We start from the raw sequence: 60,948 nt of genomic DNA, 5'->3' as shown, positions 1-60,948 counted from the left end.
ATTCTTTTCCATTGGAAAGTACACTTTCAAGTTGCAGAAGCGGCCTGTTTGGAATGGGCCGGGTGGGGGCATGTAAGAACAAACTTTGCCATTTTAATTACCATGGTAATAACATGGCTCAGGAGCCAATGGCAATCAAGGATTCCATGGACATGGTAGAAATATTAATGGCAAAGACCGTACACCCCATGCAGGCTAGCTATAGGCTTCGACCCCCCCCCCTCGATCTCTGAAGGCGAAGGCACAACTGAAACCCAAAGCAGAAAGATCAACAGATCAGATATGCTGAGGAAGTAATGGTCAAAATCCTATAGATCCTTCTAGGCCTATTTTCAATTCTTAAAATGAGTTAATAAAAAAGAGCTAAAAAAATTATATATTATTTAATTGGATCTGGGAAATGGATCCAGTTCAGTGACAATGACTAAAGGATGCCCCCCAGGCCCTAGCCCACCCCTCCCCCCCTACCGGTACCTGTCCGGCTGTTTTGATGTCACATGATTTGTAATGGCGATGTGCACGTCTCTCGCTGGTGCGGCTACGAAGGTAAATCGAATCGATTTGACAAAATAATAAACACCTTTATTCAAAGAGTATGAATGGATTTTATTGCTACGTTTGTTGGCGACTTTTTATCACAATTTCGCCGAGGTAATGCATGCCAAGGTGTTAAAATGAAGTTATAACAATTTGATCGTGACCGATTATCTGAATCTGCTGTGGAGTGCGTGTGTGTCCTGAGCGGTTTTCATTTCTGTCTGATGCCGAACACTCCGGGTAGAAAGACGGCCCCGGGCACCCCACGGCATGCGGCACGCCCTGGCTTGGCATTAGTTTCAGCCATTTTTTGTCTTCATACCACCTCTTCTTCCCATTGCCTGAATTCCGTTTATCCCAATTTCAGAGACTATGTGACTTGTGATGGCCATATTAGACATGAATCATTGAGATGTATAACGTTACTCGTTAGATCAAAAGACGGAGTTGATCAAATTAAAAAAAAAAATCAAATTAAATTTTTTTTGGGGAATGCCATTTCAAATTTAAATGGTATCGGTAATTAGGTAATGGCCTAACGTTAACTGTTTAGTTACTGGTATTTGGAACCAGCTTTGACTTGCCTACCAATTGCCTTGGCATTATCGTGAAATTTATCTCTTCTATTTCTCTTTCAAATCCTACCTCGAATTCGAAAGGTGTCATTCACCTGTGCAGAGTAAATTGCACGGAAGCGACATCACATCTAGATGATAGTGCTTCTATCTAAGCGATGTCTGGCCTGGATTACCCCTTTCTTAGATTCACGCGAGAGCCGCTGACTTGCATGCTCACACCACATATGATTTGCAACCATGCACCGGCCACTCGCACTGCTACAGTACTACTAGTACTACCAATTTGCTATGATTCGACCATCCATTGGCCACTTGCACTGGCATCGCGGTCAGATCATGGCAAATTGGGAGTTGTAGTTAACTTAATTCATGCTAATCATGCACAAATTAAATGAACTTGACTAATTCCTGACCATGGCTAAGTTTTTATTTTAGTTGCCATTTTGATGATGCCAAAACTCTTGACCTTGAGCATTTATAAGGCTTTCCTGTTTGTTAAGTGTGGGCTCATCCTCTTGACGTTTTTAGATGAGATTTTTTTAATAGTTCAAATCAGGACTTTCTTGTGAGTGGGAATGCCTGTCATTGGTGTGTTATGTGACAGAATGTGCAAGCTTGTGAAAATAAGAGTGGTTGTGCTTAAATTTGGTTGATTGCAACAATACTTTGTTTTATGTACCATTTGAAAAATTTCTATCTTTTCAACAGGGATGGAATCAAGGATTTTGACACACTGATGCATGAACTCCTTTTTCCATGAGAGATTACATTCGATTGACTTTTCATCTGCTGGAAGTTTGCCACTCATACTCTGGTGTTCTTCACATTAATTAACCAAGATGGCTCATCATCAACATGTCACTGAGCCAACAGCACTTTTCCCTCATCTTGAATCAAATGATCTTCACACTGTCAAGGAGTTCAAGTCTTTGATTCAGGATAACTTGACATCAGGTAAAGAGTCATGAATATTTGTCTGTAACATCAAGTTATCAAAATTCATTTGATTAATCACAATTTCTTTTTCAAAATCAAATTTATATTTATTTAAGTAGGAAAAAATATGACAGAGACATTTCAAATGATAAACTAATACAGACAAATAAAAATTGAGACATATGTACGTTAAAAAAAATAATTGTACTGAAGATTGTCAAAATTTATTTTTTTATTAACACGTGTTGACAGTGTATCAATATCATTAATTTACTTTGAAAAAGATTCGACACCTGGCTGGAATTTATACGAACAAGCACTTCAGTTGTCATTTTATTTTGGCTATGTTAAATCTCACTTTTAGATTGATACAATTTACTTGTAGGAAATACCTTTTTTTTAGGAATATAAACCGCAGCCATGTATTAACCGCACCCCCAAAATCGGGAGGTTAAAAAAAAAAAAAAAAAATTGGCAAACCGAATTTGATGGCATTTTGGGTTAACCAATTTCATTGAAAATCATTGAAAGATCAAAACATATATTACAAATGTTTCTATTTAAAAAAATGGTTACTTCATTCTTTGACTTTATTTTTCAAAGAATATAAATTATTCCTTTGTAGAATAAAGAAAAAAAAAGACCATGAAATGGCAGTAAATTGTATATCAAACTGATGTCTAAAAAGGGAAAAAGAAAAAAAAAAAATGTCGAGAGAAACTGAGGAAAATAAATGAAGAGTAGAGGACATTATTTATTGCCTGTTTTATAACCGATTACGATCGATTACGATTACATGCCTATTGTAGAGCATTTTCCATGCATTTTTAGGTGTAAAAAACAAGCTTTCATTACAAAACAACCAGGTTTTTTTAAGGAAAAAGAAGACCATAAAATGGCATTTTTTAATATAAAAATTATGGTATAAAAAGGGAAAGTTTTTTTTTTAATATTGAGAGAAAAAGGAGAGAAATAAATAATAAAGGACATTATTTATTGCCTTTTTTAATAACCGATTACGATTACATGCCTATTGAAGAGCATTTTCCATGCATTTTTAGCTGAAAAAAAAAAGTTTTCATCTCAAAACAACCAGTTTTTATCTCAAAACAACCAGTTTTTGTCTCACCTGCATAGCAGAGTGAGACTATAGGCGCCGCTTTTCCGACGGCGACGGCGGCGGCGGCGTAAACACCAAATCTTAACCTGAGGTTAAGTTTTTTAAATGACAGCATAACTTAGAAAGTATATGGACCTAGTTCATGAAACTTGGCCATAAGGTTAATCAAGTATTACTGAACATCCTGCCTGAGTTTCATGTCACATGACCAAGGTCAAAGGTCATTTAGGGTCAATGAACTTAGAACATGTTGGGGGAATCAACATCAAAATCTTAACCTAAGGTTAAGTTTTTGAAATGTCATCATAACTTAGAAAATATATGGACCTAGTTCATGAAACTTATACATAAGGTTAATCAAGTATCACTGAACATCCTGCATGAGTTTCACATCACATGACCAAGGTCAAAGGTCATTTAGGGTCAATGAACTTTGGCCGAATTGGGGGTATCTGTTGAATTACCATCATAACTTTGAAAGTTTATGGATCTGATTCATGAAACTTGGACATAATAGTAATCAAGTATTACTGAACATCCTGTGCAAGTTTCAGGTCACATGATCAAGGTCAAAGGTCATTTAGGGTCAATGAACTTTGGCCAAATTGGGGGTATTTGTTGAATTGCCATCATATCTCTATAAGTGTATTGGTCTAGTTCATAAAACGTGGAAATAAGAGTAACCAAGTATCACTGAACATCTTGTGCGAGTTATAGTAGTTTTCAAAATCAGCACTGCTTCTATATTGAATCGCGTGATGCAGGTGAGACGGCCAGAGGCATTCCACTTGTTTTTAGGAAAACATTATATAGTTATTAAATGAATAATATAAAACAACCTTTAAAAAGAAAATTTTTGAAAGAAAACTTCGCAAAATATACTCTCTATTTTTAGTAACCAACAAATAATTATACATTAAATATTCTATATAACTCTTGGTTAGTTGATAACTCTAATTATCGAAGAAACAGCTTACTGATGAAATTTTGTTGTTTCTTTGGATAAACCGCACCCTATTTTTCAAGATTATAAAGCGGGGAAAATGGTGCGGTTTATATACCGGAAAATACGGTGCTTAAGGGCGATGTAGCCCTTATGACAGTCAAAATGCCCTAAAATTCCCCAAATTGAATGCTTGAGGCGACGGTCTTTTCTAAAGTTGCACATAGATCTTCCATAAATAGAAGTTTAACTGGCATGTACATTTAATTCTTGTTTAATTTTTCAGCTCGGGAACCTTCATTCTTGAATGCTCTTGTGGACTTCTACATCCAGACCAACTCTTCCCAAGCCCAAGATGTCCTATCTGGACTCCGGGAACCTCTAGACAAGGTATGTGGTCACATAAGATGGTTGTGGGTTTATACCCCCACTCCATCTCATGTATGGGTGTACTGTTACAGAGGAACATGAAAACGTGACCAACCAGTGTCTCTCATTGACAAGATGCTTCAGGAAATGCTTGTAGGTCATGTTTAAGATTACCCATGGAAGAATCGCCCATATAGGATTCCTTTGGGACACCTAAGGTGATGGCAAACAGGTAGTTGGACTGGTTTGAAGGTACTGAGTAGGGAGTGTTAAACTAATGCTCAAACAAAATCATATGCATTGTTTGTTTTATGAAATGTTGTTTTGAGTCCTAGATACTTGGTTGATCATCCTTATCTTATAACATGGTCTGTTGTAATTGTTATGACAGGTTGTGATTGGGCCATTTGTGAAATTACATGCTCGACTGCAACACAAAATGGCTGAGCCCTGTTTCTAAGTTGCAATGATATCTAGATCAATCAAAATTTTTAGGTCCATGATAACTCTCTGTGAGACAGGGCCTGGTCACTCAAACTCTCTCAACTAATCATTTGATTTGGATTCATCATTTAACAATAATTGCCTTCTTATAGAATTCACCTAGTTAGTAGAACCTGCCTCAAAGACAGCTTGTTTGCAACTGATCTTTGATGCCCATCTCTAGAATGAAACATATTATATTGAAGAATTTCTCTAGAAATATAACTTCTTTACTGGTACTTTGGTCGCTGTTTACATGAGCGTCCCTAATTTACAGATTTGATTATGATTAGAAGAATTGTTTTTAGAGTATAGAGGTGCTTTTGTACTTCAAGTCTGATCATTTGTGTTGTGTTTTGACTTCTTGTAGCCTTTGATGGACAAGCTGAATGAGTGCATGAAGTACCGTCATAGCCGTCTTCCTGCCCTGAACCTCATCAGTCACATTGTGAGACACCAGCCCACCTGGCTTCACAAGATTGTCCAGGCCCCTCTCTTTACTTCTATGATTCAATGTCTCAAGGTAAGCTCATCTTCCATTGGGGACACGATATTTGCTCCGGTGACAATTACTCCGGGCTTTATTTCGTCTAAAATATAGGGTTATAGTAGAGCGGATTAGCCGAACAATTGTGCAAATTATGACTAAAGCATGAAACTTTCACAAGTATTAGTATATGCCGTAAGATTTATTTTAAAGATGGGAGGTAAATTTATAAATGCCATTTTCGGCCGTTGCCATGGCGACGGATTAATTTCTCAAAAATAACATACATTCCCATGTAAATGGTAAATAAACATGATATAGATGACCAAAATGATTATTTTCAGGCCTTCAATTGAATACATATGAAATTTAGAAATATTCAAGATCACCAAGATAGTTCCAATTGGTCCGTTGCCATGGCAACGGCTTGTTTTTCCCCAGGAAAATGAAATTTTTTATTAAAAAAACGTTGTAGAATATGATTTATCTCTAATTTTCCCTAATTTTATAGTGTTAAACAAAGATATTTTGGTTGCTAAATATATCAATTACATCTCAAGCCATTGCCATGGCAACCCAATAACATCTAATTTACAAAAATAACATGGTTGACAAGACAATGGACAGGTGGAAAATACAATAAGAATTGACTTGATCTGTATGCTTAAGTTTTACCCCCTCATTTGAACAAAAAATACAGAAAGTGTTCTGCAGGAGTTCTTAAAAAGATAAAAAATTATGTTGCCTTGGTAATGCTTGAATTAAACTTAAAAAAACAATATTGCAAAGTGCCCGTTGCCATGGCAACAGCTTATTTCCCTCTAGAAAGGTAAAAATACTGATAAAAATGTAGAATACATGTATGATCATCATTCCAAATTTTAAGGTACTAATCGAGATATGTTTGTGACTAAATTTATAAATATAACATCTTAAGCCATTGCCATGGCAACCAGATAACATCTAATTAAAAAAAAAAACATGGATGACAAGGTTATGGACAGGTGAAAAATACAATGAAAATTCACTTAATGTACATGCATATTAAAGGTTTGACCTACTCAATCAATTTAGGGGAAATGATACAGTGAGTGATCTGCATGAACTAATTAGAATGATAAACGTTTATGTTGCCTTGGTAATACTTGAATTCAATGATAAATATCAATGTTGCAAATGACCGGTTGCCATAGCAACGGCTCATTTACCCAAATTTTGATAAAAATCTGTTTATTTTATTTCCTTTTCCCTTATTTGGGGGTGCTGAACATAAATATGCTCAATGATAAGCACCATCTTTTTTCATTATACATGGCATCGAAATAAGACCTACAAAAATCACATCAGACTTTTTGGGCTCCAATGAATTCCCGAAACTATAATTTTGATGCTGGACAATTTCGTTCAAAGTATTCGCAGGCGGCCACTTTGAAGAAAGCATCTTGGGGTGATTTGTGCTTTAAAGCTGTTCATCATATCAATATATAAGGGGATTATAGGGGTTGATAAATCAAAATCTTAAGTCTATTTCAGGAGTTGACATGGTCTTGAACTCCTAATCAAAGTAAGTACAGTAAATCAAATTTTTACATGGAAATCATTAAAATTATGCCTTGTCTGACTGTTTTAGCATAATACTTGGCTTGAAATTTGATGGCAAAGCACTATCAAGCATCTTCTGCCCGGATACGCCTTTCAATTCCTGCAGATGAATATCAGGAAATTGTTACTTTTTGAAAATTCCCATTATTTCTGAAACATTCCTGAAAATTTCCGAAAATTCCAAAATTCCCACAAAAGTCCCGTTTATTCCCATGGAAAGTTTCCATCAAGAAAATCCCCGGGAATTTTGCAACCCTACTCCCACCAAAAAATCATTACCAAGAAAAATTCGGAGAAAGTAAAAGAGAGATGGATGAAATATGATTATTTTACGAATACTATACCCAAAATGAAAAAAATATACGATTAAAAATACCCTCTTACTGGTTGAAAATAATTTTAAGCACTCCAGGGTAACAGGAAAATCCAAGATGGTGCCCTCACTGGCTGCCATGGGCGGAAATCCCAGGGGGGACAGGGGGACGTGTCCCCCCTACTCAAAATAGTAGGGGGACACAATATCAAATGTCCCCCCTACTATTTTTTGTCTTTTATGATGGTAAGAAATACATCATTCTAAATCGAAATAAAACATGTATTTTGGGACGAGATGACCGTACTTTTGGGATGATATTTGCTTGTCAAATGTTCCCGCCCCTTGTCCCCATTGGCGGAGCAAAAAAAGAAAAAAAGGGAAAGAAAGAAAGAAAAAGGAAAAAAGGAGGGAAAAGAGGGGATAAAAAGAAGAGAAGGACGACGAGTGCATAACATAAGATGAGGGGCAGACTTGGAAAAAAAAAGGATCTTTCGTGCCACTATATAAAATTTTCGCTCGCGCTTCGCGCTCGCATTGCCTGTTAGGTGATTTACATATCTTGTTCAATATGGAGCTCAAATATCAAGTTTGGAATTCAATATACAGAACATATTTCACCTCGGAAATCGATCTTTCATTATTTTGTGTGATTTACAATTTTTTTTTTAAGGGCTCTGTAAAATGTCAGTTTTATGATCTGAATAATTGTATCAACATTTGCTGCTTGCGCTGAGTGCTTGCAAATTTTGATTTATCAGGTACCTATTATTTTCGTGTATTCCATAAAGTTTTCAAAATATCCCTTTTCAGGTCTGATTGTCAAGACGTATCAGCTAGCGCTGCACGCTGGCATTTTGATTGGCGAGTTATGTATGTTTAAATATTGATTATACAACAAACTCCTTAAAATCCCCTTTTCATGACAGTTTATCAAAAGTTTTAGCTCGCGATTTGCGCTCGCATAAATGGTTAAATACATATTAACTGATGCATCCTATTCCTAATTACAAAAGTGAAATGTCCAGTTTTTATGCCATAATATCATCAGATTTCGCGCCCTCATTAGGCATTAATAAATATGATATTAATTTAATAATTAAATTGTCCCTTTTGTTTCATCTCGCGCTTAGCAAGAGGAATAGGAAGACAGTCATCATTTTCATGACATGTCGTAAGGATGTCCCGGTCCTATGTCAAAACTCAAAGTAATAATAATGAAAAAAAAAATTAAGTGCGATCCATATCCACCTTACAATTTTCCTACAAAGTGCTTGAAATATAAAGCTGTAATTGACTCTTTTTTCGGATCGGAATATCAAAGTTTCATGATTTTCATGATTAAAGATGTATTTAGAATGCCTCGATTCTAGGTCTAAATATGAAACACGCGCGCGCATATTTATTCAAATACTTAACTTGTTCTCTATTTAAATCATTATCCAGTTCCAGATCACAATATCAAAATTTTTCTGCTCGCGCTTTTGTGCTCGCATTATTAATGTAGGAAGATCCCCTATTACTCATCCTTTTCATTATTTACAAAACATTGATTTTGATTGATTTATTTTATTTAATCACGGTAAAAAGCCCTCGATCAGCCTATGGCTGTTTACAAAACATGAACAGAGTGGCCCATTTTTAAGTCTAAATCTCCATTTTTTTTTTCTGCTCGCGCTTCGCGCTCGCATCAATTGATGAATTATATAGCTATCCTGTTCACGATTACAAAAATTGATTAAAATTTTCCATTCTTTCTTTAGAAATTTTCAGGTCTTGCGTCGCGCTCGCATTTTTTGATTGATGAAATATGTAACGCCTCCATGGCTAAGTGCAAGCAGTCCAGGTACCAGTTCAGGTACAGGTACCAGTTCAAAACGTATATAAAAATTTTCTGCTCGCGCTTTGCGCTCGCATTATTAATACTCATCCTTTTCATGATTTACAAAACATGAATAGAGTGTCTCATTCAGTAAATATTATAGGACTCAATCTCGAAATTTTCATTTTCATTGGTCTCAAGAGTCTAACAATATTAAAACAAGTTACAACGACAGTCAGGTATGTTCGAAAATCAAATATGGCTTCCAAAAATGATTCTAAAATGGCTGCTGATACTTAAAAGTGGAATAGCTCCTTTTATATTCACATGCGAGATATGATTTTGGTGTCTAAACTATGATATCAAAGGTCAATAATACATTAGGACAAGCTACACGGACAGTCAGTGGTCTAGTATGTCCAAAATTCCAAGTTGGCGACCAAAAAAGGTGTAAAACAATGTCTAATGTTACTTACAAATAAACATAGTTTGTTCACTATCTGTCTGGGGAATGTGATTTTGGTGTCTAAACCATAGTTTAAAGGGTCAAGTAATGCATAAGGACAAGTTATAAAAACAGTCAGTGGTCTGGTATGTTAAAAAACGCAAGATGGCTCACAAAAATTGGGTCTGAAATTGACTGTTGTTACTAATAAATTGACATAGCTCATTCTATATACGCCTGTGAGATGTGATTCTGGTGTCTAAACCATAGTTTCAAGAGTCAAATAATAAATTAGGACATAGTTTGTTCAATATCTGTCTGGGGAATATGATTTTGATGTCTAAACCATTATCATAAAACAATGGTTTAATGCATTAGAACAAGTTACAAGGACAGTCAGTGGACTGGTATGTTAAAAAATCCAAGATGGCCTCCAAAATGGGGTCTAACTTGACTGTTGTTACCTCAAAATGGACATATAGTTAATTAATAATAAACATTGGGGATATGATTTTGGTGTCTACACTAGTGTTTAAAGGGTTTGAACTAATACTGTACATTGTGCCAAGTTGAAAGGACAGTAAATTCAAAGATGGCTTGAAAAATGGGGGTTTTAATGTTACTTAAAAGTGGACATAGTACATAAAAAATACACCTGGGGATGTTATTTTGGTGTCTACACTAGGGTTTAAAGGATCAAATGATACTTGGGACTGGTTACAATGATGTATAGTTGTCCATTTTGCCTGAAAATCCAAGATGGCTTCCATAAATGGGTTCTAAAATGACAACTGTTACTTTGAAGTGGATATAATATCCACTTGTGAGAAATAATTTTGGTGCCTACATTCAAAATGCAAGCAGATAAGAGTTGATAACAGCACCCATTTTGATGTAATTTTAGAATCTACCTTGAATTTTGGACAAAATTGAAAACTAACCATCCTTGTTACTCACTTACTTGTCCTTATGTAATAGTGGTCCCTTCATACCACAGTGTAGACACCAAAAATGTTTCTTAAAGGTGGATGTTGTATGAACTCTGATAATTTTTTAGTGAAAGAAGTCATTTTAGATGCCATTTTGAAAACCCTCTTGGATTTTTAGGCAAAATCGAAACGTATTTTTTAATTGAAACCAAAGTGTGAACACCAAAATCATTTTTCCTTGGTGGATTTTAAATGAACCATGTCAATATTTAAGTAACAGACTCCGATGAGACTCCAATTGTTGGAAGCCATCTTGGATGTTTAGACATACTTGATTACTGACTGTCCATGTAACCTGTTCCAATGTACATGATGTATTTACTGACTTTTAAAATCCATGGTTTAGATATCAAAATAATATGCCCTTGACAGATATTACACGAAATATGTCAATTTGTTAGTAACAGGGGCTATTTTATACTCCATTTTTGGAAGCCACCTTGGCTTTTTTAACATACTTGACCACTGACTGTCCTTGTAACTTGTCCTAATGTATTATTTGACCCATTTAACCATGACATAAACATATTCCATGATATTAAACAAACTACGTTTTTTTTAATGCAGCAACATTACAGCAATTTTAGACTCCATTTTGGAAGCCATCTTGGATTTTTTAATATACTAGACAACTGACTGTCCGTGTAACTTGTCATAGTATATTACTTGACCATTGACACCATGGTCTAGACACCAAAATCATATATCCCAGACGGATATGAAATGAGCTATGTCCATTTATATTTCAACAGCCATTTCAAACTCCATTTTTGGAAGCCGTCTTCGGGTTTTGGACACATCAGACCACTGGCTGTCCTTTTTAACTAGTCCCAATGCACTACTTCACCCTTAAAACCATTGCAGAGAAACAAAATTAAGCCACTGAAATTAGACATTATTTGGTTGCAATGGCAATGGCTGAAGTTATTTGTATATCAACAGCAAACACAATGCTTTGCACCCTAAAATAAGGGGAAATTTAATGACAAAATGCAGATTCTAAACTGTTTTTGGATCAAATTTGGTTCTTTTCTTGGGAAAAAAGGAGTCGTTGCCATGGCAACGGGCCATATGCAACATTGATATTTATCACTAAATTCAAGCATTACCAATGCAACCTTTATCATTCTAATGTTCAACAAATGCGAAACACAAATCTTTGTTCAAAATCAATTGACTGGGTCAAACCTTGAGTTAATTGTTATAGATTGCATTTTCCACCTGTCCATTATTATGTCAACCATGTTATTTTTTTTCAAATAAGATGTTATTTGGTTGCCATGACAATGGCTTTTGACGTCATTTGTATGTTAACAGCAAACATATCCATTATTACCTTAAAATTAGGGGAAATGAAAGAAAAATCAGATTCTACAGTCCTTTTTCTAATAAAAACTGGTACTTTCTTGGGTAAATGAGCCATTGCTATGGCAACCGGTCATTTGCAACATTGATATTTGTCGTTGAATTCAAGTATTACCAAGGCAACATAAACGTTTATCATTCTAATTAGTTCATGCAGATCACTCACTGTATTATTTCCCCTAAATTGATTGAGTAGGTCAAACCTTTAATATGCATGTACATTAAGTGAATTTTCATTGTATTTTTCACCTGTCCATAACCTTGTCATCCATGTTTTTTTTTTTTAATTAGATGTTATCTGGTTGCCATGGCAATGGCTTAAGATGTTATATTTATAAATTTAGTCACAAACATATCTCGATTAGTACCTTAAAATTTGGAATGATGATCATACATGTATTCTACATTTTTATCAGTATTTTTACCTTTCTAGAGGGAAATAAGCTGTTGCCATGGCAACGGGCACTTTGCAATATTGTTTTTTTAAGTTTAATTCAAGCATTACCAAGGCAACATAATTTTTTATCTTTTTAAGAACTCCTGCAGAACACTTTCTGTATTTTTTGTTCAAATGAGGGGGTAAAACTTAAGCATACAGATCAAGCCAATTCCTATTGTATTTTCCACCTGTCCATTGTCTTGTCAACCATGTTATTTCTGTAAATTAGATGTTATTGGGTTGCCATGGCAATGGCTTGAGATGTAATTGATATATTTAGCAACCAAAATATCTTTGTTTAACACTATAAAATTAGGGAAAATTAGAGATAAATCATATTCTACAACGTTTTTTTAATAAAAAATTTCATTTTCCTGGGGAAAAACAAGCCGTTGCCATGGCAACGGACCAATTGGAACTATCTTGGTGATCTTGAATATTTCTAAATATCATATGTATTCAATTGAAAGCCTGAAAATTATCATTTTGGTCATCTATATCATGCTTATTTACCATTTACATGGGAATGTATGTTATTTTTGAGAAATTAATCCGTTGCCATGGCAACGGCCGAAAATAGCATTTATAAATTTACCTCCCATCTTTAAAATAAATCTTACGGCATATACTAATACTTGTGAAAGTTTCATGCTTTAGTCAAAATTTGCACAATTGTTGTGATTTTTGGAGCTAATCCGCTCTACTATTAGGTTTGCAATAGGGTTTTATCTTGGGTTTAGGATAGGGTATAGTGTTGAATCCAGGGTTGTTCATTCCATTAATGTGTGGAATTTGTCTTCCATTTGTCTATAGGAGTAAGGGCATGAACTCATTTCGTCACTTTCATCATCGTCATTCAAACCTTCATATTTTCTAATTAAAGAAAAGTTGAGGGCAACTCGGAAAAAGCTGTATTTGAAAAATATGGCAACAGTGGCGATAGAAGTTTTCAAATCTCCCTGTAGAGAATTCTATAGGCTGAAGAAGGTTGCTTCTTAAGTCATAATTCTGAATTCTATTCGTTTCCGAACTGTCTTAAAAATGATTACAGTATGAAGTATGGGGTTTAACAGCTGAGCAGCAACATCGTTTTTCTCATTGTTAATAACCTTTTGGTCCTAAAACAAGCCAATATTACCACTGATTAATGGTATCTTTCTAGATTACATTAACCAACAAGAAAATTGAATTATTAAAAAAGACTACAGTGTGAACACTGTCTGTGAAATGAGTGAAATTAATAACCTTTCACTCTATATGTACTTATACTTTTAAATGAAGATCTGTTTCTGTATGTGGTGATTGCATGTTACTTTCAAATTAAATTCTCAGATACGATAATTTACAGATACAGTGCTCCTTACAACACGCCACATGATTTTGGTGTTCTGAATATTACTAGAGTGTGATTCAGATAAAACCCATACTCTATTCGTCTATTTGGTGTAAACAGGTTGATACCGATATCCCGGTACTGATGTGTGGTATTCTGGCGATTACCACTCTCCTTCCCATGATTCCTAGCAAGGTTGGGCCATTCCTCCATGACATCTGTGAAATCTTTGCACGTCTTGCCTCTTGGAGTGTACACAAACCAGGTGAGAAAGTAGTTGCAGCAAACAATTATTTCATGAGAAAGTCTTTAAAATCAAGGTTATTATCACCATATTATCATAGATCTAGATCTGGTACATTAATGTAAAATTATCTTTGTGAAATCATGAAATCTTAGCCCAAAACCGATAATTCTGATGATCACTAAAAGAGAAAAGCATATGTGGGAGAGTTAATCAATATTGCTTGGAAAAATACCAGAAATTTGATGGAATTCCGTGCTTATTTTGCTCATTTCTCAGCAATTACACATTTTTCCTCAGCCATTTGGCACCTATTTTTTATTAATGGATGCAAACACTTGGAATGTAATTTTGTTGGATTCTGTTCAAACTCAATTTTGAGATCATTACCATAACTGGCATTTATCTTTAACCCTAAAAGGACTGGGCTATTTGAGATGTATTGAGGACTGGGGGAGGGGGGGCATGATGGCCCCCCTTCTGATCTCGGCCGCCGTTCGCATGATCGCGCCAAAATATGGCACGCACACTCTACCACATAAACTACAAGTACTAGTATACAAAAAGATTCTGAAAATAATTATTTTTTAATTATTATGTATAAAATATGCAAATTTATTCATGAAAAACATTATTTGCATATTTAACACCCTATTCCACTTCAAATTTTCGTATTTTTTGCAGATGACATCCTTGTAATCTAATTTAAAGGTTTCCACAAAGAAAAATTGCGAAAGCCAATTTTTTTCTTTACGTATTTCTTTGTTTTTAGAATTTCTTATGTATTTCTTTGTTTTTTCATCTGTTGTTTTTCATTTTTTTCTCAATGGAAATTATTACAGACCATTTAACAACTAAATTAAGCCCTAAATTAATTAAGCAGACCAATTAGAACGAAAAATAATGACCCTTTTTTTAATTTCATCTCCCGTAGACTTTGTACACAAAGTATAAAAATGAGCCATTTTCGGCATGACATTGCCTCGTAAAAAGTCACGTGATGTCACGATGGTATACCTGTATGTCGCGAATTTGGTCTCAAAAGTTGCGCGAGACTTCAAAGAAAAAAGTCATAAAATTTTGCGACGCTATCTTTTTGTGTTTCGGAAATATCGTGCGAAGCGTCGAGGGGGGGCCATCATGGCCCCCCCCCCCCTCCAGTCCTTGTAGGGTTTTAACATTGAAATTTTTGGTTAATGAAACCTATGTAAATTGACAAATGCTCTTTCTCATAACCTTCCCATACTCCTTTGCAGGTGAAGTGCATGATGTTCACCAGCTCCATCTCCAAGCAGCTGTGTACGCCCTCTTCCATAGACTCTATGGAATGTACCCTTGGAACTTCCTGGAGTTCCTCCAAAGTCACTTTGCCAACCGGGAGAAGGAGTTTGAGGTGGCCGTCTTGGTGAGTTTCAAGATGTCTGAAGACGAGGTTGATTTTCATTTGTTCTGGAACTGATAGTATGCATGCCAATTTTCCCTATCTGATTAGTATACAAATGATGCACAGATGTGAGTGCATTGGTAGGTTGTGTGAGCATAAGGTAACTATGGTTTAGACTAGTTTCCATAGTTACCACATGCTCACTAGTCTTACCAATGCACAAACAAACCTGTGTATCGTTTGTTTTATAGAGAGGTGGAATTTTATTGTTGAAAAATCAATATTTTCAATTCAATTCAATTCAATTCATTTATTTTCTCTTTCAATCTTTTTACATTTACAATGATAGTTCAATATACATATTTACAAAATCATTTCTATAATACAATAATACTATGAAATCGAAAGAGAAGGAGACCAACTGAAAAGCAGAGCTTGTAGGGTTTTTACAACTATGCCCGAGTAATTACCAGACACATAGCAAATTTACCGGATGCATGGCTGGCCATGCATCGGTAATTACTTATGTATGGTTGCCATTCTATAATCTAGTTCAGACATTGAATGATTCTTCATGTTTCAAAGCTAATGTAGATTGACGTGACTCCCAATTTTCCAAACCCAGTGCCAATCCCCTCAGCCCCCTCCGTTGACGTAGGGCATCTTTCGCTCTCAAAGCTAACGTAGAGAGACTGACTCGCAAAGAGGGAGCTGAGAGGATCGGCTGTGGATTAGGGAACTTGGGAGTCAGTCCATCTGCATTGGTTGTTGGAAAGATCGCTTTCCTATTATAAATGTTAATCTGGAGTACTTTCTGAATGGATCAGTCTCATTTTTTATGTGAAAAAACAGAGCCACTTCAACTAATAATTCCACTTTATAGAGATTACTTGTTGCTTTGTCAGATAAGTAGCAGTCGAGCCATCAGATTGGCAAAAATTACCAATATAAAAAAAAAAAAAAATAAATTTGAATATGTTTATTGAAATTTAAATATTGATTTCTATGACATTGACTATGACTTTGTGCATGAGCATAAAAGTTGTTTTTACAATCTACCTGTTTTCTTTGATCCTATTCAGCCTATGTTAGAGAGAGTAAGAATGCATCCTCAGTTGATTGTAGGTCAGAAAGCCAAGGAAACTGACTTAGCAAGGTTAGTGGACACCATTTTCATTGCAACTTAATTCTGAGTTTTTATTTTACACCACAAGATAAATGCATATGTAGGGGGAAATTCTGCCATGTATGGGTTCAAGGGTCTAGGTGTTTTAAGGGAAGAAATCACTATTTTGAGGTCAGAATTATTGCATTATTATTATTATAATTATTGCACATCATAGAGACTGTTAATAGCCAGCGTTATATCATTGAAGTAGAACAGTGAGTGTGTGTATTTGAGTTTTGTCAGGTGTGTATCAATCAGATATGATTATTTACGTCTGGGACTGACCTTTAACGTCATCATCCGAAAGACGTGACCAGGGCTCGAACCTCTGCATCAATTTGGAACTTCCCCATATAGTTTGGATTACAGGCGCAGGCCACAACGCCAAGTGAGCCTGAAAAGGGTTCCATGACATTTGCTCTGGTGATAATTACTGCGCTCTAAATTCCATACACTAATCAAATGACCAACTTCAAACCTAGGTTTAACACTATACCCTACCCTAAACTAACCTTAAACCTAACATAAAACCCTATTGCAAGCCTAACCCTTACCCTACTTCTTAGATAATATTTAGTGTGGAGCAATTGTCACAGGAGCAAATGTCGTAGGACATATTATAATATTTGCAATCAATCAATTATATTTGAGGAGTTTGGTTGCAAAAGGGGTAAGATCCACTTTGGACCATTCCTGGAAATCATGTTTTTTATTCTCCCTTATTGCAATATTCTTATGAGAAACTAAATTGTCATGTACCACCCTATCATGTGAACATAAATTTGGGTATAAAAGAAATCTACCTGTCTTTAATTTTTATATATATATATATTTTTTAAAATTATCATTGTGGATCTAACCTCTTTTGCAAGCAAACGAATGAAATGAATCCAATCCCTTTTGAATAAAAAAGTGATTTTTCTCTGCCACTTTTAGTCACGTTTTAATGTGAATTTCAAATTTTCTTTGGTATCATCAGAGCGGCTAAAAATCTATAGGTTTTGAGACCAAAAACAATCAAATTTGATGAAAAATGGATCTAAACCGTTTTGCAACTGAGCTCTTCATTTGTTGATACAAGACCAGCAATCAATCGCAAATTTGCAATTAATTGTAAGACTTGTGATTGATGTGGGGGGGGGGGGAACCTAAAATTTACTTGTAATTGATTGCAACTTACTCTCAACAATCCGTAAAACTCGAAGCATTTTTCTCTAATGAAGGGTCAGGCAGCTGATTTCTCCGCTGCCTGAAGGGTCAGGCAGCGGAGTAGAGTCTACTCTAATTGTAGATGGCAGTGTCCATTAAGCCATTGCCTACTAGAACGGGATTATAATAATAATAATGATAATAAGAGGCATTTATATGGCGCCATCTATCTAGAAATAATCTATTTCGAGGCGCATTGTTATTATTATCACCCCGGCTTTAGCTCGAACTGCCTTTCAGCGCTCGGTGCATTCAAGGAATTAATCCTGCCGGATACCCATTCACCTAACCTGGGTTGAGTGCAGAACAATGTGGGTAAATTTCTTGCTGAAGGAAAATATGCCATGGCTGGAATTCGAGCCCACGTTCCTCTGATTGAAAGACGAGAAATCGTAACCACTTGAATACGGCACCCCACACGATGATCCCTGTACAAAGCCAGTGGGAATTGCATTATTCAGTTGTCAACGGTTTAATGTCTATTTTGATACAGGTGGAGAAAAATGGAGGTCCATGACATCCTGATGGAGTGCGCCCGGGTGTGTCTGGATACCACCGAATCAACCCGTGATGATCGGTCCACCTGTGGTCTTTCACTGTCTGAGTCTGGGTCAGGCATGGCATACAACGTTGCAACGAGGAGCAATGTTTCTTCCTCTTGCAAGACATCGTCCCCAGGAAGTGAGTATCGGAGGGGTGTTTCACCAGGGCCCCATCTTACAAAGAGTTACGATTGATCCCGTCAATCATAACTATGGAAATCCACCAGTGTCAAAAAAATTTCTACAGGAAATTTGCACAATGTCCTTTGTAAACAAAGAGAAGCACAGTGAATTTTCAAGAAACAATGAATGCATGAATATACATCATAGTTAGAAAATATTTTGAACAAACATGCATAATAGATGTTGATGCTGCTGGCCATCCATAGTTGTGATTGATCGGATAAATCGCAACTCTTTGTGAGATGGGGCCCTGGAGTTAATGCTACAGTCACATCAATGGGACCGACTCCAAACCGACCGATGATATGCCACTCGATATAGCATAATGGCCCGAATTCACAAAGATGGTTTTCAAAACCATTGGTTGAACCCATGGTTTATGCAGATTTCCTGTATAAATTACGCCCATTCACCGCGTATATTAAAAAATGTCCAATGCTGATGCACGCTTTTTGTCATAGTGCGCCATTGTTGCCATGGTTAAGTATGTTATTTTATTCATGATTTCATTATTTGAAGAGTGGACTCATTAATTCAAAACAGTGGACTAATGAATACAAATAGAGTGGATAATCATGGCAACAGGCGTCAATTTGGCGCACTGTGACAAAAGCGCGCATCAGCATTGGACAATTTTTAATATACACAGTAGATAAGCGTAATTTATACAGGAAATCTACATAAACCATGGGTCCAACCGATGGTTTTGAAAACCACCTTTGTGAATTCGGGCCTATAGCTTTGATCGGTCCGGAGTTGGTTTTGTTAATGTGACTGAGGCATTGGTGTTTGCAAGTCACATATACCAGGCAAAAAATTATTTTGGTTATTTTCGGGGGCAATTTTTGGGCCTACCTACCACAACTGCAATGAATGGGATTTCCAGTGCTCTTTTGAGCATTTCAGGGGCTAAATCCCCCCCCCCCCCAGCCCCCGTGTAATTTTTCCCTGGCATATACACATCACCACATTGGTTAGTTTTGACCAAGGGTATATCTACGCATGAAATACCCTCTTTGCCAAACAGCCTTCTGTCATTTCTTTGTTTGGTCTGATGATATAAACTCTTTTAAGAAGAATTTGATGAAAATTAGAAAAAAAAACTTTCAGCTGAAGAATAATAAATTTTTATTTCAAAAGGCTTTGCACTAACTATAAAGTCTTTAAAATTCTTATAATTCAGTTATAAATCAATGCATCTACAAAGATCTATTATTCTAGTCTGCTTGCCATTTGATTATTAAAATTCACAGCAGCAGTTCTTTGCTCAAAGAGTAAGCACCCAAATTCCTTTGAAGGATAATGAATTCCTGTGGTTGCCAATGTAACCCCCAGATTTGCTTAAATTGATATCATTCAAATCATTCATCGTACTTTAGCTGCTATCCAAGCAACCTTATTAAGAAGAAAAGACTCAATAAATTTTCAGATTCATTTTTATAATCGATTCACTTTCCATTAGTTAAAAAAAAACTTCAATTTGTTTTTACACCTTTTAGTGATACCACCTTCCAGTGATGCCCAGATCCTTCCAGCCAGCAAACAGACCACTCCTTCCAACCTCAACAGAAAACCTGACGTGACCTCTAATCTCATCTCATCACAAGCCATCCTTTCTGCCATGTGGAGTCCCGCAGTAGATTGCGGCCTCACGACCCCGCCCACGTCCCATCCCCCCTCACCGGGGGGTAGCATGATGGACCTCAGCCTCACCTCTTCCCTCCAGATGGGGTACGGGGACCCCTCTAGTTCCCTCACCACACCCAGAGACTCGCCCCACTCCACTCTAGGAGAGGAACAGCCCCACCGTGTCCTCAACATCAGTGAAGGCAGCACGCCTAACAAGTCGGGCCGGAAATCTAGGGGGAAGGGCCCCGGGGCGTTGCCACGTTACCCTCCCAACATCCTTCAGCGTACCACCTCTGCACCGTCCACTCCAGGGTACGATGCCAACTCACAATGGCTTCCGGCGTCCCCCATCCGCAAGTACAGTGCGGATCGGACAATCTTCAATTTCGGCAACAGGTCTTCGGCACAGCACCAAGCATCAAAACCTGCAGACGGCGGTGGCAAGACGTCTGCGCCAAGATCAAGGCAGTCGTCTGGGAAAGAATCGGGGATAGAGGAATCGGTTCTGGAGGATTCCATCGAGGAAGAGAAGGGTGGCCAAATCAAATGCCCAAAACCAAGACAGGAGGATGACCCTGATGATCAAGAATCCTCCGTTTCTCTCAAAGATCTTCCAAGTCTAATAAGACACCTCTCTGATAGCCATCTAAGATCAGGTAATAAAGAGTTTTATGGTTTTAGTGATGAAATTATTTCCACAAAAGTGAATGTCATATAAAATTGCAACTCATTCTTGGAAATGAGTTTTGGGTGCAGGATGCATTAAATGTTGTTTGTTTTATACAGTTTGTGTGTGTCCGTGTTTACTTTTCTCAGATTTTGAAAATGTTAGATTCCTTTAATTTCTCAATAAATACTTTAACATGTATACACATGAATTCCGTTTTAAGGAGAATAGTTGACATCGTATTTTGTAATGCTATGAAGCTGGAAATATTTGTCTTAGCTGTCATTTTTGCTATTCTAAGTAATCTGTTGCCGTTCTACAAAAATCTCATGTTTACATTTTTTCCTATTGAAGTTATTTAATGTCAATATCAGATCAAGGGATGCTATTGAAGCTCTTATTGCTTTTTAAATCATTGATAATATCTTTTAAAAGATGAACATGACTAATACAGAGGGAGCCATGTATTTTTTCCTTTTTGAGGAGGGGGGTATTTAATTACATTCGTAGGGACAAATGGAAAACAGAGTTACATAATTCTTGAAATTGAAAGTAAGGGAGATGGGTCTTTGGATCAAATTTGATTGCAATTAAACATATCTGGTTCATTAACTTCTACAGATGATGCTACCAATGCGGAGGTGTCTTCCATCGTTAATAGTCCTCAGCGAAACGTTGGTGAATTCATGTCAAAGATCATGGCCGGGCTGCATCATCACAAGGAGAGTCCAGATGAGTCAGACCACCTTGTCTTGAACAGCACCCCGAAGTACGAAGTTGAAAAACAAAGTGGACAAGTGGTTCGTGGCACTGCAGAAGGTGCTGATGATGTCTCTATGTCAGTGGAAGGATCTCGTGCAGATATCAAGGGAAGGGATGTAGGAAACGGTGTGAGAGCAGAAGAAACGGGAATGGCTGGTGTGGACAGCACATCAAGTTCTGGTGATGCCGATGCTGCGTTGCATGAACTGCACCTTGAGGAATCTAGTCCTTGCCAGAAGGAATTCCAGAAGGTCAGCCATAATCTCTTTGGGGCTGGAACAGCCAATGGAACTGTCCATGAAGAAGATAGTAAGAGGAGAGAGGTCAGTGAAGAGGGGAAGATGGCGGAAGACTGTGAGCTCGGGGACAAAATCACAGATAGTGCCCTTTCAAGGCAGCACAGAGGCAATCAGGGTTTCACGCCAATACGCGATTGCTCTGTGGACAGCATGGAATCGCCGTACCCAGCTGAAATGAGCACCGCATCCCAGCATGCATATGCTTCAATCAATAGCATGCTTCGGCAAGCCTTGCCATATTACATGTATACTCCGACAATGGGCACTCCTGCACCCACCTCCCAGGATATAGGGGATGAGATCTCACTTGCTTCCTCGGATTTTAGCCGAAGTGGCCCCCTTCATGCTGTGTTTTCACCTGCAGAAATGTTGGATAGACATATCAATATGAGTGATGATGTTCATGATAAAGAATTGAGTCGGTAAGCTTAAGAAGGACTATATTTCAATTTTTTTTTTTTTAGCTGTGATGGTAGAAAATTCAGTGGAAATGTTATAGAGGGCTGGTTTTTCAATTGTTGACAGTGTTAGTGACCCAACATTTATTAATGATTAGCAATTACTTCCATCTTAAAGAGAGAGAAGGTTGGAATGTGGATTAGAATAGTAGTTGGTTCAGAATAATGTGGGATTGAGGATTGTGGTTAGCTTTGGGGGTTTTATTTTCTCAAACTGCATTAATTTTACTGCCTCTTAGTAATCTCTGTTAATTTTGTGCATCAATTATGTGCTTAAAACAATTTTTTATGATTATCGAATATGGTGGTAGATAAGATGGTAGATTTTATTGCATTTTCAAATGTATACCGGTGTGTTGGCTCAGTTGGTAGAGCATCCGTCTTACAACCGGGTGGTCGGGAGTTCAAACCCCTGCTGCATAAGACCAAAAGACGTGCACTTTGAATATTCCAATACTTGGAAAGCAGAACTGTTCTTTGTATAGTACTTTGTATATCGTTATATAAATACCCAAATGTACTCATATATTTATGCACATGAAGAAATGTATAAATCCCTGGTTTTTTTTACACAGGTTACCCCTGACTAGTCAGAAGTCTGTCAATTGGACACATTACGGGGGTTCCCCTCCTGCTGATGAAATCAATCTATTGAAAGGCCAGCTCCAACTCCTTCATAACCAGCTCCTCTATGAGAGGCATAAGAGAGAGGTCCATGCGGGCAGGAATAGAAGACTTCTTGGCAAAACTCACAAGGTGAGCATGCTTGAAGATCTTAGATCCAATATGTACTATTGATTAGAGTTGGGTTGATATCGAACTACTGCAAGGTAGAAATTGTTTTTGAGAAAAGTTTCAGCATCAGTCTTGCGAGCAACAGTTTGTAACTGTATAAGCAAGTACCCATTCATTATATAAATATTCTCTCCAAAGATGCCAGAGACTTGAGAGTAAAAAAAAAATCATGATGTTGTTTACTTTGTATCATACTTTGCAAGAATATGGTAAAGTATTAGGGTTAATTGCATTAAAATATTGTGGGTGTAATCTGTGGTGCAGAGACGTTTGGCTCACACAAACAGGGGGGGGGGGGGGGTCAAACCATTGTTAACACACAGTGTTATGCCCCTCCTAAGCTTTGCCAGATCAGAATGTTCCGGAGCCACTGGATATAATGATCTTACAAACATATTTACGTTGTGTTTGCAATAGGCTAAAGCGTATGAAGAGTTGAACAGCGCCATGAAAGATCAACTACGACTCCAGGAGAACGAGATAGCAAAGTTAAGTGCTGAGGTCAACCAGGTCAGACTAGAAAATCGACAGCTCACTATGGAATGCCATCACAAGGATAAAAATTTCCAACAGGCTGTTCAGTGAGTATACCATACATGTTGTTTTGCTATATAATGATAATATGCAACATTAATCGATACCTCGGTCACATTTGCTGTATGGTGGCTGAACGGCGAGTTGAAAACGGCCGTTTTAACATTTTTTGTAATAGCTACATGTAGGTGGTTTGAATAAGAATTAATAAAATGGCAGTTTTCGACTCACCGTATGGCCGCCGTAGAGCAAATGTGACTGAGGTATTAGCACTTAATACATGTGTGAAATTGGCCTAAGATGTGGCATTCCATAGGATATTTAAAAGCACTCCTGGGGCCCGTTTCATAAAACATTTGCCGCAGCGGCAACTCCCATTTTCTGCGGCAAATCTGTGTTTCTGCGGCAAATCTCAAAACAGCGGCAAGTTTCCGTTTCATAAAACTTTGCCGCAGATACTTTCTGTGGCAAATGACAATTTCAGCGGCAATATTTGACGCAGCTCAAGGAGCTGCGGCAAATGACAATTTCTGCGGCAAATTTGACGCAGCTATTTGAGCTGTGTCAAATATTGCTGCAGAAACAGCTTTTTCATCAAAATACCAACAATTTTGAGGGCCTAAGAGCCATATTGGTCAATTTTTTGATGATTTTGATTTGATAAATTGTTTTTTGTCATTCTAAATAGAAAATACATGTATTTTTACTCATTGACAAATAAAAAGTAGATATTTATAGAATCACCATTCATTCTTTTTAAAGTCAAATTTATTTCAATAAATAGATTCATAGGGAACATACATTGTGTTCCTGCAAATTTACACTTTCAAAAAAGCTTTTCTTTATCCTGTAAAAGAATGAACAAATGATGTCTCATTTTGTAAAAGATGTTTCCTCATTGGCTTTTGAGTTTCAATTAAATTCATTTCATAAGTGCTGTTGTTACTACTGCTGTTGGTTTTTGCTGATGTGTTTGTTGAAATTATTGCTGAAGTTGTGGTTGCTGTTCCCGGAGTGGTTGTTGGACATCTTGATATTGTTGAGGTTGCCGGTGTGGTTTTTGCACCTCCTGCAGAAATTGTTTACGCTGCTGTTGTTGTTGCTGTTGGTCAATGCTGTCGTTACATCTCCTGTGTTGTTGCTGCTGTTTTTGCTCCTGCTGCTGTTCATGTGATTGAAGTACCTGAAATAGAAATTAATTTATAATGCATATAAGCAAGATACCAAAGTTATTCCTAATTTCATTTTCATTGTTAACCCTTAATAGACTGGGGGGGGGGGGGGGGTGGAGGCACTTTTTGATACTTTGCAAGATTTCTCCAAATGGACAAGATCCTCAGGCACCCCCTGGCATGATCTACCAGAATAGCCTCACCTAGTAAGGTGTATTTTGTACTCATTACATTCAGTTGATTTTGCATGAACTCAATTCATCAAATGAATGTTAAGGGTCTACCAGTAAAAAATTCTGTGAGCTTCTTCGGGTAATCTTTCTGAGTCATTTTACTCCTTTACTGACAAATTATTAATTAAAAAACAAGATGAAGTGAATTTGACAGTAATTTGACATGTTGCATCTTAGATGGTAGTGGTGGGGGTCAATAATGATAGAAATGCAGAATATTCATGTACCAATTTGGCAAGAGAAAGCAAGTCACGCCAATAATTTATTAATATTAATAATCTACCAATGATTGATATTGGTTTGTTATTTTTGCAGCTGAAAAAAAAAAAGAATTCATCAACACCTCAAATTTAGAGTTTAATTCTAAAATTTGGACTGGATTCTTGACAAAGAGCAATTCAAGAAGACAAAAATCATTCAAATTGTTATTATGTGGCTTACTTTCTATGCCTAAGTGAATCAGAATTATAAATATGTTTAACTTACGGGTTAAATCACATTTCTAGGCTCTTTGTCTGGCTCTCCAAACCCTTCAGTCCTTGAATTTGGCATGGCTTTCTGATACTATCTTGTGTCTTTCTGGAAATGCGGACAAAGCCTCACCTGAAGGAATAAATTAAATTGAAATTTTCAAAAAATGTTTGGCACTAATTTTTTTTCTCACATGTATACATTGCATGAATATCAAAAGGAAATAAAAGTAAACATGGTTTGACTTCTAGCTTTTATCATGGGGGGGGGGGGAGGGTAAAGTGGTCAAGATGGGTTAATAAACAAAAATGCAAACATGCAACAGTAAATAATATCAAAGGTATCTCTAATTAAAAATGTCACTTCATATGCTATGCAATTATTCCTCATAATTTATCTTGCACACACATGTACACGTAATGAGGATGGGTGAGGGAGAGAGAGAGAGAGAGAGAGCATTGTCATTGTACATATGCAAAAAGTATTAAATCCATCACTGGCAAATAGATGGGGGCCATCCCCCCCCCCCCTCCCCCCAATGTTTCATGACCAAGAAAAAAAAGAGAAAAAGAACGGGAAAGGGTTAAATAGTATATCATTTTCTGAATATTACGTCAAAATCTTTCCAAAAATTCAATTTCTGTATTTAAAATTCCAACAATTTTGCTCGCTCCCTCGCATCTTTTGAGAACTTTTGTTCCATCAGCCATATTTAGCTCCCTTAAAATATTTGGCTCATTATGCCACTGAAATCCATTGTAAGAATTTTATGGATGCTTAATGTAAAATTAATCTAACCCTTATAAGACTGTCAGGGTATTTTGGAGGCAGGAAAGATGGACGGAAGGGAGGTGGGGGCCCTCAAGATCTTGACCATTAATTGCGCACTTGTGACAAAATGCAACATGCCTGTCACAGATGAAAAAAATGTAAATTTGAGTGTTCTAAAATTATTTAAATTTATTTCTAATTAACAAATTTTACTAATTCATGCATGAAATCAGAATTTGGCTGGAAATCTATAAACAAAGCCCTTGAAGTGTCATTTTTTTCAGACATATAAAAATTAATTGATATCAAATCCCTTTCATCTGTAGATTTGGGTTTTTTTTATACTTTTTTTATATTGTTGACAAAATTTTGTGATCATAAGCAACATGAAATTAATTTATTTCAGTCAGTAAAAATAAATTTTAACCGGTATGATACAATTATGAATTTTGGCTAGAAATAGAATTTGCATTGGATTTGTTCATGAAATCACATTTTTAAGCAATTCTGACATGTACTTACATAACGTTGCATAATTTCACAACCGGGTACCCCGGTGTCACAAATTTGTCTGAAAACTCATGAAACATGAAAAAAAAGTCATAAGACGTGGCACCACGTTTCACATTGTGGATTTATCGTGAAAAAATGCTGCCCCCCCCCCCCCAACCGCTTTTTAGGGTTAAATCAGACTGCACATCATGATGGGTTTTACTGATATTCATTCTGCAACCCATATTTCAAAGACTTTCCATCATTTTGTAATCATATATCTGACATTGATTTTTACCTGTGGCTGCATGTTAGTCTGTATTTCTACAACTGTGGCCAAATATTGTGCTACAAGTACACGTTCATCAGATTGGCCCCAGGCACTTTTCTTATTGTAGGAGACCAGCAAGCCCTGGCTTTGAAGTTGCGGGTCTATCCTCCAGCTGCAATAGCTGGTCAGTTACGGACTTGGAGGCTTTGTGTCAGGAATGATCTTGGTAGTGGTGGTGGCAATGGCGATGGCAGAAGCAGACTTGGTGGTGGTGGTGGCATTCGCAGAACTGATGGTGGTGGCAGAAGTGGTGGACCATCAGTGGTGGTGGTGACTGCAATTGCAGCATTGGTGATGGTGGTATACGCCTCATCACAACAAACATTTGCTCTTGCTGCCACGCAGCTGGTCTCCGTCTATTATGTTTTAAGGAGAATAAACATAAAAACATTTGATTATAAACACATCAACTTCAGAGAACCAGTATATTGATTATAAAACTTGTAGATATAGCAGTCAAAGCGTAAATGAACTTGCACAGAAGAGTACATCTAATAGAATTTTAGACCACCTTGAGGATGTTATGCTCAGAGCAAAGTTTTTATTTGACAACGGTCAGAGATGAACATGGATTTAAATGTCAGAATACAACTCTTATAATTGGTTGATCAATCGGACTGTAAAATACCCCCTACAGATTACGTTGACCAATTATTTCTTAACATATGTCTTTGTTATCAAATATGAATAGTTGGAGCAATATTTATTTGATTGTTCTTTGGTTTTTGTCTCACCTGCATAGCAGAGTGAGACTATAGGCGCCGCTTTTCCGACGGCGACGGCGGCGGCGGCGTCAACACCAAATCTTAACCTGAGGTTAAGTTTTTGAAATGACAGCATAACTTAGAAAGTATATGGACCTAGTTCATGAAACTTGGCCATAAGGTTAATCAAGTATTACTGAACATCCTGCCTGAGTTTCATGTCACATGACTAAGGTCAAAGGTCATTTAGGGTCAATGAACTTAGACCATGTTGGGGGAATCAACATCAAAATCTTAACCTAAGGTTAAGTTTTTGAAATGTCATCATAACTTAGAAAATATATGGACCTAGTTCATGAAACTTATACATAAGGTTAATCAAGTATCACTGAACATCCTGCATGAGTTTCACGTCACATGACCAAGGTCAAAGGTCATTTAGGGTCAATGAACTTTGGCCGAATTGGGGGTATCTGTTGAATTACCATCATAACTTTGAAAGTTTATGGATCTGATTCATGAAACTTAGACATAATAGTAATCAAGTATTACTGAACATCCTGTGCAAGTTTCAGGTCACATGATCAAGGTCAAAGGTCATTTAGGGTCAATGAACTTTGGCCAAATTGGGGTATTTGTTGAATTACAGCCATAAATTTGAAAGTGTGTTGGTCTAGTTCATAAAACTTGGACATAATAGTAATCAAGTATCACTGAACATCCTGTGCGAGTTTCAGGTCACATGATCAAGGTCAAAGGTCATGTAAGGTCAAAGAACTTTGGCCACGTTGGGGGTATTTTTTGAATTGCCATCATATCTCTATAAGTGTATTGGTCTAGTTCATAAAACGTGGAAATAAGAGTAACCAAGTATCACTGAACATCTTGTGCGAGTTATAGTAGTTTTCAAAATCAGCACTGCTGCTATATTGAATCGCGTGATGCAGGTGAGACGGCCAGAGGCATTCCACTTGTTATTCAATCATGTCCGTATCGGTGCAGAATACGTGCATGCACATGTACATTCACAGTGTGTGTCAATTATATAAATGTGCATCGTAACATTCAACAATCTTCATCCATATAATTGGGTTAAGTGCATAATTCATTTTTTCCCTTTAATTTGGGTGCAGCTATGGCGACCACAATTCTACCCCATTTGTCTGCCAACTATTACACGGACGAATCCTGGGCTGCGGCCCGCACAGCCGGCTGCAGTTGCCTGGGTTGGTCAAAATCTAACACAAAATCAGATTTTGTATAGAGTCTAACTTAGAACTAAGTTAAATCCTCTAAAAAAGTCCAAAATTTTTGCTCACTCACAGGCACAGCTTAAAAAAAAAAAAATTTTGCCTTTTTTAAATGTCTGGCCACCAAACTTTTGAGACTCGCAAGCCACCCCCCCCCCCCTCCCTAGAAACTAAAAAATCCCTCAGTTACAGAGAACAATATTGGTTTTTGTCACCCCCCCCCTAAGAAAAAAAAACATGCCCAAGCCAAGGCAAGGTCAAACATGAGCATGAACACCTATCGACAGACGCGACACCCATTCCAAATCCAATGCTTCTAAAGACTCGACTGTATTTTTGTCACCCACAACAACCCAAGCCACAAAAAATCAAGGCACGCTCTCACACAACTGTTCAAATATCACACTGACTTAATTCGGTAATTAAAGACTAAGGTCCGAAAGTCAGAAGAAAGACAGCTGAAACTCGGAACGCCGCTCAGCCGAGTTCCACCCCATATACTCCAACGCAAGGTACTACACTGCCGTGTACTACGCCGAAGCTCCGGGATAGCGACCACTCAGCATCTCGATGATGCCTCCACGATATCCCCGGGCAAAATGCAAGTTTAACTCGTAGAAAACGATGGAAATATGACATTTACTATCACTCTCATTCTTTCGGAAGTGATTCATTTTATTACTATATCAAATGATGTAATTATTGAATGACTACGATAATTGAAAAGTACTTACATCTCCGATTCAAGTTTTACATAAATTCTGTCACCAACAAAATTTTATCGCAGACGACGTGTGTGAAGAAAAAACCCGGCCGTGAGCTGCATATCAGGCTCGTTCGCGAACTATTTTTCAGATATTTATTATTATTAACGATAACAATTTGTTATTGGTTTTATGAAACGGATATTTGCAACTATGACAAGTTGCCATTGCAATAACAAGATTTGCCATAGATATGGGAGATGTTACAGTTGCAAGTCAAAAGTTTTATGAAACGGGCCCCTGGTCATTTTACTCTGTTTACAGAATCGGATTCTATTTGAGCGGTTCTTTGAAATCTAAGGTGCCAGGTTTATTTAGGGTTCAATGACATTTGCTTCGCTGACAATTGCTGCGATAGAAAATTCACATGTTAAGCCAAACATAAAATCTATCCTCCAACACTAAATAAACCCTAATCCTAATCTTTACATTATTCTGAACCAAACACTCTATTACAACCCTAACTCTAATCCTATACTCTCTAAGATATTAGGACCGTAGCAAATGTCGCAGGAGCAAATGCTGTGTCACCCTATTTAGACCCATCATTACTAATTTTATCTCTAAAATGAGGAGTTTATTGTATAAATTAACTGGATGAAGTCCTAAACCAATGTGAATTAGATGTCAGTGGATGAATAATTTTTTTGGGGTATGTCTGATCCCTCCCCCTTTTAAGTGATTGAAGATTTGCTTGTAAGATGTCTTAAACTTTTTTTTTTTGATAATTATTTTTTTCTTGAAAGAAAATTGGAGGCTGAGAAAGTGCACTTGACAGAATGCAAAGAAGAACTGAACAAGCTTCTTGTCACACACAGACTTGAGGTTGATAAAGTCAAAAAGGTATGTACTCTGCTTTCACTTTTCATTATATTGTTGTGTCGGTGCAGGAACGCCCTTAGCACCACACTACCGCGCACCTCATCGGTGCAGAAATGCCCTTATGCGCGCATGCAGTGTGCAAAAGTATGTGCTAAGGGCGTTCCTACAATGATATGGTGATATGTTCACATATTAATCAGTTAAAATTTCTTTTCTTCGCAGTGTATACTTCGTTCATCCATTTGATTATGGAGTGTTTTCTCTTTCTTTGAGATATATTCTTTGCTTATGCATATTTTTTAGTATGTTAATCAATTAATCATTATTATTATAATGTCATCTGTTAAGCTCTTCTCATAAATGTGGTTGGTGGTGGTCAATTTACCCAATTGCTATCAAAGAAAGCTTAAATGCTTTTCAAGTTAGCAACCAGAGGACCAATGGCTTAAGGTCCTCTCCAAGGGACCTAGAAATGGGGATTAATAACTTATGAAAGGCCACTAGTGCACTGACTTGATTTCGAACCCCGGTCGTCAGGATTACAAGACCACCACTGTACCAACATAGCTATTGTGCCTCCCTCAGTACTTTAACATTATTTTAATTTCTAAATGTCTCAAAATTAATATTTCTGAAAAAATATGTGGAGAAAAGTTATGTTTCTGATATGAATGTGTTCCGAATTTTGTCGTGTAAATTGAAAACCTGTTGGAGCTTGCAATTAAGTGCAGTATATGCTATAAGGTGAATTCTTGTTACGTCTTAGAGAGACAAAACTAGATGATGGAAACAAATTGTACGCTATTTGTTTGTAAATTGCAATATTCCCAGAATTAAATCAATAGTTAAGTAAAAAGAGTTTTTACTACAATTGCTGATTTTCATGTTTGTGTTTGAATACAGGACCTCAAGGTTTCAAATTCATCGTTATTTGACATAGAACAAGAATTGGCCAGTGCTCGAGGTGATATAGCTACCAATAATCACTTAAAAGATGAGGTAGGTAGGGGCACATTTCATAAAGACTCTTTATGAAAACAAATGCACAATTTTACTATCAGCCAATCAAATTGAATGATTTCAGTAGCTTTAAACTGTTATTACAAATTTGTTATTATAGCAAGTTTTATGAAATGTGCCCCTGATATGGTGCAACAAAGCCTATGTTGTGTTCAGATACGATGAGTGGAGGGGGAGAGGGGGGTAAGAGATTTGTTCTCTCCTATACATGCAAATGTAACAGACAGGGGGGGACTTTAACCCTCAATCTCCCGGGGTATTTTGATTCTTGTCATTCCCGGGGGGGGGGGGGGGGGGCCATTATGGCCCCCCCTTAAGATCTCAGCCGCAGATTGCGCGATCACAACAAAAATTTGCATGATGGTAGAGAATGACGTAATCTACGCAGTTGCATTGGTAAATTCCACTGAATTCATATATTTTTATTTTTTATGAATTAATTGTGCTAATTTATTCATGAAATCATACTTTTTGCTCTGACTCACTAAATAAAGCTCCTAGAATGCTATTTTTTTGGTGAAAATATTCTTTATAGCATTCCTAACAATGGTGAATGAAAAAAATTCTGGTACCAAGGCTGATTTCTTATGTATTTTATTGTTTTTTAAATTTCTTATGTATTTCTTTGTTTTTTTACTTTTTGTTTTTTTATAGTTTTTTCGATGGAAATCGTTCCAGACTTAATTCTGATCATAAACAAGGCAAAATGAATTAAGCTTAATCAGTAAAAGTAGAAATAATGATACATTTATGAATTTTGGCTAAATACACAATTTGCATTGGATTTGTACATGAAATCACGTTTATGAGCAATTTTGGGTCTGACATGCACTTACATAATGTTACATAATGTCGTAACCGCGTACCTGGGCGTCACAAATTTGGTCTCAAAATTTGCGCGAGACTTGAAAGTAAAAAGTCAGTGAGCAGCGAGGTCAAAAAATTTTGCGCAGCAGATATGTCGCGAAAATTTTCGAGGGGGGGGCCATAATGGCCCCCCCCCCCCCGGGAGTATTAGGGTTAAACCAGTGCATACTTTCCAGAAGAAAAATTATGAGCGAAAGATTGAAGAAGCGAATCACAATTGACAGAAGACAACCAAGCTTGAAGAATTTTGTTTGCCATAACCTGGGACTTGCCACAGTGAAACTAAGAGACTTATTCTATATTCTCAACCAAGATAAAAAAAAAAAGTGCTAATCAGCCCTAATTTGTATTTTTAAAATGTTTTTTTAATGTTTATACAAAAAATGGTGAAAGACACAGCAGACCACTGTCCATATCATCGGCAGGGGACACTTGTGTAGTCCCTGCTACACAAACAATAGAAAACAGCTGTAGGAGCTTTGATATCCTATCTAGAAATATATTTTTTCTCCTCTTTATGACAACAGACAGACATATTTATTTATTTTTTTTTTTTGGGGGGGGGCGCAGAGAACAAATTAAATGGGGGCTCTGGGCGATATCAACACAAACATGTTCAAAGACCCCTGGAAAATCTTTATTCACTGCTATGTTAAAGCTTCTCCAATGTTGCAGAATTACGCATTGTAGAAAGTAGCCCCCCCCCCAAGTAGATTTATATTTTGCCTGTTTGGGGATCCCTAGGATCCTGGGGGCCGTTTCATAAAGCTGTTTGTAAGTTAAGGGTGACTTAAGAACGACTGGTTAGTCTTTCTTGTGGTAAATAATATTCACCATTAAATGTCCATTGGTGATTATTTCGAGCGCAAAGTCGCTCTTTACTTACGAACAGCTTTATGAAACACCCACCAGGATCCCATAACACAAAGGTTAGCGATTAATTGTAAGCCTGATTTCACGATTGATTGTACATTGTAGTCTAAGCAATCAATCGTAGAAAAATGTTCTACGATCATTGCTAAGATTTGTGTTACGACCCCCAGGGTTTTATAATGCATACTGATATGTGATATCATACTGTGCATGTTGCCTGACTATTGTCTATTCCAGATCAAACGTCTGAATAAGGAGATACTCCTGTTGGGAGAGACTAATACCAAGTACAAGGAGAAAATAGAGGAGAGTAAATTAAGCAAAGCACTGGTAGAGGAAGAGGACAAGAGAAGAGAGTGTCTCAAGAAAGAATTAGCTGGTGAGCAGTATAGGTTTATTTCCAATATGTCTAATGCCAATTCGTCCAATTACCAATTCCTCTACTATCATTTGGTCTACCATCAGTGTGTCCACTATCCACATGGTCTAATTGCCATTTGTTCCACTCACCGTTTCGTCTGATAACTAGTTGGTCCAATAGCCATTTAGTCCATATACCATTTGGTCTATTTGGATTAAGTGATAATTGGGCGAAATGAATGAAAAGAAAATGGGTATTAGACCAAATGGTTTTGGGACGAAATGGTCATAGACGAACTGGTGATTATTGGACCAATGTTTTACCATATTGACTTGTGAAGATGCTGTGATCATTTTTGATTTAGTTGATTTGTTGACAATTCTCTCTTCCTATGAATAATTTAAGAATGATTACCATATAGATTGAGAAGATGCTGTGATGCTTTTCATTTTTTATTTATATTGTTAACAATGCTCTTTTTACAAATATTTTGAAAATAATGTCTATATAGACTGTCATGATGCTGCGAGACAGAAGAGCATACAGCTTGAAGCGGCCAAAGCTAGAATCACTGAGATAGACGCCCTCCTCATTCAAAGGGTATGTATTTCTCATTTTCCCTATCACGTATTCTGTGAATCAAAATGATTTTGTGCTCTGATTTGGGGCATATTAATTGTTAACCCTTTGCGCGCTGATGTTGCAATCCATGCACATTCGTACAATTGAATTCAACAATCGTAATAATTAGTTTTCTCCCCTACCTTCAAATTAGTTAAGCTAATAAAAGGCGACAATTCTTGGATAGCGTCTACATGTATATGATAAAAATAATAGGTATCAATGGTGCAATATTGAAATCTTAAATTAAAGAAAATAACATGGAAACAATTGTCATTATTATCCCCCCCCCCCAAATTTATTCAGCATGCAAAGAGTTAATGAGTGTTGTCGGTAATGAACATTAATGTCTTATAAATGTGGTAGTTATCACTAATTACCCTTACTCAAACACTGCAGGACTCTGATCACCAGCTTTTCTAGCGGCATGGCCCCTGCTACTCAAGTTGATGAGAATTTAATTGTAGCCAAACAATTATGTATTATTAACGATGTTACAATATCAAGGAATATACTAACTGAAATCTGTTCCCCAGAACACAAATTTTAGCCATCATTGTATAATTTATTTCAAATTATCTATGCAATGTATTTTAAAAGAAGGCCCCAAGATCATTGGCAAAGCTTAGTTTTTACAGCCTTAACCCTAAATAGACTGGGCTATTTTGATGCCTAAGAAGACTGGGGGGGGGGGCTGATTCAGCCCCCCCCTATGATCTCGGCCGTCGACCGCGCGATCGCGACGAAAATTGGCACGTGCATTACCCACGGCATAATCTCCAAGACTGTAGGATCAAATTTTCCGAAAAATTTCAAAATTCATTAATTATGCTAATTTATGCGTAAAATCAAAGATTTGCTCTAATTAACTAAATAAGGCCTCTAAACTGCTATTTTTTTTATTCATAGACTCTTTGTAGGATTCTAATCAAATGTACATGAAAAAAAATTCAACATCACAATTCTTTTCTTATGTATTTTATTGTTTTAAAAATTTCTTATGTATTTCTTTGTTTTTTTACTTTTTGTTTTTTATTGTTTTTTCAATGAAAATCATCCGTGACTTTATTCTGACCATAAACAAGATGAAATTAATTTAGTTTGATTAGTAAAATTGAAAATAATGATACATTTATGAATTTTGGCTGAAAACACAATTTGCATTGGATTTGTACACAAATTCACGTTTTTTAGCAATTTTGGGTCGACATGTACTTACGAAATGTTGCGTAATTTCGGAACCACGTACCCGGGGGTCGCAAATTTGGTCTCAAAAGTTGCGCAAGACTTGAAAGAAAAAAGTCATGGAACGGCGCGGCGCCAGCTTTTCGCATTACAGATTTATCGCGAAAAATGTCGAGGGGGGGGCTGAATCAGCCCCCCCCAGTCTTTTTAGGGTTAAATCCTAAGCATTGTTGTCCTTGATATCAGTACTAAATGTTATGAATTTAATTGAATATTATGGGAACCTCATTGGCATCTGCCAATATTTGTTTGAAACAAAAATGCAAATCAGTACAAAACATATATATAATTTGATGAATATTTAAGGAGAAATTTAACACAAGGTTATTATGAATGTATTGGAAAATTACTGTATTCATGGGTGAGTAATTTATAATTTTGAATATTTCTTAAGTTGATTTCTCTTTAGTTTTTCGTGTGTACTTTTTTATTTTTAAATCAGGACCGATCAATAGCAGAGCAGAAGAGATACCTTGAGAGCGTGAAGAGTTTATCAAATGGAAAGATTGAGGTAAGTTTCTGTCTGGGCCTCAACTTATGTAGAGTTTTAATGGATTCTGCATATATTTTACGTGACCTGCCATCTAAACACCAACATTAAGTCCCCCATAGTGATTTTTTGACGTCAATTGACGCCTTTTGCCGTGGTTATCCAGGCTATTTTATTCACGAGTCTACTGTTTTGAAGTAATGAGTCCACTCTTCAAACAGTGGACTCATAAATAATAATAATAATATGTCCATTTATATAGCGCAGTTACTATGTGCATATACTCAACTGCGCTTTGATACTTGGTATCATATTATTACCCCGGCTGTTGCTGAGCTACCATATCAATAGGCGCTAAAGCGTTCAAGGAATAAATCCTACCGGGTACCCATTCACCTCATCTGGGTCGAGTGCAGCACAATGTGGATAAATTTCTTGCCAAAAGAAATTACTCCATGGCTGGGATTCGGACCCACGACCCTCTGTTTCAAAGTCCGGAGACTAATCCACTGGGCCACAACGCTCCACCCCATGACTCATGAATAAAATAGCATACTTAAGCATGGCAACAGGCGTCAATTTGGTGCACTGTGACAAAAGCGCACATCAGAATTGGACATTTTTTAATATATGTGATAAATAAGTGTAATTTATACAGGAAATCTGAATAAAACATGGTTTCAACTGATGATTTTAAAAACCATCTTTGTGAATTCGGGCCTTAATGCGTAATGATTTTGATTTTAATCTTTTATGTCACCAGGCGATGGAAGCAAAATACAACTCCTTGAAAAAGGTAACGCAACGTCTGGAAGGGGAGCTTCTTAAACCCAACAAACACCGCAGTGAACAGTGCAACTCCCGTCGTGACCATGCCCAACAACGTTCCAACCCAGATGGAGCTCAGCTGGAAGACTCCACCTCCAGTTCTGGGATTTCCCGCAGTAGGTCCAACAGTCCGCAGAAGATGTTCAGTCGCAGCGGCAGCACAGGATCACAGAAGAGTAGACCTGATCCTGCCGAGAGAAGAACCCCATTGGGAGATGAGGGGGCAGCTACAGCACTTGCAAATGTAAGGACATCGCGTAAGACTTCCACTCCCACTCCTAAGCAGGTTCAACAAGCAACGCAGGAAGGGTCAAAGACACCTAGTCCCTGTGCAGGAGAGCTCTTGAATCAACCATCGGTAAAGTCGCGATCGAAGGAAGGTCCTGTAAATGGGAAAACGAACAAGATGCAGAGTTCTGCCATTCGATTCAGCGAAGCTTCTCCTTTTCAGCGGGTGCACTCCGTGTCTAGTGCCCCTTCAAACTTAGCTCCCAATGCTCCGCAAGGGAATGCATCTCATGAGAGACCCTTCAAGGATAGGGCATCGGCTGTCGCCTCCAACAGTTGTCACTCCTGTCCTGAATTCGACAAACTATCTCAGCATCCTGCTGGCAGTTTAGCTGGTAGCCCTCATGGACTGTCTTCAGAGGGCAGTGAGGATAACAATGGGAGCCCTTCAAATCAAGAAGGAAGGAAAGCGAATGCGGAGAGAACTGCCATTGTTGACGATATCGGGTGTGGAGTTGGTAGCCAGGGTATAGCGTCACACTTGGAATTGGATGCAAGTGTGGAAGAGCATGGATTATCTCATTGGTGACAGAATCAACCGAGAGTCAATAAGATTGACTTTGTGATGTAAGCAACTCTATCTGAATTGAATGTGCCACTGGAGTGATGATCACATCACCATGTGGGTGAAATTTGTCATAAAAATTATTTTCGTGTCACATCCTTTGATGAATAGAATAGGGTGGGTAAGGGAAGCAAGAACGCTGACAAATACCTCTTTTGGTCTCAATTTTCTGACGTATATATACAGATGTTTAGCTCTGATTTATGCCAATCTCACTCCAGAGCGATATGAAATTGAATTCCTAGCAGAGTAGTTCCCATATCATTGGTGTGTATAGTGCGTCACATTCATATGTCCTTGTCTTCTTGGGGGGGGGGGTAATCTTGCCTAAAACCACTCAAATTGAAATCAGAATTATTGATACTTCAAAAATAATCCATAATTGCTGAGAATGTAGTGAGGCCCTCATGTTTCCTCCTGAGCACTCTCGAGAGGCTATTTAAGTAATATTCTGACAAAATTGTGAATCTGCAACTAATCCCAAAATCTATCGCTGATGTGTGCTAAAACTTTTTATCTACATTGTGTTTGTATTCTTTGGTGTAGATTTGTTTAAATAAATATGTGATCTCAATAAGGACTATTAGTATTTTAATCTACATACACATTTTATAAGTTGGAATGGGGTAACTTGGGTGGCAGGGGTGGGTGGGGGGTAGGATATTTTTTTCATTAGTGGTAAATAACCAAAAATATAGGCTCTGTCACATCGTTCCATGCAAGACTTGCATTTGACCTGCAGGTGACTATAGTTTGCTAACCACAGATGGCTGGTATTGACAGTATCTCGCATGCATTTAATAGCAGGAGTTGTGGGTGATTGCCCACAACTCACCTGCAAGACTTGCACAGAACGATATGACAGGGCCTTTAATAATGAAAATTAAAAAAAAAAATCCTTTAGGTCATTGACACAGAAATTCACAATTAAAAAAGGATGTACAGGACAACATAATGTCCAACTTGATCATTGAGAGTCAGAGATACTGGCCTATTGTTAGGTCAGTTCTTAGAAGATTCTGAAATGCGGGGTTATTCTGAATGATAATGCATTCATGATCAATGTGTCATTGGATTTTCTGTTCTCTAAGGTGCTATGGCCACACCAGAATTTCTATTTTGATAACCCTTTGAAACAGAATCTGCTATTTGAATTTACTGCTCATGCAGCTTTATGATATGAAAAATCAACCCCCTTCCCCACCCGTGGTAATGAATTTATCATTTGCATGATTCGGTGCAGGTAGATCTTTTGTTCAGTGACATGCTATCCATAAATAACCTATCGTCTCCTCGTTTGTGTAATTTTAACAAAGTTTATTTCGCAGACAATATGAGAAATTCAGCCATGTATTAAAAAATTAAAAAAATGCTGTGTATGTCATTTTTTCATATATTAATGTTTAACAAATGGATGTATAGAAAATGTTCATATCTTTGCAAGTCATTTGTTTGAAATAAGTTAATGGCAAATACAAGCAACTTGCACATTGTTATTTGTTCATGTGAAAGCACAAAGCACTTTCAATGGTGAATATTCCTCCTTGTAGCTGCTCTTTATAGCTGACGTTAACATATATCTCAAACCCAAGTTGCTATATACTGTTATCTTGGCATTTTGTTTAGGTATTACCACCCCACCCTCCCTCACCCAATTATTGAAAGTATCCATGGGCATTCTTCGAGTAAATTATGTCATTTTCAATAATAAAATTTCTTATACAGAATACATTTTGGCCTAAAATCATTATCTATATATTTTTTGTGTAGAAAAGTTTACACTAGTGCCACTATATGAATAAAATTAAAGTGACCACTAGTCAGATAAAAAGCCTTGTTCCAGTAAATGATACGTTCGCAATCCATTTATAAAATAGCATGGTTTACACATTTCATGTTCATCTGTTATAAAATAACAAAAAGGGTATTAAGGTGCAAGTGTCTTTTTTCACAAAACCTGCAACCAGTAGTAAGAGCGATATTTATTCAACAGATTTTCTCATAGTGAATAAATGCAACAATCTCACTTGCTCGTAATGATAACTTGTCATTTGTGATTGATATCATGTATAATGAAAGAGGGCCTAGGTCATAATTATCATCTTTGGGATTATAAAAGTTAGTTGATGCAAGAAATATTTATTAATTTCAAGTCCAAAATCAATCTTAAATCAATCTTGCTTGCAATTGTCCATTGTCTCTTTTGGTTCTATTATATATTGTCTCGCTCTAGCGTTCTAGTCATTCATGCAATTTTACTCCGATGAGTGCATGTCGAAAAGCTTCAGTATGTCAGTTTTTAAGGCTATTTTACGATTTTGCGATACCAAACACTTATTTCTTTGCAATTAATTACAAATTTGCAATACATTCATTTTGTCTTTTGCAACAGAATATCATGAATTACTAAGATATATCTATCTATTGGAAATTTGTCGTGGAATTTTGCGATTGATGGAAAATACATGTCAGATTCACAATACCTCTTCTAAATTTCCATTGTGTATGTGGCATGCTTGTAAAATTCAAAGTTTTTGTGTGGGTCCTATGACATGTATCTTTGAGTTATCATCACACACATGTTGCACATCACCTGGGTTTTGTTTTCATGGGAAAATTGCGAGTCTACCAGAATAAGATTGTCCACTTATCTTGGTAAACTGCCGATTGGTCTATTGCCAACTCGTCATGCCATTCCGTCCATCCACATTTCGTCTAACAGCCATTTGGTCCAATAATCACTTTGTCTAATCACCAGTTCGTCTCGTTACCAGTTGGTCTAATACCAATTTCTTTTAATTCATTTCGTCCAATTAACACCAAGTCCAATAGACCAAATGTTATGTGGACTAAATGACCATTGGACCAATTGGTTATTAGACGAAATGGTGAGTGGACGAAATGACAATTAGACCATGTGGATAGCGGACGAACTGATGTTAGACCAAATGATAGTAGACGAGTTGGTAATTGGACGAATTGGCATTAGACCAAATGGAAATAAACCCTTATCTCTACTGCCATTGCTCATCATGATAACTCCATATTTTTCCATGAGAACCAATTGTCGAGCCATTTTATGGTCGATCACATGTGGTCTTTTGTGTCAGGGTGGTTTGTTACGCAATTTATCATTTTATGCATGATGATTCTATAAAAATAACTTGAGTGCGAAATGGCAAAATACAAGCCCAAAGGTTTTTTTTTTTACCTTAGTTAATATTAAAATAAAAATTGACACAAATATGTACTTTGCATTTAATATGTGTACCGGTAGTAAAAAGGTTAATTTAAATCAGAATACATGTATTTGAACTTGAGCTCATATAATTAGAAATGTTTTAGAAACCCCCTTTTGGCATACCATATACAGGTTGTTTCTTATACTTAATGACACGCCCTTTGGTTGTATTTCTTATAGATTTTTATTGTGATCATGTCATTTCATCAGGGAGGAAAACATCATTATCTTCATTATGTTAATTTATTATCCCTCACAAACATGCTCTATGGCACATTGATGCCAGGGATGTGTTTCACAAAGATTTAAGTATGACTTAGAGTGGCACTTAAATGCTGATGTGCTCATGATATGCAACGCGCAATCTTATTGACTAGGACGCAGTATTGCGCGTCCTCTTGGCATGATCTGACCAATGCTGTCATGCCTTTTATAACGCAAGCAACTAGGCATGAAATGTGAAACGCCCCACTGGTTGATCTTTTACGAAGATGGAATTAATTCTCAACTTTAACAAGCAATCTATAAATATTTATTCACAATGACAAAGTATGGTGTTGCTGCCTCCCGCAACTATTATAACTTGACCATTATTGCAACTACCATGGTAACGAGGCTCAGCAGACAATCACAATCAAGGTTGCCATGGTAGTTGAAATAACAAAGTTACCATAGTTGTAAATCTTTATGAAACAGGGCCCAAGATCTGTCAAGTTCTTGAATGTTTATGTACAAGTTATGGGAGCGGTGCTATTTGTATACTACTAGATTACATAATTTTGTGCAATTAAAACAAAGATGTTGTTTCGCAAATTTCATTACACCGTTATTTTATTTTTGTATGGTTTATGTGATATACATTTTGTCCAAGAGATTTTTTATTTATTTTCAAATGGAGAGTGTATTGTGTAGTATTTCTATAAGTAAAATAAACTTTGACCTTGGGCCCCTTTGCATAAGTTACTATAAAGAAAATTTGCCATCCAATGGTAACTACCATGGCAACGATGATCAGCATCCAATCAAAATCAAGGATTCCATGCAAGTTACCATTGGATGGTAAAGATACATACCATTATGGTAACTTGTATGCAATGGGGCCCAGGAGTTGAACATTGAACGTTATATTTCTATGACCAGTTGTTTGATGGGCCAAAGGAAAACAAAATAGTTAATTAAAATGTAATTTGTATTTTTGATGTGACAATTCAACGTAGCTCATTTGCTAAAAAATAACTACCGGTACATGTATGGGGTTAAATTGAATTGAAAGATGATGTAATTATGGCTAGCTTAAAAGTTTACCTGAACAGATATTCTGAACTCAATTTTAACAGTGATCTAAATCTGTGGTGTAATTAGGGGTAACCAAATGTGATACAGATATTCAAGTTGGCACTTTCTGGGAAATGAACAATTTGAGTTAAGATTTAACATGAATTTCACAAAATCTTTCAGTAAATAATGTTCTTCATATTATTATGAGTAAGTGTACCAAATATCTCATAAAAATTTGAAAGAAATATAGGATTTTCTTGGAAAAAACCTCGGGCAGTCATTTTCAGATTGAAAAAAAAATGGCAGCCCATGTCTGCGCACCCATTCATTTTGCACACGATTTGTGGATTTTGATGAGAAAGGATGCATTTTGAGGCCGTCACATGAAATGCCCAAGTTTCCCACCATTTTGAATCAGATTTTTTGATGAATATCAGTCTATGTATTGCATGTGTAAAGTTCGTGCTCGTTCCGTATCTTCTTTTACTAGAATCGCGCAGATACGCGTGTGCGCAGACAAGGGAGACTGCGCAGACTTTGGGGAACTTGCCATATGATATTTCCAAAAGTTCTCTTCACCAAGAAAAGAGCCGAATAAATAGAAATATATAGCATAAACCAGTTACAGAAAACGGGTTGTCGGGGCGTCGTGGTTATGTCTCTCCTTTCAATCTGAAGGAAGTGGGTTCAATTCCCACCCATGGCGTGTTTTCTGTCAGCTAGAAATTTACCCACATTGTGCTGCACTCAACCCAGGTGAGGTGAATGGGTACCCGGTAGGAAGAAATTCCTCGAAGGCCAGAGCGCCTGTGGGCAGCACGGCTTTACTGTAGCCGGGGTAATAACATTATTGTAATGCGCAGTGGAGTATGTATAGAAATTGCCCAATACAAATGTATAATCATTATTAAACCAGATTTTAATAATGCCTTAAAGTATTGAATTGGGACCCATATTGCCTAGTAATGAAAGAAGACTTATTTGTTCCAATTTCTGACTAGAATTTGAAAAAAAGGTCAAGGTTCAAATGCTGCTTTGTCATACAATTTTCGGTGTTCCACAAAGATTTTTTTTCTGACCATAGATCATTTAAATTCCTAGATATGTGGTATATCATGGGACATGATTCTGTGTAATAATGAGATTACATGCTACATATCATGTGCACATTTGCACTCGACACATCTTTATAACAATGATGAAGCATTTTGAAGCAAATTTACTATTCATTATTTTCAAATGATATCAGCAAACATGTTGATTGAATGTATTCCTTTTAAGAAAAATATTGGATGATTTGGCAACCATTGTCAGCCAGACAGCCATAGAGTATATTCCTTTATCGTGACAAAAATTTGCATATGCAGAACCTTTTTGAAAGTAATTCAAAGAAATCAACCATAAACATATTTGTTCCATGTTTTATTCTGCCATATTTAAGACATGGAATATTGTGTCTTGTATCAAGAGCGATCAATAAATCACAAAATCCTAAAATTAAATTTTACATGTATTTCTGTTTAATATTTTTCCTCCTTTTTACCCAGTTTGTCAATACAATATGGAGAACCAGTGAAACATATTGGCCCGAATTCACAAAGGTGGTTTTGAAAACCCACGGTTGAGTCCATGGTTTATGCAGATTTCCTGTATAATTTACGCTTAATTTAGCGCTTATCGGGCGCATGTATGAAAAAATGCCCAACGCTGATGCGCGCTTTTGTCACAGTGCGCCAAATTGATGCCTGTTACCATGGTTAGATACGCTATTTTGTTCATGAGTCCACTGTTTGAAGAGTGGACTCGTGAATAAAATAGCATGGACATTTTTTAATATACGCGGTAAAGTAAGTGTATTTTATACAGGAAACCTGCATAAACCATGGACTCAACCGTGAGTTTTCAAAACCACCTTTGTGAATTCAGGCCTACATGTTCATACAAGAGACAGAAAAAGAGAATAGAGAAAGCAAATAACAGAGAAAGGGGGCAGAACATTAAAATGCCAAAGTATGATCATTCCAATACAGGTCAAATATTTTGGGACTGCAGAAATCGGTTAGACTTACATGTATACCCTGTTCCCACTGTCATGTGATCCGTTAAGAATGCCACAATTTTACTTATGTATTACAGAAAAGCGTATATTTTTTAATCATTCCAAAAAAAATTTGCAATGTGATTGCCTCGACTGATCTGATACATGTATGATCATTACGATTAACCCACGATTAAGACCATCGTTTCCATCGAGGCGTGAATCGTGACGATAGGAACTAGGTATTTGGAAAAATTCGACTAAAGAGGTGTATCAAATAATTCCATGTTTTTAATAATCTGGGGGGGGGGGGGGTTTCACAAAGATTTAAGTATGACAGTAGTGCACATCCTTTTCGCATGATCTGACCAATGAGGTCATGCATTTTATACGGCCATTAGACAATTAAGTGCAACTCTTAGTCATAATTAAATCTTTGGGAAACACCCCTCTGGGGTCCGTTGCAGAAAGAGTTGCGTTTAAACGCAAGTCAAAAAATCCATCACAAGTTCCAAATGCACGCTGTTGATTGGTTGAAAATCAAGTTGCACATGATTTTTAGAGTTGCGTTTGATTGCAATTCTTTCTGCAACGGGCCCCAGGTCTCATAAATAGGCGAATAACCACATATAAAAATGGAAGGTCGACTTAGGCAGAGTTACCTATACATGAAATGTAATCAAATTTTAACCAAACAGGGCCCTCTCTTTTAAGATTGTGTTAGATTTGATGGAAATCCATCAATGTCATAATTCTTCTCATAGGAAAGATACACAACTTCCCTTTGAAAATGCCGAACACACTAAATGCACTACAGCAAACCAAACGACGATGCATGCATGAGTATACATCATACAGTGTATTTAGAAAATAACAGTGTATTTAGAAAATACTTTGAAGTTTGACTGAACATGCATTTCAGATGATGATGCTGCTGGCTTTCCTTAGTTAAGATCGATTTGATCAATCGGAACTTTTTAAGACAGGGCCCAGATGGTCTGACATTGATCACAAAAAGCCACAAGAATCAAATACAACACATTTTGGTGGATCATATAGGGATAAATATCGATCCAAATTAATGAAGGGGGTTCGATTTTGTGGTTTTCAATCATGTTTTATCCACTCAATATGCATTTCATCAATAAACAAAGTACGTCTTATGAATGCATTCTTCGTTTACAGGGAGCTAAATTTACACTTGCTATATAAATAAATAAGTCATCATGAACCATTACAAAATTGAAATTCATGCACTTATATCATATAACATATGAAGCAGCTGCTTGTTTATGATGTCCCAAATTCAAAACTTTAAATTCTAATAACTTTCTTAATCTTTAATGGATTTTCCTCAAACCTTCACCAATATTTTTATTATTTTTTTCTGCTATATTGAGAACAAACTTTTCTTCAGGGTGAACTTTCCCTTTAAAAGGGTAAACAAGAAAAGAAAATAGATGTCATTTTTCTTCATTCATGATACTATAGGGCCTATCAAAGCCAATGGAAAATTCTTCTGCATGGCGTTGCATGAGGAGCTGAGTTTAAAGTTTTTCCTCTTAGCCTAGGTCTTGATGTCCCAGACCCTGGGTCTTGATCAGATTACTTCAATATTCACAATATCTTTTCTCGTAAAGATTATTGGATAGTTCTTGGTAAAGCAGCAATATTCCTGAGTCATTGTTTTAGACACTGAATGGTCAGAACAGGTAGATAGTCAACAGTCCATTCCATAATCTTGAAAGCATCCTGCAAAACATCTCTGGAGACCAGTTATGTATGACACCATCATTCATACCTTGATGACCCCACACAGATGATGAACCACTGCATAGTTCTTCAAGAAGTCTTTGTTGATGCTTAATCAGATCATGACAGGTAGCTCATGAACAGTCCATTCATATATACTCACATGATCTGTGAAGACTAGTTTTTTTGTATAAGATGGTGAAAATCTTATCATTTATACTTCGAAGAGTAGAATTCTTCCTCTATCTCATACAGGTCATTGGATAGTTCATCCCGGAGTTGCATTATCTTTGAGTCGACGTTGTTCTGGACGTTGCTCAAGAAACGAGCCCTCTTCTCAATGTTCTCATTGGCCAGGGGAAAGTCATTCAAGATGAGGAACTGCTTGATGTCCGCAACCAACGATATGAGAGACTCCCCTGCTCGAACCTAGAAGAGATGATAACACAATTATTTGTTATACATCCTCAGGGTGTTAAGATGGTACACTTTGTGTGGAACAGGGAAGGATTCAATAACCCAGGGGTTAAAAACTACATTTAAAGCACTTAGAAATGCATGAAAGCAAAATAAAAAATAACAATAATGATAATTTTGTTTTTATTGTTATTGCTATCATTATCATCATTACCATCACCATCACCACCACCATCATCATCATCACCATCACCATCACCATCACCATCATCATCATCATCATCATCATCATCATCATCATCATCATCTTCATCATCATCATCATCCATCATCCATCATCATCATCATCATCACCATCATCATCATCACCATCACCATCATCATCTATCATCATCATCATCACCATCACATCACCATCACCATCACCATCATCATCACCATCACCATCACCATCACCATCATCATCACCATCACCATCACCATCATCATCAGCATTACAATTATTTTTATCAAACTTGTTAATGGCTGATGTGGAATGAACTCACAATGTTAGCTGCTCTGACTTGCATTTCAGTCTGGTCCTGCTCTCCCTGAGATTGTCTTGCAACCTGTGTTTCATCCTCCACCTTAACATCGACAGAAAGAGCATCAAAGTGAGAAATTTGGGGGTGTGTTTACATTATCTGGATAGAACTTAGAAGAATGATTCGGAACCATCTTTCTAGGTTTCACTAGGTGTTTGAGGATCCCCAGGAAAGATTTGTAAAAATGTCATCCCTAACTGAGATTTTCCCCTCATTCCCACGTTTCATTCCTTATCCTTCAGAAGCTGACCAAAGTGGTACATGTACAGTGATTGAAATTTAAAATTATTCTTGGGTACACTAGAAATTGCCATTTCATGGTTTTATGGAGCTCTAATAACTGACAAATACCCAAGTATGTATACCTTATCAATGCCCCAACCCAAAAAAATATTTATTGCAAGTGTGATCTGTCGTTCAATTTAATTCAATTCATTTATTAACCATATACAAATATTTAAATACAATGTAAAATAACATAATATATAATATGCATAAATGTAACAAGACAAGACATAGAACAAATAAATATACAACATATAAATATAATTTATCCATGTAAAAGAAAAATCAACAAATGGCAAGAGGCAACCAAAAAGATTAAAATCTTGTAGGCAGTTGCCCCTTTACAAGTATTCAAATAATCATTAAATAATCATAACGTAATCATTATACATTCACACATCAAACACAGAATCACCCACATCCATGACCCATTGCACTCAAACAAAAGAGAGAGAGAGAGAAGAGAGAGAGAGAGGGGGGAGGGTATGTTTAGAAAAGGGAATCAAGATAACCACTAATTAATTGTCTTCTAAGTAAAATTTTGAATGAGGAGGCAGTTGAACAAGAACGAATTATAGGATCTAAATTGTTATAAATTCTAGGTCCTGCATGTTTAAAAGAATTATGAATTTGATTATTAGAGGTCAGTGGAAGATGAAAATGAGAAGCTGAACGAGTATTAGTTCATTTATTATGGCAGTGCATGAATGCAACTTTCTCTTTCTCGACATAAGCTCAAAATATTATTGATAGCTTTGATTATGAACAAATTTAGTATCCTTTCTAAACTCTCACCCCTTATTTCTGGCAGATACCCCTTTATGTTGATAATGTGTCTATTTTTCCTTTAATATTTCAAAGAGAAAGAAATTCTTTGGAGGCCTATCAATATTGGAAAATACCAAACATTTTTACTCTGATTAATCATAAACAACATGTATCTCTATCAGGAGATGGGAGTTTGTATTTATTCCGTGATTAGTCTCATTAAAATTTGCAATCTGTATGAGCGTGTATGGGCACTTCATATAATGGGCACTACTTCATACAAGAAACTGAAAGATCACCCAGCATTCAAAATTTTGAATGAAGAAAATTCATACAATGAATCTACCTCACCTTGGCGAGTTTTAGGATCTCTGTAAAGTTGTCGAGTATGGACGATACATCATCTTTAAGTCTTCGCTTGTACGACTTGAGTTGGGTGTCTTTACTTTGGGTGAGCGCCCTCTGTGGTTGTTGCTGGCCAGCCTGTCCAAGAGACATTTTGAACTGAGCTGCTTTATCATACACAGTTCAGAATGAATCCCGATTGAAAAGATAAGAAATTGACACATTCATAGCAGTAGTGGTAAATTTGAAATGGGCGAAAATCCATTCATTTGATGATAAAATACTAAGTTTATTGACCTCAAACGACCATTGACCTGATTGACTTAAAAACTTGTATTCGCTTCATGTTATTTATGATATCAAATAACAATCTAAGTTTCATTTTATATGTGTTTAAGTACACTGTAATACAGTGAAGAAAATATCAATTCTTATCCCAGTTAACTGATCTGAAATAACCTTTGACCTTGACCCAGTAACCTGAAATTAAAACTTTTGATAACTTTAATGGAGCGTTGTGGCCCAGTGGATTAGTCTTCTGACTTTGAAACAGAGGGTCGTGGGTTCGAATCCCAGCCATGGCGTAATTTCCTTCAGCAAGAAATTCATCCACATTGTGCTGCACTCAACCCAGGTGAGATGAATGGGTACCTGGCAGGAATTTATTCCTTGAAATGCCACCGCGCTGTAAAAGGCTGCGGGGCTAAAGCCAGGGTAATACTATCCAAGTCCTTTGGAAGCGCATAGGGACGTTATGACATAATGTGATCGATATGCGCTATACAAGAACTGCTTTATTATTATTTAATTATCATGTCCATTATCAATACATATTCAAGTTTATATACTTGAAATGTCAAGATCAGGATCTTGCCGTAAATGTGGTAACTATTCATTGAATTGGTTTTGTATAAATTGTGACTATTTTGTCAACAAATTTAAGCCTGATGAATATTTTTGAAAAGTCCGCGAAGTTTAGACACCCCATCATACACGAATAGAATCAGAGTCGTCGATCAAAACATTGGAATCTCATCTCATCTGCTCAAATTAGACGAAATCTAGGTAAAATGGCCTTATCCAGAAGTAATTAAGTCACCTCTCTTCTCGTGTGTTGGTGTGTGCGCTCGTTGTGTACAAAGTGAATAGGAGAGGAAAGAAGTCACCGCCGCTGACGAAATAAACAGCAGTGAATGGAGACTTGGAGTGGTGACTCAAACCAGCATTCAGATTTCAGGGGCCTGTTGCATGACGAGATGAGCGATACGTAGGAACGTCCTAGGACCATTCTTCCGAGATAGGAAGATTGGCGACAAATCAGCGCTTTCCGTTTCACGAAGGCAATTTTGTCTTCCAAGTCCGCGACATCGTTTGATATCGATAGTATCGGAAAAATATTTAGTCTTCATCGTCACCTGAACCTTTTATTTCTGAATGACAACTTTACATAAAATCCGATATTTCAATAAAAGGAGATCAAATAATGTTTTATTTATTACTGATAGTAGAATTGATGTATGGAGCTTACTTTATGAGGTTAAAAGAGAAAAAACTTTAAAGATTCACAAACATAACTAAATAAAATCGAAATTTTCATTATTTCCCTTATTTAGAACACGCTGTCTTTTTAGAGACACCTTTTATTGATATTTCAACGAAAGAGACCCTTGTCCGACATAAAAATTGATTTAACTAAGTAATTTCGACATTTATTAGTTCAATATTCTGTATTTTTATAGAATACTTGTATATAATGATAATTTTGCAAATTATGCGTTAATATGTTATTTGTTGAGGTAGATATAGGATTTGAATGGAGTAAACAAATCAACAGTGTCTGATTGTATGAGACTAAAAAGGAAAATATGAGAGGCTGCGTGTGAAAAATCTAATTATTTATTTTATTTGTCAGATATAACGCAAGAAATACAAATGTGAGTGTTTAGAGTATAAACATACCTCAGTTGCATGATGAGTAACAGAAGAAAATGAAAATATGAAAATTGCTGCAAACATGTCCAAGTGGATAAAGTAGTACTTTGCAATAATAATTAAAACATAGAAAAAGGTGTGAATCAATCCGCAATGGAAAAAATACTTTTACAGAAATAATGCTAAATATGACAACGATCATAAACGCTGGTCATATTTATAGATGATCACTTAATTTATGGAAGTTTATATAAGAATATAAGGTTTAAGAAATAACATTAAAAATATATATGTTCAACATTTCAAAGTTAAGGAGTATAGAGACTATATGTTATGACATAAGGGCCGAAAGGGGCCTACCCTAAGATTTAAAATGCGCCTCTTCGTATGGACTTTCCATAATCTTTTCTTTAATGAACTTATCTTCATTTGTAATGATTGTGATGGATTCGTAAGCTATAGGCTTAATTTGTATAAATTCAATATTAGCTGCAGGCTTTTTGTTTTGTTTCACTGTTTCAAATCCAACAATTAATTTTCATTGATTAAAATAAATCTCAGCAAAAAAAAAAAATTATAATGAAAATAAAATAAAAATGAATAAATGATTTAGCATGTTTAACATCTTAGTTTTGTTCGTCTTGTTTTTTTTTTGCTGAATGTTATTGAACACATTTTTTACCTTATTTCTTTTAAAGAAATTTGTTGTTTATATATAATGAGAAAGCATGAGGGGTCGGCTAAAGAGATATAGTGCCGCCCATTTCAAGTATTTCAAGTTTATTTTTTTAATAGAAAAGGGGTGGGGATAAGACGGAGGGAGAATAGAAGAAAACATATAAAAAAAAAGCTCTTAAAAAGACCTTTAAAATGATACCAAGAACTTTAATTTTCATCAAGAAATTATAATGTTATTCCAGTTTAAGTCGCACATATTCATCCAAATTTGTGGTCATTGTCTTAATGTAAAGTCAATGGAGTACAGCACCGATTTTTGTGACCATTTTGTGACCATTTTGAACCCAAGTCTTCAACAGGCTCTAACTTCTTTGTTTTTGAGCCCTATGAAGTAATTTAGGTATCAATGGAAAGGTGAGAGAAGGCTCAATTGATGTGCATCAATTCATCTTGTAATCTTTCTTATTCTGTTTAAAATAATTTCTTCTAATTAATTCTAATTAATTATGCAAACAGAAAATCACAATTACTCGCCTCTTTATTTTGCCAAATGAAGGTGATTATGATAGATAATTCATATAATTTAGTTGGCATCAAAACAGCATCATTTAGATAATTTCCTAATAAATTTGTCTAAAGTATTGTTTTTGTAATTTCTAATGTATTTCTTTGTTTTTCTGATATAAATTACAAGCTCTTTTTCAACTTAGTATTGTAATTTTGTATGTACGGGGGTCCTTTTTTACATATAAAAAATTTCTTTTGTACTTTGTATGACCAAATAAAAATATGTGTGTTTTTTTCTGATGTATTTGATTGTTTCACCAATTCCTTATGTATTCTATTGTTTCAACAATTTGTTATAATATGTAGCTTTTGATTTGAGAGACAATGGACATGTGATTACATTTTTTTAGAAGGAATGAGCAGCTGAGTGTAAAATATGTATGTAGAATTGTATGCAATTTATTTCAAGTATCAAGAAGGACGAAAATGAAGTTTTAATATATTCTATCAGTTGTCAATTTCTTAGATTTGTATACATACATTGTATTACAAAGGCCCTGTTTGAGCTCTCTTTTTAAAGAAAAATAAATTCAAATTATTAGTCGAAGCCAAAAGAAAAGGAAAAGAGTGGTCTATTTCTTTCAAAACAAAACAAAAAACAACCAGTAAAAATATATAACAAAGCTTTAAACAACAACAAAACAGACATCAAAGCTCCAAACAAGCACTAAAAACAAGAGAAACAAAAGTGACACAAAAACTTGTACCAATCCCATCCCCATTTTCCAATTCAAAACACAACCCCCACCTGCACCCCTAAAAAAAGAAAAGTGAATAAAAAAATAAATAGTACAATTAATAATAAAGAAAACATAAATACAGGAGTTAGACCCATCTGGAAATGAAATATCCTTTCCTCTGAGTTTTCATGTATTTTCTCATAAGAGTGAAAAAATTACAACAACAAAAAATAAACATCTAGTTCGTGCATTTTAATAAAAAAATCACATTTAAGATATTCTCCTTTCAAAAGCAAATCCAGTCTCCAAATATTGAAATATGACCAAAAAAAAAAGAAAAAATAAACAATACAATAATTTAAAAAAGAAACTTTAAAAAAATATATAAAAAAAAGAAACTAAAAAATAAACATAATTTTTGCATTTTAATTAAAAAGTCAACATTTATGATATTCCCCTTTCAAAAGCAAATCCAGTCTCAAAATAATGAAACATGATTGAAAAGTTTCAAAATATTTTTTTTTTCTACAAAAGAAAAAAAAAACACTATAGATTTTGCATTTTAATTTAATAAGTCAACATTAATATTCCACTTCCAAAAGAATCCAGTTTCCAAATGATAAAACGTGATTGAGCAATCAAAGTAAAACATGTTCATGTTGACTCTATAACCTTAGGAGGAAAGAATGTTTTTGTGACAAAATGTATATATTTAAATCAATATTAAATCAATTAAATCAATATCAGAATAACAATCTACGGTATAATGACAGACATTTTCAGAAAAAGGCACAATATTATCAAGTGAACAATTTAGATCCAGTTCAATCCAGCATGAACGACTCACTATCGACCACTCCCGTCACCAAGCCCTCCGCATCGGGTACCGGTAGCTCGACTGCCGAAAGACCGTCGGGAGCCCACCGCATCGGGCAGCTTGACTGCTGAGAGACCGGCTGTGACAAGGGTAGCTCGCTTCGCTTATATCTGGACTGCTCCACGATAGAATCTTTTGATTTGACATTTTTTGTAGATTTGAATATATTCTAAAACAATTTAGATACATAATTGGATCGTAGTTCTACTTACCATAAAAAAATTTCGATCATTTGCGCATCCAAAAATTTGATGAACTTTCAAGCTCCGATATCCACACTTCACAGGCGAGTATCCACATTGAAACTTATATGTACAGAAAGAGCACATTTTCAACTGTCTGTAATATCAAGTCACGAGATTGCATCAACTATGTGCGCATGCGCATGAAACCCCATTTTCGATGAGCTGCCCAGACGTACGTGCATAGCGCCAACTTAATGTGTTCCGCCATCTTGCTTGTTGGTTGCCGATAAAATGCGCATTTTCAGATTTTTTAACGCTCAGTTATTATCCATGACTGAAACATTGACCAATCAAAAACTAAGATTCTACAAGAAATATGAATATTCATATACGAAAGTATAAACATAGATAATTCAGTTTTATGTGAAATTTAAACCCAATACTTCAAAATATGGTTAGTTTTATGTCTCTAAAATGACCCTTAAAACCAGAATTTTATTAGTAAAAAATAAAGGTTTTCCCAAGTTGCCATGGTAACGCGGTCTGAGATATAAAAGCTTAGCAAACACTTCATTTCAGTGATCGAGGATGTATTTGTATACGTCTACATAAATTATAACATTTTTTTCCAGACCATGGATGAACTTTCAAAAAGAGACATTTTAGGCAAGTTTTTACGATTTCCGGCAATTTTCTGACACAGGCACTTTGAAGAGGTAATTTTTACAGAATTAGAAGAAGACATCATGGATTTTCCTAATTATCACGACGGATATGCAACTTACTTGTAAACAAATCAAACAAAGTCTATGATACATTTTCGATAATGCAAAAAGAGACATTCAAGTCTCTGATTGAGAGCCGCAGATTGAACATTCGCACGGCGCAATGGTAGCGTTTTCACCGAATTCGTCGGGGCGAAAACTCCAAGAGAGCCGTACCACTCACCAGTCCCGAACGCTGCGCTGTATGTTTGATGATTTATCTGGTGCCATTTCGTGCTTATAAATTTGTTTTTTCTACAATGCCACTATCTCATTAAAATTGTTTGTCATGATAACATTGGAAATATTATCGTTTAATGGCCCAAAGGATCGACTGTAATAAAAGATACTTTGAAATATTGTCAGAGAGTGATTAGTTAGGTGATGTTTATGGTCAGAATTTAGTCATGGCTTCGGGTGAACTTACGCGAACGCGGTCACTTGCTCACGGGGCGAGTCGGCCTGGCCCTTTGGTGGAAGGCCGTTAGGCAACGTGCAGTGCAGCTAGAGCAGAGTTGGGGAGTTATAGGTATAAAAATACTTTGAAATAAGTAATCTGCAAATATTTTTGTCTTATCCCTTTGGATTACTTAGATAAGAAATTCAAATTCTCAAAGTTTAAATCAAATTTTAGACAGTGACAACAAAGAGTGGTGCTGTATGGGGGGGGGGGGGGTGGGGTCTTGCATGCCCCCAATTCACGAACAAGAAAAAAAAGGAAAAGGTAAGAGAATCTTGCGAAATTGTTCAATTGGATTTTTGTAACCAAAAGTCAAAATTATGCTTATGTCGCTTGCTTGCAACTATATATTTTATAAATTTTGCCTGATACGCCATATCGTAGTACCCTCAATTATTTTCACTTGTTACGCCACTGACATGACTGATATAACATCTACTAGTTTATGATGACATTATTTGGTTGCGGGATCAAAGCATCAGCTATATAGCTAAACATTTATACTTTATGCCTGTTCAACTTCCAATACAGGTTTAGGCCTGTATTTATGAGATGTTAAGATCTATGGGTGCCTTTATTATTTTCATTTTCAATTAAAACAATTATTAATTATGTATTAATTTAGTATTAACCTCGATGATACATTTTATTGTATTAAATCGTACAATTTCTGTTGTATTAAGCCCCTTATTAAGCCCTTTTAAAAACATGCTCAGTAGCAGACCCCCCCATATATAAAGACAATAGAAGTGTATATAGAATTAATTGAACCCCCCCCTTATTGAGGACAAAATGAAAAAAAAAATACTCAAAATAATCGACCGCCCCCCCCCCTTTTGACGAGGCAGCTGTCGGTGGCCTGATGTCTTCATTGACTTCTTTTTGCTTGTAAAAATAATATTAAAGAAATAGGGGCTACTCTAAGTGTCCCCTGTGAAAATTGATTTGGATCTGCAAGTGCATGAGGCTGCGCCCCCTCCAACGTCATAGCTACCCCATATCTTTAGGTTCTAGCTCTCATATTTTTCAGCTCCCTGGTTTTTTGGAAGAAAAAAAAACGAGGCGAAAGAAAAGAGTGAAATAAATGAAATAGATTAATCAAAATTTGAGTTGTTTGAAAGAATTATACTTATCAGAGAAACTAAATTAAATTCTACAACCATGAAGAATAACAGCAATCTTGATAAATTCTGTTTTTTTTTCAAAATCAGAACTAAGCCTGAGTCGAATCGATTTTATAATCGGTGTTCGATCGATGTCATCGAGCGCCGGTGCAGATTTTGCAAAATCGGTGCATCGAAAAAATAAAAAAATATGTCGGCCGGCCGATTCGTTTGGTTCACACAATCAATCATCAAAATAAACAGAAATGTCCAACTTGACTACTAGTACTACATGTACTTACTTGATTTGTATTCCCCCCAAAATGAAATTGATTGTGTAATTATGATGCCTATTCACCATTAATTTGAAAAAAAAAAAAATATGTCGGCCGGCCGATTCGTTTGGTTCACACAATCAATCATCAAAATAAACAGAAATGTCCAACTTGACTACTAGTACTACATCTACTTACTTGATTTGTATTCCCCCCTAAATGAAACCGATTGTGTAATTATGATGCCTTTTCACCATTAATTTGAAGTTTATTTCGATCATAGTTCGAGTCTTACTCGTCTGCTCGTGCCGAGATAATTTATGCACGATGAATTCATGAATGGAAATCATCGATCGTGCAGCGCGTGCGCTGTACTGTGCTTTAATCGAAACAGAAAATGGCCGGAAAATTGACGCAATCAACGTAAAATAAACCTTGCTATCATGAACAATATTTATATCATGACCATAGAACATTATTTAATCGTAATATTTGACAATAACTTGCATATGATAATCATTAATATGAATTTAGAGCTTGATGTTTCAATTTTCAATGACGGACATCACATGACGATCGACTTGAGCGAGTGCACTTGTCTAAAAAAAAAAATTATCACGTCAGGATTGATTCTCGAACATTGTCAACATGCAGAAACTTTTTCAAGATCATAATATCTCCATATAATAACATTTTACATGACAAAACAGAGTAAATTGCGTGATATTTTTTCCCATCAATTTGAAGCTAATTTGTGCCCAACTTCGGGCTCTGATTTTCATGAATGGAAAATATGTCCTACGTCAACGAACGCGCATGCGCATTGTGCTTCTTTTTCTCGGAGCTAGCTAGCTCCGGAGACGTCCAGGCCAGAGATGGAATAAAAATAAAAAATAATGCCAGTATAATACTATAAATACTTCCATATGAACATGACATGCTTTGCTGACATTGTCAATATCTTTAATATGGCCATAAAATCTTATTAAATCGTAATTATTTAACATCCAATAATAATTTATATGAATTTAGTGCTCGATCCGAGACATATTTATTTCGATCGCATGCTCTTGTCTAGTGTCTAAAATTTAAAAAATATGGATTATCATATCAGGATTAATTCTCGAACATCGTCATTACTCATATTCCACAATCTTTCCTCACAATTGTTATATCAGCATTGAATACCAATTGAAATGACCATCCAGAGAAAATTACGTATTTATTCCCGTCAATTGGAGCTCATTTTGGATCTAACTACACAATCTCAGGCAAGTTTAATACAGTGCTCCTGCTGGTTGCACTTTTTTGCTGGCGCTGGCCGGGGCTGCGGGCGGGGCTGGTGTGTGCGAGTCTGGACCGCGAATGCTAGTTGACCGAAAATCGTTTGGACCGACTCTGCGTGATTCATGTCTGATATTGTTTCATTTTAAACTTATATATTGTCATCTTCAAATATCATTGTTGATGATATTTTGGAAAGAATTCTGCATTGGTCCCCGGCTTTTTTGTGTTTTGTGATCATGTAAAATACAAACGAACTTTGCTCTATCATCTGCTTGTGCAACGCTCACCAAGCCAGCACATACCGTCAGTGCATGCAATGCGTGCATAGCGCATCGACGCGACGGCCGGAGCAAAAAAAATATTGACTCGATTTTCCCCGCCGCACCTTCAAAATTCGATTCATCGATGTTCGATCGAATTAAAGCTGTCGAACACCGGTTTTCAAAATAATCGATATGACTCAGGCTTAATCAGAACCAATCAACCTTTTTCTGATTATTATGTCACTTTCCATATTTTGGAGAAAAAAATAAAAGTGTTCATCGACGCCCTGTACTGCATGATGAAACTGTATCCCCACTCGGCCCTCGTAACCCCCCCCCCCCTCTCTCCCTCTCCCACCACAATGCCCCTTGCTCATTTCTCTTATCTCACCTTGACCTTAATTAATTAATCTTAACTATTTGGCGGTACAGTCAAACGTGACTGGTCGCCATCATAGTTTCATCCCCAACAAACAAGGAACAAACAATAACAATTCTGTTTTTCGACCCAACATCATTCCTTTCAATACGCGTTAGGCTATACGTGGGCATGCACAAACAACGTGGGTTAACAAAAACTGACCCGCGTTTGGACTAAAATTGTGATTAAAATAAAAATGTTATAAATATGAAAAAAATATGTGTATAATGAAGGATATCTGATAAACGGAAAAACATCAATCGCTAATTCATAAAAATGCTGGAAAAGATTTGACAAAGGTTTTTAACAACGCCACGGTAATCAAGGGGAATTAGTGTATGGGTGAATGGCGTTCGAGCTTTAGCCGAGCGTTAGCCGGAGAGGGCGCGGGCCAAATCTGCCTGAATCTGGCAATATGGCGTCGACCGCGTCGTCCATTAAGCTGACGTTAGCCAGCGGCGACTGCACGTACGTGCCGTATTCGCACATACCTACAGGATAACATGCCGGTAAAACTGATGAATATTTTTCGCAGATACGATGCTTGCTTAGAAAATTAGGTGGTCGATAAGGGGTGGTTCTAACCATATAATGGTTGGAACTACCCCTTATCGACCACCTAATTTTCTAACTAAGGCTAGCATCTTATTTGCGAAAAATATTTATTTTCATTTTGCCAATTTTATTCTAAATATCGAGATACCTGGATACAAATTATAATTAAAGGTCAAGTCCATCTCAGAAAAATGTTGATTTGAATCAATAGAGAAAAATCAGACGAGCAGAATGCTGAAAATTTCATCAAAATCGGATGTAAAATAAGAAAGTTATGACATTTCAAAGTTTCGCTTATTTTCAACAAAATAGTTATATGAACGAGCCAGTTACATCCAAATGAGAGAGTCGATGACATCACTCACTCACTATTTCTTTTGTTTTTTATTGTTTGAATTATACAATATTTATTTCAATTTTTACGAATTTGACGATTAGGACCTCCTTGCCTGAAGCACAAAATGTTAAAATAATGGAATTCCACGTGTTCAGGGAGGAATGAAACTTCATTTCACATGACAATGACGAGAAAATCAAAATATTTCATATTTCATATAATAAAATACAAAAGAAATAGTGAGTGAGTGATGTCATCAGTTCCCTCATTTGCATACCGACCGAGATGTGCATATAACTGTTTTGTGAAATGAAGCGAAACTTTAAAATGTCATAACTTCCTTATTTTACATCCGATTTTGATAAAATTTTCAGTGTTATGCTTGTTGAATTTTTCTCTTTTTATTCAAATCAAGTTTTAGTTGGAGTGGACTTGTCCTTTAAATATCTCCACCCTGGACCATCCCTTTAATGATAAGGTTTGTCACATAGGCCTACCTGGCTTAATTAAGCTTTGCCTTTAGTTGGACCTCCTATAAATAGCTAATAGTGGGTTTTCGCCCAGCGTCGTACGACGTAGAACGTACGTGTGCAAAAATCGCCAACTTTCATGGAAACAGAGGCCCGAGCGTTCTTGAGCTCAAATCACGGACGGTTCTTCCGCAAATTAGCGGGCGTCCGCATTAGAACGTAGGATTTGTCAACAGCCGTCAACAGCCAATCAGATCGCTTGTAGAGCGAGCAAGCTGAGCCGATCGATGTAAACACATTCGCCCATCGCGTGCATGCACATGTTGTACTCTACTCTGACTACACTGATAGCTGAAAGCTTCAAAACATGGACTCGAATGCGAGTTTTTCGGTGAGTACCATTTCAATTATACTAAAATCAAGCTAAGTATAATTTCAAAATGTTACAGTAGAAGTTTAAACGAGTATGATTATTGAAATATGATTGAAAAGCCGTTGCATGGCTCGGTCGACGACGCGACTGCAAGACACATGGCACTGCCAGTTGTGTGCACATAGTAGGAACATATACAATGCACATGTTGGCGTGTCAACATTACATGCCAACCATGCCAGCCGGTCGTTCCGGCCGCGTTCAGCGATTTGCGAAACTGCTTACAAGCGAGAGTTGAGCGCGACGGACGCACGAACAAAGAGATCGTTCTACGTCGTAGATAGCGTCGTACGACGCTGGGCGAAAACCCACTATTATGTTCATCAAGACAAGATCTTCTCCACTTCACTACAGCTGCACTCCATGACCACGGCCACTCGGACTCCACTCCAGACGTTACGTAAGCTCTTTGCTTGCGATTTCCCCAACGTGCTATTCGAATATGTGAGACAAAAGATCGTGATAATACCCATTCATTTGCATGTATAAGAAATTGCGCAAAGTAATAGGGGACTAGTCTCGTTATATATGGGGTACTCTTCCGAATCTTTCAAATCATCCCCTCTTCAACTCGGCCCTTTTATACTCGACCCCAGTTCACTCACGAAAAAAAAACTGACGCAGTATTTCTAGGACTTTTCTACTACTTCTCAGGCAGTATAGAGATGTTTCATGGGACTTTATATTTCGTGCACTGTCAAAGGTACAGTTGCGTTTGGGACATAGACCCTAACGCCACATGTAGAGATGTATTGGTCTCCCTTGGTCTCATACGCATATGTGGTTTGGGTACCAATTATATGGCGAGTAAGACATGGACGAGTTCGTTAATTGGTTCGAGACAACTGCCGTGTGTTGCTGCCCTCTACAGTACCTTCGTTGGTTCGAGACAATTTATTTATTTTGATCAGCTAGCTGACTGCGATGCTTCCTCCCACAAACAATGAACAACCTTAACCTTAACAAAAAGTCTTAGCTTTTGATTGTCTGGAACAAAGTGCCGAGCTATCAATGGCAAAGCCAACGGTTGATGCACACGTTCGTGAGTATTTTTTTTCACATATCGGGTTATTCTGTTCCTTGGTTCGTTCTCGAAGTGATAAGAAAAGACTTCCAAAGTTACAGACCCGCGGCGGCCAGTCCCAGCGCC

At 36.6% G+C, this 60,948-nt stretch overlaps 3 protein-coding genes across 5 annotated transcripts in view; 2 read left to right on the top strand and 1 right to left on the bottom strand.

The window, feature by feature from the left end:
- Window positions 1-484: 484 nt before the first annotated feature.
- LOC129277790 (hamartin-like) lies at window positions 485-41,862 on the top strand. 2 transcript variants are annotated; one of them, XR_010295965.1, is made up of 19 exons: window positions 485-546; window positions 1,824-2,069; window positions 4,401-4,504; window positions 5,337-5,489; window positions 13,882-14,026; window positions 15,262-15,410; window positions 16,472-16,545; window positions 18,260-18,447; window positions 19,991-20,776; window positions 21,409-22,270; window positions 22,882-23,062; window positions 23,519-23,682; window positions 30,570-30,666; window positions 31,549-31,644; window positions 33,643-33,784; window positions 34,278-34,366; window positions 36,075-36,143; window positions 36,886-39,308; window positions 39,396-40,647. XR_010295965.1 is itself a non-coding variant. In XM_054913961.2 (18 exons), the coding sequence occupies exons 2-18, from the start codon at window positions 1,955-1,957 to the stop codon at window positions 37,765-37,767; spliced, it is 4,296 nt and encodes a 1,431-aa protein (XP_054769936.2). In that variant the 5' UTR covers window positions 485-546; window positions 1,824-1,954; the 3' UTR covers window positions 37,768-41,862. The 2 variants fall into 2 exon arrangements, 1 of the variants encoding a protein (XP_054769936.2); XM_054913961.2 differs by having other exon boundaries at window positions 36,886-41,862.
- Window positions 41,863-43,729: 1,867 nt separating this feature from the next.
- On the bottom strand, window positions 43,730-50,106 carry LOC129278383 (mediator of RNA polymerase II transcription subunit 22-like). The gene is made up of 3 exons (XM_054914570.2): window positions 48,518-50,106; window positions 47,075-47,155; window positions 43,730-46,541 (listed from the first exon to the last, which is right to left on the bottom strand). Exons 1-3 carry the CDS (start codon window positions 48,662-48,664, stop codon window positions 46,323-46,325), a joined length of 447 nt encoding a protein of 148 aa, XP_054770545.1. The 5' UTR covers window positions 48,665-50,106; the 3' UTR covers window positions 43,730-46,322.
- Window positions 50,107-60,715: 10,609 nt separating this feature from the next.
- Window positions 60,716-60,948, top strand: part of LOC129277789 (L-fucono-1,5-lactonase-like) — a 13,644-nt gene continuing 13,411 nt past the window's right edge. The window contains exon 1 of one of the 2 annotated variants that reach the window (XM_054913959.2): window positions 60,716-60,840. In XM_054913959.2, coding sequence (XP_054769934.2) covers window positions 60,810-60,840 — 31 coding nt within the window. In that variant the 5' untranslated portion in view covers window positions 60,716-60,809. The remainder of the gene's footprint in view (window positions 60,841-60,948) is intronic. The other variant, XM_064110750.1, reaches the window with a different exon arrangement.

The sequence above is a fragment of the Lytechinus pictus genome, chromosome 15 (genome assembly GCF_037042905.1).
Source record: "Lytechinus pictus isolate F3 Inbred chromosome 15, Lp3.0, whole genome shotgun sequence".
Lineage (NCBI taxonomy): Eukaryota > Metazoa > Echinodermata > Echinoidea > Temnopleuroida > Toxopneustidae > Lytechinus > Lytechinus pictus.
This window is presented reverse-complemented; position numbering and strand designations above follow the sequence as displayed.

Bases quoted from the DNA above. Each gene is read 5' to 3' on its own strand.
- LOC129277790 (XM_054913961.2), top strand. From the start codon at position 1,955: ATGGCTCATCATCAACATGTCACTGAGCCAACAGCACTTTTCCCTCAT. The intron at 4,505-5,336 runs GTATGTGGTCAC...GACTTCTTGTAG, and splicing joins TCCGGGAACCTCTAGACAAG to CCTTTGATGGACAAGCTGAA. The intron at 31,645-33,642 runs GTAGGTAGGGGC...TGTCTATTCCAG, and splicing joins ATAATCACTTAAAAGATGAG to ATCAAACGTCTGAATAAGGA.
- LOC129278383 (XM_054914570.2), bottom strand. From the start codon at position 48,664: ATGTCTCTTGGACAGGCTGGCCAGCAACAACCACAGAGGGCGCTCACC. The intron at 47,156-48,517 runs GTGAGGTAGATT...GTCGATGTTAAG, and splicing joins AGATCCTAAAACTCGCCAAG to GTGGAGGATGAAACACAGGT. The intron at 46,542-47,074 runs GTGAGTTCATTC...CATCTCTTCTAG, and splicing joins AAGTCAGAGCAGCTAACATT to GTTCGAGCAGGGGAGTCTCT.